The following is a 71,332-nucleotide window of genomic DNA, read 5'->3' as shown; positions in this document are numbered from 1 at the left end:
CTATCACTCCAAGGTTGTACAGCTGACAAAGTAGCTGGGAAGGGGAGAGACCCCTAGACCAAGGTCAGCAGCAACCCGCCGGTGATGGTTTTAAAGACCGCTGCCAAGAGAAGTGCGTGGTACCTTCAGCCCGCAGTCGATCTCCGTGGTGTCTAGGAGGTAGTCAATGAGCGAAGCCTCCCCACTCAGCGCGATCTCATAGGTCGGGCCTCCCTCCACCTTGCACAGTGCCGTGACGCTGGCCACGATGTTTGCGTGGCCAAAGAAGGTGAATGTGACCCGCTGGCTCTCGCCCGGCTGCAGCACACCGTACAGCGGCAGGATGTCAAAAACCTGGAGGGAGGGGAGGACAGGAGAGATCAAGATGTCAAGCATCCAAATTGATGCAGAAGAAGAGCCATGGCTTGAAGCAAAGGACAGACATGACTGGAGGGGCCTGCTCCTCAAACACAGGCAAAATCATCCTAATCTCATCCTGCATCCATGACACTTTCCAGTGGAGAAACCATGGGAAAAATCTCCCATACTCACTAACTAATACATTCATTAATACAGTACATCAAAGTAACTTGGGACGTCTCCTCTCTCTCTCTGATTTGCATGCTGCTCTCTCAAGATGCCACAGCAAAATCTACTGCAAAAATTTCCTATCGACCACTTGATTAGTAAGAGCGGGACGAATAATGCCCTCCATAGGTGCCGCACAGGTAACGTCCTTGGCCAACCCTACGACATGTCCTGCACGGCCTCTCCAATGACCGGTTGCTTCAGCAGTGCTGTGCGACGTGCTGGGAGGGCTGTGACGCCACTCTGTGAGCAGCGCCGAGGGCCACCAGTGGGAGCGGGGGCTACATAAGCAAGTCAGATTCCCACTTACCTCCTCCACTCCCAAGGTGAGGGGCTCTACCTCCGTGAACGGCATCAACTCCTTGATCTTCACCCGGCTCTGAGTCTCCGCAGCACCCTCCATCTCTGCAGTACCTTCCAGCTCCGCAGCAGTGGACGGCAGCAACTGGAAAACAAGCACCATGAGCTGCAGAAAGCAGCTGCCTGGTCTGGGTGAGACCACTCTGCTGCAGGCTCCACCACCTCACCAAGCCAGGAGCAGCTGAGATGGGACCTGGGCACAAATCAAGCAGGGGTATGTCCCTCACATCAGTTGAGCGTGGGTCCGAGCCCACCCACAGATGAGACACGGGCTCCATCTGCACTTCCTACATGCAAGCTTGCACGAGGAAGCTGCGTGCGCCCAGCACTGAGTCCTAGCAGAGACCTCAAGGGTACTTTGCACCCTCGTGCCAGCCTGGCTTTGCTCACTCCTGCCCAAGGAACACACCGAGAACCCCATGCTGGGACAGGTTTGGTTTTCTGTGACAAAAAGAGGAACACAACTGCAAGTGAGATGTATTAAAAACAGGAAAATAAGGACTTAGAAAGTGCTCAGCACAACTATCCCGTTTCAGATGGCGCTTAGGTTTCATCTCATGCACTCATCGGTGCTGGAGAGCTGAAGATCTCTGCTCGGTCATTCTTCTCCAACAGCACCTTCCTGAAGAAGGCAGCTGAGATGTTTTTCTGTCTTGCAGCAGCCAAGAACTGGTATTGAACCTCAAAGGCACCATGTCTCAAGAGGAAACTCATCCCTGGACTTCTGACCGCTATTTATAAAAGAGGGCTTTGCGACTGCTCTTGACGTTTAAGAACACCCCCTTGTTCACTAATGTCAAGAAGTGCTTTGTGCTGTGGCCGTGACTTCAGCAGAATCTGCAAGAATATTTACAGGACATCCTTGGACCTAATCAGAGGCTCCATCTCCCCAGTAGATAAAGCACTGGGGAGGGAAGAGTTTTCTCTCATCTCGATGCTCTTTCTGTTGTCTCTACGTTTTCAAGCTTAGCAAAGCTTTGTCAAGTGTATATTCCCAAAGATGCTAACCCACATCTTTCCTAGGCCTGTGGTCTCCCACCTCCCCAGGGAGGTTATATGGCGATTGCCTTGATAGAGTGACACAAGCAGAAGACCAAACTGCAATCTAGAAGCATCCTTTGAATCCAGAAGAATCCTTTGAAGCAATTTTGGATCCTACTTAGCCACGTCCACTTGTATTTCCCTGGTTTACTTCCCATGCATACATGTCAACAGAGCACAAAATAAAGATCTTTTCATGCTTCTATCCAAAAAACATTCAGCCACACTATTCTTTACGTCTACAGGGTATCATTTCTCCTGATTCAGAAAAAATGTGCAGAGTTACAACATTAAAACTGCTGATATTTGGATGTAAGCACATGCAGGTCCCCTCCTTGAACTTAATGTCAACGCTGGCACTTTCAGAGCCTCTCGGGCTCTCTTACATCCTTTTCCATGGCCCTAGGAGCAGCCTCTGTCCCACACGATGCACAACAACATGCCAGCTCCCACTAGTACCAAGGTCAAGCTCCAAAGCAGCGAGGTTCACCAGGAAGGTCAGCACATCAAAGGCAACTTTGTCTGCAAAGCCTTCTTTTATAAAAAGTCATCTCTGCGGCCATCACTGCAACACGGGCTCTTGGGGGAAGGCAGAAGCGTGAAAGCGGGTGGCTCCAGCTGGGCTTGAGAAGGTGCTACATGCAGATCAGTACTTGGCACAGCTTGAGACAGAAAGGAAACTGAAAGCCCTCACATCATGATGCAGATAAAAGCCTCCTTTGATGTTGTAAACAAAAAAACCCAAAACCAAACAAAAAACAAAAAAACCCCAAACCCAACGTGAGTCAGGAGAATCTGAGTGACCTTCTCCAAGCAAAACTGTCCTATTTCTCCCTCCCCAGAAGCCCCGCGTCCAGCCGCTGGCCCTGATGCCCAGCCCGCTCTCAGGGCATGTGGCAGCAGGGCAGCAAAAAGGGAGGTTGGCACGAGCACGGCTTTTCAGTGGAAAGCTGGGGGAGGCAACACAGATGGTAGGCAGAGAAGAAAATCTACCTTTGCTTCCAGGGAGTCATCTCCAGCTGCTGGCTCTTGGGCAGGATCCCCCACTGCTGCTGCCAGGGCTTCGGCTGGCTCCTCCGCACCCCCGTCCCTGGAGCTGCTCTCTGCAGATGCTGAGCACGCCGACCGGCCTCCCTCCTTCTTAGGTGGTTGGGCTTTGATGAAAAATTTAGGTGCTGGAGGGCTGAACCTGGAAAAGAACGTAACTTTGGTCACAGACCTGCAGTGGGAGGGAGGGGAGCCTGCACCAGCGGCCCCTTGGCAGGATGCGGCCCCTGGGTGGGCACTGGTGGTGTGAGCTCAGTGATGGGTCTGACCCAGCAGCTCCGAAGCCAGGATGGAGCAGGACAACGCTTGGGGCTGCCCAGGGACGATGCTGGTATAGCAGCTGTGCAGGCAGCTGGCAACTGGCTGCAAGGAGAAATGGAAGAGGACAGAGGGGAATGGCTTGTAGGGAGGTAAAAAGTGCAGCAGAAAAGGAGAAGAGACACAAACTGTGCAAAAAGGTGAGGCTGAGATGCAAAGAGGCAGATCCAGCCAGCGATGAGCCAGTACAGACCCACTGGTGCCCTCCTGAAAGCACCCACCACCACAGACCATGCCTTCCTCACCCAGAGGGCCAAAGCAAGAAATTTTGCAGCTCTACTACACCTTTATGCTGAATATTTCCCCTGATAATTACCCGCAGCCGTAGGTCACTACGAGCAAGCAGGGATGCTGGTGGCTTTCTCAAAGCTCCATCAGGCAGGAGCAGGGGTGGAGCCCGCAGCCTGCTGTGCCCGGACCGGACAGAGCCCAGCACCGCTCGGGGCACCCACGGAGCCCAGCGTGGGACACCCTCGCACGCGCACGGCAACACGGAAAGACACGTCAAACAATTCCAAGCAGGGGCTCGCAATTAAACAGCCCATTGATCCCTGATGAGTGCCAAAGCAGCAGCGATTAGTACTTTGGGGAAGGAAGCTCTGGCCATTTTTAATCAATATACAGCAAACGTCGATGACATCATTCAGCTCCCTGCTGTGCCGCAGGTATTCCCCGATCCCAGAACAATGGCTCCAACAGCACCTCACGCTAAAAGGGCAGCAGCTCTGCTGAAAGAAGGTTGGAACCGACGTGGCATTTACCGATGGCGTGGTTACCTCCCCAGCAGTTTCTAAACGCAAACCGGTTGAGGACCAATTTGGCAAATGATTCAGCAAAGCAGTTCTACGGCTCGTTTTACAAACAGAGCTGAGTTTATGGTTTGACCAACATCTCTCAGGAAAAAGTACATGGTATAACTTTTTCAAATGTTCCCAGGTGACTCAGATTATGTTCCCTGTTTCAAATCGCACAGTAACTCTGCTCCTATTTCAAATGCCACGCACTCGAACCATGCCTGCCTGTCACTGTGCCTATTTGCAAGTGTTCCCCATAGGCAAACAAGGCAGATTTTTTTACAGCAGCCTGGGTGCTTCATTCCCAGCTGGGAATTTGGTGCCTTTAATGACACGCTCCCAAATGAATATTTCTCTTTAGCTTTGTAGCTTGTTATTTAAGGCTGGTTTTCTTTTCTGGATTAGAGGCTCTGCTCTTCACAACCCCCAGGAGGTCTCACCTGACTTGGCCTTCCTGCAACCACATGCAAGAACAAGGCTTGGCCCAGGCGACCTTCCCCAAGCAGGGACCGATGAGCAGCGGTGCTATCACCCCTCCCCAGCCCTCCCTCTGCCTCCTGCTGGGACCCCATGGGGGACCCCAAAGACAACCGCGGCACTGTCTGCGTGGAAGAACAAACCAGGACTGGAGGGGACGAAGGCGTTCGCTTGCCCCTGCAGAGCATCGCCCATCTCCAGGCCCATCTGCACAACCTTCACTCCTCTCATTCGAGGCACCTTAATATGTGTTGGGGTGCACCGATGGGCGACCAAACTGCTCAACACCTCCAGCAGCCACGATCTTGGGCATCTACATAAGGATGAAATAAATTGAGCTCAGCTGCAACAGCAGTGCCTCTGGGCAGCCTGCAACTGAACACTACTTCTCCTGGGTGGTAAGGGAGATGCCTGCAGCATGGGAGTACAAATATCCAGGGCCAGGAGCACCTTGAAGCCCTCCAGCTACGCACCAGGCCGCGCACCAGTTCGGCGCATGAGCCTGGCCATCATCACAGTGGCTGTCCCAAAACTGCTACCTGTGATCCACCCTAGCAAGGAAATGAAACTGCGGCTCTTAGAGCGCTTCTGATGAATACTGCGGGTTAAAAACAACTCCTGAGAGTTGTTAATAACAACTCCAGCTCCTTTGCAGAGCCCCATGAAATCTCCCTGTGAGCTGAAGTCCTCCCCAAGCTGCTCTGCTGTAGAGAGCTAAAGGGTTCCCCTCTCTTTGCCCCTGCCTGCCTCCCTCTCCGAGTCAGGAGATGTAGATTTATGGTGATACCTCCTCAACATCCCAAAGTCCTCACCCGAGCTGTTTGAACACAGGGGCCATACACTCTTAACACAATTGCTACTTGTTTTTTGAGTGGGCAAAGACAATCCACCTGCTTCTGCGAGCAGCACGGCAATCTGTCAGAGTTCAAGGATCGTCTGGGCAATGTTCTTAGGCATATGGTTTAGTTTTAGGTAGTCCTGCGAGGAGCAGGGAGTTGGACTCAATGGTCCTTACAGGTCCCTTCCAACTTGAGATATTCTATGATTCTGTGAATCAATGCTCCTGTGCAGCTACGAGGGCAGAAGGAATGGCAGTTCTTCACACTGTGGCTATTTTCAGGGATGAAGAGATGGGCCAGCTGGATGAGAGATTATTTTTTTTTTCACAGGGACCTTTAACAGAGTTTATCGCAGCACAGAGTGGCTCCTCACGTACAGCACATGGAGCTGGTGGCGGTGGCCAAAGAAATCATTGGCAAAGAAACCACTGAGGACCAAAACACTGGCTTTGGCCACCTGACTTTGAGAGGAACAGCACGCATTGCTGCTACTCCACGCCGGGACAACCTCCTGCCTCCTCAGTGATACAACAGGAAAACAGAGCACTGGCACATGCCAGACAGATCCCGCCCTTTCTGAAAAAGAAATGTGTGATGATGTCTTGGGAAACGATCTCCCTGACTGGTACTCTCCTCATCTGCCTTAAAAAAAAAAATTAATTAAAAAAAAAAATTAAAAAAAAAATCAACATTTTGTTTCATAAACAGTAAAGCTCTGCGGAGACGGGGCCTTGAGCAGCAGCCCAGCAGCAATTAAAGCATGAGCCATCCCGGCAGCACAGGCGTAATGGCATTTATAGGGAGAGGGATGCGTTTGCAGTGCAAACGTACCGCGGGTTCCCACTGTGAGCCTTGGGTAATGAAGACGTTCAGAAAGCAAAGAGAGAAGTCGGCTGCTCCCCAGGTTCCCTAGCTGAACATTGCTGGCACAGCAAGAAGTCACCTTCCAACCAGCGTTTGCTGGCCAGCTGTAAAACCAGAAGGCAACCCCCGTCCAACCGCAGCCCACTCAGGGCGTGGATGACACACGGACATCTCCCAAGCTTTGTCCTGATGGCACAGGACAAAGCCAGGGAGAGAATCAGCTGCCTGACAGCACCTCAGGGGGGATGTGCAGCGCTTTTCACCCAAGCAATGGGTTCTCCTTCACCTCCCTTGCCCTAAATCCACTCCTCCAACTCCCTGGGGCTGCTCCCCCATCTGCCAGGGCAAAGGAAAGCTCTCGGGGTCTGTCACCCTCATACAAAGGAGGAGGCTGAGCCTCAGAAAACCCAAGTGTAATACTTGAAGTGATTCCCACGCAGCCGTTCTGGGCTCCAACCTCCATCGCGATGGCCCAGGTAAAAGTCCTCCAGGTGCTCAACAGTGAAACCATTGGTCAGAAGCCCCGGGGCAGCAGAAGCTGTCTCAAACCTGCAGCTTCCCAGCAAATGAGCTGGGAAAAAGCAGTGTCGTGCTGGAAGGCACAGAGCTGGAGGGTACGTGGTGAGGGTCACCATGCTGAAGGGGAACGCAGAGAAGCAGCAAGCTTACAGACATGTTTCAAATAGGAAATCATCACCCTCCAACCTTTGTTCTGATAAAGCATCAATGTACACACCTAGTATATGGGTTTATGTCTCTAATACAGACTTGGTAACAACATATGCTCACTTACTCCTGGCTCCAAACCCCTCCTTGGCACTCACTGTATTTACTTCTCATCCTTTCTGGAGGGGAACAGGTCGCAAATTTCCCCAAGTCTCCCTTGCTTCAGCTCCCCAGTGCCTCTGTCCAGGAGTACAGAGCCTCTCCATAAGCTGTTCACGGCAGCCGGACTGCCACCCCAGAAGTGAAGCCTACCCGGCACCCAGCCCTTGCTCCAAGAGACTTCGTCTCCAAGAAAGAAGAGGCCACTTCTCTGTTACACCGAGCAAACCGCTTCTCAGCTGCTGCCAAACCACACGCAGCTGAAAGACTCCTTCAGCAGCACATTTCCATCATGACTCAGTCCTCCTTTTCTGAGTTACCCATGGGATTGAAGCAGGAGAATGAGCACCCATAGGGCTACCAAAGCCCAAAACGTACTGCCCCAAGGAGCTGATAGCACTGGGGGGTGACAAGGGGGTATGCTCTACTGTCACCCATCCCAGACTCCCCAGCAGCAGGGGCACGGTGGATGTATGCATTTCTGATGTATATTCTCGCTGCTCATGTTGCTACCTCTCCCCTCTGGTTGCTGACAGAGCACTGCTGTCAAATTTTTGCCTTGCCCGGTTTCTCACTCTCTACGTTTTCCATCTTCCTTGTTATAAAAACATCAGCAAAGCAAAAAACTCATCAAATATAACACAGACTTGGGGTTGTGGGGTTTTTTTGTCACTACCAAGGCTGGGATCTGGCTCGCAGGGTCCCTGCAGGGCAACCTGCCAAGGGACATGCACGGAGAGATGGCAGCGGCATGAGGAATTCCTAATGCTATAGGAAGATCCACTTGGGAGGAGATAAGGCTGCTGGTTTGTTCAAAACAAATTGGCTGAAAAAATCCTGGATGGAAAGGGAAGAGTCATCTTCTACATGTTTAGCCCAACAATCCCTTTCCCCAAAGAATCTACCGGCAATTCATTACGCTGGATTTGTAGCCAAGACTCTCCCACTCTCCAGAGACGTCGGATCAACACACGGAGGGGACCTGACATGTGCCACGGAGGTGCACAGCTCCTGCTGATCCACCCTGGCACATGGACCGCATGGCGTGTGTTAGCTCTATCCCAGGGAGGGAACATGTCTCGCGTGAAGGGGATGAAGAGGTGATGCAGGAACAGCAATGCTCAAAGGAAATGACAAGGCATGGATCCTTAATGAAGGATGGAAACTCTAGAGAACAGCTAAGTTTGGGGAGGAGCCTTTGGCAGCCTTTGTCACAGGTCTCTAAGAAAATCCTTGTATACCCCTTGGATTTAATGTCTTCCTTTTGATGGGAATCCCAAACAAAGCTGAGGAGCTGGGTACTGCCCTTAGAAAGGGGAACAAATCTGTCTTTCAAGAAGAAACCTTTAAGATAAGAAAGATGATGGAATGTTTGAAATTGACTCCAGATCTATTATCTCCTGCTGGGCCATTCTGGAGATCCTTTCCAACACCGCAGAAAACATCTGGGTGCAAAGGCCTAACTCAGCTTTGAGCTATCAAAGGTCCAAGAGGTAAGGAGAGCCTATTCTCACTCTGTCTCTAACCACAGAGAAGAAGAGTACCCAGGAGAGATTTATGGCTCAGCAGTGTCAGAGAAGGGGCATGGGTTGGTGTGAGTTGGGCATGTCCAGCCACACAGCAACGGTTGGACTCTGCTGCTTCTATGATTGCTCTGCTCAAAGTAGCAGCAGTGACTGAAGAGTAAGGAGGAAAAAATGGGTTGAACAATTAGAGGAAAAAAGAAAAGAGATCCAAGCACACAGCATCTTCTCCAGGCAGAGAAACAACACTTTTCTCTCCTGGCCAAAATAAATGTGTGTGTGTGTCTGATTGACGCTGGGAGCCTCTGATGATTGGCTCCAGCAAGGTTAGATGTATGGACGGTTAAATTCTATTGATCTCACCTTCATGGGACCTCGTGTTTGATTCCCTCAGTGTCAGACTGAGTGACCTTGATCGGACAATTTAGAATACCAACAGTGCTTAATGTGGACCAGAAATAACATCTGACATGTTGCCCTTCTGCAGGGCTCTTCACGAGCCATTTGAGGTGTGAATAGCTTGGAGACAGTCTTCATTTCCAGCTCTGCCACAGAGGATCACATGGTGTCTGCTGAGGGACCCAGAGAGAGTACATTACTGCTTAATTAAAATGCAGAGCAGAAAAGGGAGCTGTTGTAACATCCACAGTGCTAACGAGCCAGCAAAGGGGCTATGCCAAACCCTTTGGAGCCGAGGCTGCTATCCTGCCAGATGCTCTGGACCCTCAGCTGCTACCGACTCAGCAGAGTTGGGTGACTCCGTGTCCACTGGAAGAATGAGCACCTGCAGGCTCAGGTCCAGCAAAGCCTTTTTAGGTGGAGACCGGGGTAATTAAAAGCTGAAAACTGATTCAGCATTTACATTTCCAAAAACCTAAACTGGTTCTAAAAAAAGAAGAGTCAAGATAAACAGGCAATCGGCCAACAAGTGGCTCCAGAGGAAATTAATTCCACACAGGCTTTGCTGTAATACGTTTGTTTCTCTTACTATAAAATACATGCATTGTTCTATCATCAAAATTAGATTTTCCCTTTAGCTAGTAATTAAACCCTAATCTCATTTACCAGGAGATGACAGGGGCCTCCAAGCAGAGCTTACAGCCCTGCTCCTCTTCCCCTGCCCACCTCTCTCCACCTGCTTTTGCAGACTTTCCTCTGCATTTTAGGGTCTGTTCTTGAAGGTGCCATGCATCAAGAAGGGCCACACTAAAGACTTCTTGTTACTTGCCAAGAGCCAGCTGTGAATGGGCTACCCCAATGCCCAGGTCTTCTCCCCCAAGCCCTCCTCATAACCATAGCTAATTTCCACTTCCCAGTAGGTTGTCTCCTCTGAGACAGATCCCAATGCCCTAAACAAAACTGTTTATTGAGGATCTCTACTATTTGTAATAGCAGCACTTCAATGCACAATGGCTAACTTTGCTCGGTTTCCTAAGGCATTATGGAAAACCCATTTGCTACTGTAATCAAAACTGCCCAGACTAGACTTTTGTACTATGCAGAGAGGCCACAGCAGGAGGAACTGCTAGAAATGTGTTTATAGATCTGCTCCAGCAGGACTGCATGATTGGCTTGGAAACCACAGACCAGCGCTGGGTGGCCCTGCTCCCAGGGGATGTTCAGACAAGTCCTCCCACCAACACCTACAGCTGTACCCAAAGCTGCAGCAGAACCTGCCATTTCGCTGTAAAACACTAAAGAGCTGTTTGGCGAATGTAACGTGCAGTTGAGCAGATGAAAACTCACTTCACCAAGGTGGTAATTGCCTCAGGCCACGAAGGTCTGAGAAAGCAGCTTTCCACACCAGCTTTCCTGGAGAATGCTGCCTCTTTCCCAGCATCAAACTGGTGGAGATCACCTATTCCCTGCGCATCTAGCCTGACCACAGCTGGTAGGTGTTCTTTCCACAAGGGAAAGTTGAAAGCAATTCGTCGGATGCCAGGCAAACAGCTTGGTCTTTGCAAAGTACAAACAGGACACTGGGAAGAAGAGCTTCAAGGAGAGGGTAGAGGCGCACATACCTCATCTGGTCCACGTGGCTGTCCATCAGGAAGGACCAGTGGTACCGGACAGGAAGTGGGCTGCAGTTTGTCATCCTGACATAACGCACAGCTTCGGTGTCATTCAAGAGGCACCCAAAGTCCACGGCCATGGTCGGGAAATGGAGGTTGGGGAAGTAGACTTCTCCCCGAACGGTGACCTGCTCCTCCTGAGGGTGCTCGAGAAAGCGTATCTTCAGAGCCTTCTCTGCTACCCAGATATTCAAACCCTCTTCATAAGCAGGGTTAAATCTGATGGAGAGATGAAGTTCCTCTCCTATCTCCAGCTTCATGGGCTGCAAGGAGATGAAGAGTATTAACCACCAGTGTGATGAAGTCCCAAGGTCTGACGGCATGAAAATGTAAATATTCAACGTGTGACCCCAACGTGGCCTTCTCAGTTCATCCTTCCTTTTCTTCACAGTGTGCGCCTGCCCGCAAGCACCACAACACTCTGGTCTGAGACTATCTCACGCTCATGCCTCTGGGCTCTGAATCCATACAAGAGGGAAAGAAATATTGTCCTCCTGAATTCTGGACCCACAGAAGCTATACGCTAAATACATAACCAAACCAGCACTCTCGCAAGCCCGGGCCTTTTGCCCCAACTCTAGAGGAACATCTTTTTCCTCACAGCACAAGCGCAACGGCATTGCAGCCTCACCCTTGCAGGTGCTAGTCACTGGCACGGCACAGAAATGGTGGCCGTGCCTACCACAACACGTTTAGCAGAGTCCATACCCAACACCTTCCACCAACAATGGGGCAGGTGCCAGGGAGCAGCTGGAGGAGCATCCTCAGCCTTCCTGAAAGCAGGGCTGCCCTTGAAGGGAGCAAGCTGCTCTTGAGGTTATCCAAGGATGGCTGCTGGAGAGCTAGGATGGTTTCCAGGAGACACCTTTACTACATGGCGTGCCCAGACCTAGTTGCACGCTCCCCTCTCCTCATGGCTTAGAGCCAGGACGCATTTCCCCAATTCAGATGATATTTCGTTTCCTTCAGCAACTCGTTTCAAATCTAATTTAGTTCAGGCCAGTCTACTGCTGATTCTAAAGAATAAACCTCTCTACCAGAGGACCTCCCAACAGAAATGCACCACCACTCTCCTCCCTCTTCAAACCCCACCAGCAGGAAGGTCCACGGCTGCTCACCTGAACATCTGCGGGGAGGGGCTGCCGGTCCGCATCGCAGATCACGAAGGGTTGCTCCAAGGCCAGGACAACGCTGAGTGGCAGGGAGGACATGTTTTTTAATGAAAGAGGCTGGTACTGAAGAGTTAGGACATCACTGGGTTGCTACAGAAACAGGAGACAAGGAAAAAAAGCAACCTGAAGCGGCCACGGACCTCCTTCCCCTCTCTGATGCATTTCAAGGTTTTCAACCCCAAAAGAGCATACATCTCTATTTACTATTTTTATTCACTTCTACCCTTCTAGAAAGGTTTCCTTGAAGTAGATCAGATGCTTTTCGTCTTTAGAAACTAGAGCATCCCCCGGGGGACAGGGAAACAGTCTCACGTACAGATGGGGGGATAGGACCCCGAGAGGAGGCAGCTGCTTGAACAAGATCAAAAGAGAACGTGAACCCAGAGCTTTTGTCTCTGCGTGGTTTATATAAACTAGACAGGCTTTGGGAAACTACTTTGGGGTGTATTGACATCAATCAGCTGCAGCTTCGTAGTACTCGATAAATCAGAGCGTGTGGCATCAAGCAGACCACAGGCAGACATCAGGCAGAGCTGAAAAGCTTCTAATTAAACCTGAACTCCCTGCTCACAGGATTTTGTGCTTCTCTGGAAGCCTGGGAACCAGAGGAGAGACCTGAAAACACAGAAACTAAATAATGAAGTATCTTCTCTTTTTCAGACACCTCACGGGAGAGAGAAAGATGATGCAGGAGTCAGGATCCAGAGACTAGAGGGCTCCTGCTTTGTGTTGATATTACCATCACTGCAGCTGAAGGACATCTGCGGGTCCTTTGAAGAAAGTGAGGCTTGGGGAAATGCAAAGAGCATATGAAGAGCAGAGAAGGCAAAGAGAGACAAGAGATGACAGTTTTCCCTCATCAGCCTGAGGAGCTGACAGCTCTCTCAGTTTTTCTCAGCTCCCCTACAGGATCAGTGTTCAGACTTCACCGTGCCTTGAAGGAGGATCCTCAAAAACCTCCCTTTATACTGAGTACAGAAACTGGTGTCTCTCTAGAAGTGGCCACGATCCCCCTTCAGCAGAGCAGCTGTAATCTCAGTTTTACATCAGTGAAGTTAAAAACCAGTCCCATCCCTGAAAACGTCCTCACTTACTTTACAAAGCACCTCAGGAGGGGTGAGGAGGGGGTTTAGCATTGCTCAGCTGCAGCTCTCTGCTCTCCCACCCGCAGCCCCAGCACACGAGGGGGCTGCGCAAAGCCCACGCTGTTCTCGTGGGTCCCACACGTCTCACCCTGTGCCCTTGGCTCAGCAGCTCAATTCTGTATCCACATCAAGAAAGGCCGAATACGGCTGGTGAGACTGTCCCCAAGCTCAGAGGAACGAAATAATGATCTCGGTGTTAATGGCAAAAACTTGGTCCTGCTCAAATCAATAGTCAAAGCCCTGAGGACTCGGACAAGATATTTAACTTCCCCCTTTGAACACAAGCACACACACCCCACGGGCTCTCAGTCATCAGCCAAGCTATTCAATGCCAGCATGCAATCCAAAGACTTACCTTCTCCACCCGGAAAGTGATTTCTCTGCAGGATATTTGCAGAATGGGAGCAACGAACTCACAGGTGACGTCCACTTGCATGATCTGTGCCTTCCCTGCCTTGCTCCCCACCATGGCGTGACACAGCAGCCGCTCCTTCACCACCTGCATGCAAGAGTCACACGTCACCCAGCGGGTGCTAGCAGGGCGTCCAGAAAACACCCCGCATTTGCTAGCCACCCGACCGTGGACATAAAGGATTTTGATAGCCTGGATAAAAACTGTGCCATGGGATCTTGGCCATCAACCATCAACAGGTATTACTGCCCTAAAGTGACAGTCACTCGTCTCCTCAACAGCCCTCTCTCTTTCTATGCTACACCCTATTTATGCTGCACTCAAACATCCATACCGCTACACCCCAACATCCACAAAAGGCACTTGAGTCACGTGCTGTCTACAATCGTAATAATCCCTGCCCCAAATGATGCTTGTTTTGATGTGCCCCATCGCTAAGCATAATCCTTACAAAAAGCTGTAGGAACTGATTAAAAAAATATATAACTATATTAAGGGAAACAAGTGGTAGAAGGGCCAATGGCAGCAAACCCTCCCTTGGAAGCTTAGTGGAAAGGATACATGGCAAAAACCCAAATAGCCAGCCTGCCTTCAGGTAAAGAGGGGATCACTCATTCCTAGGATGTACTGTGCCCTTCTAGAGCTGCTTTGAAAAGAAATCTCCCTAGGAAAGAGATGTCTTGCACTCCACACAAAAACCCTCTGCTGAAGCTGGATGCTCTTATGTTCAAGACTTTTTCCTGATTTCTCATGGTTTCACTTTCCCAAATTCCTCCTGTCATTTCTCATTCTTCCCTCTGGTACAACACCACAACCCAACAACTCCTCGGAGTCTACAGCCTCCAAAATCATCTGTGTTGCACAGGCAGTGCAGGCAGTTGGGCTTCTGACCAACCTGAAGAAAATTAAGTTCCCAAGACCCAAGTAAGGTGGAAAGCCCACTCCCAGGGTCTGGGCTTTGACTGCATGAGCCAGGCAGCCACAGCTGAGCTCACAGATCCCCTTTGGCCTTTCCAGGCAAGACACCCTCACCAGTGCCCTGATCACTTTGTTTCCTTTCCAGTACCTTTTTCCCTCTTCAGCAAAACCTTTGGGCTCAGAACTGCACAGGGACAATCCCATCACAGTCAATTGAGTGAGTAATCAAGTCTTCCTCAAGCTGCCACTGGGGCAACCCTTTAAAAAACCTTTCAAAGCACTGGTATCAGCAGGAGCTTAATGCAGATTTAGTCCATAGTTGCTTAAACATCTGTGCCCAGTGGTCCTGGAGCCAGGGAATGCACACCAGGGGTAGCTGGCAGTTTCTCTGCAGAGTTGGATTCCCCCTGGAAAGAAGGGTCCAGGGAGAACGCCCAGTGACCCTGCTGAAATCCCCCCCCTCTCAGCTGCCATCCAAGGGTGCTGCAAGACCTGGCTGCCCTTGGGACACCGGGGCTGGCTGAGAGACTGGGGCGAGCTGTTATGGAAATACTGACAAAAGTCAAGCTGCCAATTATAAAGGTCCCTGGGAACAGGCTCCCACATGGGGAATGATCATTAGAGCTGACACACCCTGTTCGTTTTTTTTTCCTCCAGGACTCAGTGCTAGACAAGCCCTCTGCTTACGTTTGTCTACAGAGGAAAAATGATGCTGCTCCCAGACACTCCCTCCCTTCACAGGTGGTTTGTTTTGCTCACTGCTTCCCCCAGATAGATGACCTTGCATTTTTTAATCTACTTTCTGCCTGTGCCCCTAGTGTAAGTAGAACTTATTTGCCCTGCCCTTCCTTTCTGCCCCAGCACACGACACCTTATAAGCTGCCCTTGGCCCCTGAAGTAGCAATACTTCCTTCAGCCCCCATTTTGGTGTCAGCAAGTTGGGTTTATGGTAGTTCTAGAAACACAAAAAAGCCTTAGCAACTGATGGTGGCCAGCAAGAAAAGCAACTGGTGCTCCCATCGTAACTTGTGGCATTAAAACAGTTTCTGGAAAGCTCTTGCTCATTTTCGCAGGCAAATGTCAAGGGGCTGCAAAAGAACTCCCAGTGGACGTGATCTGATGGGAAAGGCTCAGCCCTCATGGGGGACCTCACCTGCGGAGTGCTGGAGAAGCCTTCCAGCGTCATCTCCACAGTCTTGCCCGGCATCAGCTCCATCCTCAGAGGCCGAAGCTTAAACACGGGGCAGGCAGGTTTGGGGTTCTGGGCGGAATCTTTGCCCTTGGTGGCACCAATGGCAGGGAGACGACGATGCCGGTGAAATGGGCTGAAACCTTCTGTTGTCCAATACAGGTATTGGGTGCGTCGCCCTTTATTCGTCATCTTGAAGTGGTAGCAGCAGGGATCCAGGCTAGAAGAGAAGCAGAGATGGAAAATGTCACGGGAGCTGCCATTTCCCAGCAATCACCCAACTTCAGTACCCTGAAGGCATTATCCAACTGCACACTCAGCAATAAAGGCACCTCCCAAAAGGCTGACCTAGCTCAAAGCTACAGCAAGAGCCAGACCTTGGCTGCCCCGAAGTTTATCACCATCCAGCAGCTGCTCTGGTTGTGCACAGCAGGGAAAAGCTTCGTGAAGAACATTGTGGTGGGTTGACCTCGGCTGGACGCCAGGTGCCCACCAAGCCGCTCAATCACTCCCCTCCTCAGCAGGACAGGGCGGGGAGAAAATAAGATGGAAAAAAACTCGTGGGTCACGAGAAAGGCAGTTTAATACGGCAAAAGCAAAGGCCGCGCACAGAAGCAAAGGAAAAGAAAAGATTTATTCTCTGCTTCCCATCAGCAGGCGATGTCCAGCCACTTCCCGGGAAGCAGGGCTTCAGTACGCTTAGCGGTTGCTCCAGAAGACGCACGTCGTAATAACGAATGCCCCCCCTTCCGCCTTCTTCTCTTAGCTTTTATTGCTGAGCAGACGTCATATGCTATGGAATACCCCTTTGGGCAGTTTGGGTCAGCTGTCCTGGCTATGACCCCTCCCAAGATCTTGCCCACCCCCAGCCTAGCGGTGAGGGGGGAATGTTGGAGAGACAGCCCTGGTGCTGTGCGAGCACTGCTCAGCAGTACCCAAAACACTGGTGCCTTATCGACACCTTCCAGCTACCAATACAAAGCACAGCACTATGAGGGCTGCTGCGGGGAAAATGAACTCCATCTCAGCCAGACCCAACACAAACATCATCTCAGTTGCTGCAAACAGAGCATCAACAGCCTTTGGGGCTTAATAATCAGAGTATTTTTCCAAGGGGCTTCCTGCAGGTCTCGCTGCATCAGACACTGAGCTGGCCTGGCCTGGCTGCAAGTGGAGGGAGGAACAGCTTCGCTGCCATTTCACCTTCCCCTTGGGAGCTGCTGCCTCAGGTGGCTTCCTCCAAAGATGCTACTGGGGAGGCTGCAGGGTATATAGACTCATCTGGTGATCCGGGCACCACCTGCCTCACTGGTGGGATCCCCCTCATCCCCCCATCCCTTAGAGAGCAGCCAACCCTCATCGCCCCCAACATATCGCCCTTTGCCTCAACAGTGCAGCTGGGTTTGTAGTTTAGGGAGATAAATGCACTCTGAGAACACAGGATCAACAGAAGTTTTCCCAATACGAACACGGCAGCAAGACCAGCTCTAGCTGCTGAGGGAACGGAGCGACAACCAGAGATGAAGAACTAGAGCTAGATATAAAGCCAGATGAATATTCAATGGAAATTGATTCCTTCAGGTAAAGAAACACTAACCGCAGGCTAGTCTGGAGTCATTATTTTACCCTCTATAAAGCTGAGCATGACCAGGAAATGAAGAGTTCCTGGAACAGTTATTGTCTTTTTGAAAGGTACAGAACATGTGGCTTACAAAATGCATGTCTGCCATAAGCAGCTAAATACAAACACACAAGCATATACTATAGAACAAACAAGTCTGTGAAACAGACTGTTAAAAAAAAAATAACGAGGTTTACAAGTTTAATATGAAATGGTGTGTGTTGTGGAGAGCAACGGATGAAAGCTCGGAGCAGCTCTGGGGAGATGCAGAATTTGTGGCTCTGGGTGTATTGGGTTTGCGTGGCAGTGCTTTGGTAGCAGGGGGGGCTACAGGGGTGGCTTCTGTGAGAAGCTGCTAGAAGCTTCTCCTATGTCTGATAGAGCCAATGCCAGCCGACTTCAAGACAGATCTGCCACTGGCTAAGGCTGAGCTTATCAGCAACAGTGGTAGCGGCTCTGTGATAACATATTTAAGAAGGGGGAAAAAACGGGAAGCGGCAGCCGGAGAAGAGAGGAGTGAGAATATGTGAGAGAAACAACTCTGCAGACCCCAAGGTCAGTGAAGAAGGAGGGGGAGGAGAGGCTCCAGGCGCCGGAGCAGAGATTCCCCTGCAGCCCATGGTGAAGACCATGGTGAAGCAGGTTGTCCCCCTGCAGCCCATGGAGATCCACGGTGGAGCAGATATCCACCTGCAGCCCGTGGAGGACCCCACGCTGGAGCAGGTGGATGCCCGAAGGAGGCTGTGATCCTGTGGGAAGCCCATGCTGGAGCAGGCTCCTGGCAGGACCTGTGGAGCCGTGGAGAGAGGAGCCCACGCTGGAGCAGGTTTGCTGGCAGGACTTGCGATCCCGCGGGGGACCCACGCTGGAGCAGTCTGTTCCTGAAGGACTGCACCCCGTGGAACGGACCCATGCTGGAGCAGTTCGTGAAGAACTGCAGCCCGTGGGAAGAACCCACGTTGGAGAAGTTCGTGGAGAACTGTCTCCTGTGGGAGGGACCCCACGCTGGAGCAGGGGAAGAGTGTGAGGAGGAAGGAGCGGCAGAAACAGTGTGTGATGAACTGACTGCAACCCCTATTCCCCGTCCCCCTGCGCCGCTCGGGGGGAGAGGTAGAAAAATCGGGAGTGAAGTTGAGCCCAGGAAGAAGGGAGGGGTGGGGGGAAGGTGTTGGGTTTTTTTAAGATTTGCTTTTACTTCTCATTATCCTACTCTGGTTTTGATTTGTAATAAATTAAACTAATTTCCCCAAGTTGAGTCTGTTTTGCCCATGATGGTAATTGGTGAGTGATCTCCCTATGTCCTTATCTCGACCTACGAGCCTTTTCCTCATATTTTCTCTCTCCTGTCACAGAATCACAGAATCACTACGGTTGGAAAAGACCTGTAAGATCATCAAGTCCAACCTGGGGGAAAAAAAAAAAAAGACAAACAAAAAAAAAACCACCAAAACCCACCACACAACAACAAGCCACAACCCACCCAACACCACACAGCACCACGTCCATCAAGCTACATGCCACAATGCCACATCCACACGCTCCTTGAATATCTCCAGGGAGGGTGACTCTACCACCTCCCTGGGCAGCCTATTCCAATGTTTCACTACTCTCTCAGTAAAGAGAGTCCAGCTGAGGAAGGGGAGTGAGTGAGCAGCTGTGTGGTGATTAGTCCGGCTGGGCTTAAACCACAACACTGGGAAAGCCCAACTCATCGGAGATGTTACTGGGGTCCCACCACAGCTCACTCGGTGGCAGTTCTGCAGCCGACACCAACGGCAACAACTCCAAACAGAGCCTGCGGGTGAAGGGGGGCAGAGCACAATGACATGAGCCACCCCAACATTGTCCCCTGTGTTGTGTAGCCAATCTGTGGCTGCACAGAGCACAGGACACGCTGGGCAAGCACCAACCTCCCTGCAACATCCCTGCTGATGTGGATGGCTTGTGGATGCATATTTAAGTTGCTAAAAATCTATCCTAAATGCTTAAGGTAGGATTAACCTGCTCTTTCTAACCAAAAATGTAGGTATCGGAGCACTGTGGACCCTCTTTGCGGCCAGGGAAAGCAACAGGCACCTCGAGAAGATGATGCCTCTCGCCCCAAAAGGTCTCCAACACAAGGCAAGCAGCACTTTGCAAAGGCTTATTTCCCTCCCCTGTTTAGAAGGACGTGCCTGGTTTCAGACACACACGGTAGCATCAACAAATCCCCTCCTCCGAGCCAAGCTCTTTCAATGAATACTCTCAATTTATCCCGCCCAACCTCAGCAGACCTCTCCTCCTCTCCCTTTCAGAGCTGGGCCTGCAGCCACCCTCGCTTGCCCGTGCCCCGGGCTGCTGCTGCGGCGTTGACGGAGGAGACAGGGAGGAAAGCAGGCAGGAGAAACCAGGAAAGAGCAACTACGTCTAATAAAGAGCAGCCTGGCAGGGGAGCCAGGGAAGACGAGTGAACTGAGGGATGATACAGGGCAAAGACAAATTCTGCTGCTCCTCCAGGACTCCCGGCAGAGGGGAAATAAAGCAGCACCATCACTTTACTCGAGGAGTTGCTAACAAGTTACCTCCATGGTTTTCCGCTGTTGCAAGACGATACTCCATTGTGAGTGAAAAAGCAAGCCATGTTACTGCAAAGGGAAATATGTTTATACTCGTGATGTAGTGTTTTCCAGCAGGAGGCTTATGGGACCTGCTGGTTTTCCTCTGTATTTTTATCTGATGAAGTGAGGAAATAAAGGTATTAGAAGTAAGGGCAATTCAGTGACAATGTAGCAACTGGTGTCCATTTTGGTGGCTTTTGAGGGCATCTAACATCTTTCAAATGGCCACAAAATGCTTCTAAAGGAATTCCTGTGGCTTCAGTGAAACAGAGCCAGGACCTTGAGCACGGAAGGAGAACTAGCCTGAAGGACTACAGCAAAACTCCTCCTGGCTGAGCCCACGGCAGAAGCGGGAGCTGAGATGTATCCTACCTGAAGTGGCGTCCCAAGTTGAGCTCCGGACCAAAGGGTTTGTCGGTGACAATGGTGGTGCCAATGCCGACAGCCCGGACGGGGATGACATAGGAACGGCTGTTCTCTATGAACAGGTTCACCTCGTCCCTGAATTTCTCCGTGTCGTCCAAGTTTGCGATGATGGTTACAGACACCTCCGTCTCGGGGGGGATCACTCCTTTACTGGGTTCAATCCTCCAGCGCGAGCGTTTGCCAGCCTGCAAGACAAGCCAAACACTAACTTAGCATGGAAGCCATGGACCCTGGTCTCTTGTAGGGTGCAGGAAAAGGAAGGACTAAAGATATGAGGGTAAAAACCAGAAAGGCTTCATTTCCCTAAATCTAAGCTACGGTGTCTGCAAACAGCAACTCTGCAGGAGCTTTTACAACCTGTAGTTTACCCTCCTTTAACAGACTCACTTCATTAACCCCGTTTTGCCCGACCCAAGAGATGCTCATCCTCAGGAGACTGTTATTCCCGCTCCTCTTTTGGTCTCTCGTTCGGAGTGCACACCAAGGGAAGCTACTTTCTCTCTCCTGGCTTCCCAACAATGGTGGCCGGGTTTGCATGAAGGCTCAAGGCCAGAGGAAGCCAGGACTGCTCAAATCCCACCGTGGCAGCCACGTGCCTGGGGGATACTGCTGAAAGCCTGAAGAATAACTCTGCAAAACTGGTTGATCAAAACCCCAACACCAAAGTCGTCTCTCCCAAGAGTTAGGCAGTGCTTCTCAACAGCCCCTGAAGGACTGAAGCACTCGGTCCCCACTGATCACCAGCTGCAGCGAGGTGTCCCACTGTCCTTGGCTTTGAAACACTTCAGCTGTTAAGTGTTTACAGCAGGGCAGTAAAGAACTAAGCAGAAAGAAAGAGCAAGACATGCCCTGTGGGCATGGCCCGGGCTTCCCAAGCATTCTCTTCCTCTGGTTTCTCATGCACCTTGCACTACAGATGGGGCAATGAGGGGGCTGGACCCCCGGTCCATTTAAAAGCACAGTCGCAGGGAGCAAGCTTGCAGCGGACAAAGAGAAACGCATGCAATGTTCCCCGGCCAGCATGAAATGCACTGGGATGTAGATGTACGGCTTCAAAGCGTCCATCACAGTGTTAGTGGCACACACACCCCACAGTTCAGTGCTGTGTTTGGGACAACAGGCACTACTCACCCAAAACACCTCAGTATTCTAAGAGAAAAGGCTTTTTTCTTCTTTTTTTAATGAAAAGCAATGATGAGCTTGGAGGCCTGACATGATCCAAGTGCCTGATCCAGGTGAAGTCAGCTTGAGTTTCCATCTGTCAGCCTGGTGGCACTGAGCTCTAACAGGACACCAGACAGCCCAAGGGAGAAGAACACCAGAAAACCAAGCAGCACTTCAAAGTCATGGAAAGCATTTTAAATAACCCCCCCAAAACGACCTCTGCTAACAAGGGTAAGACTAGCGGGAGGACAGGGAAGCAGTAACTTGCTGAGCATTCAGGGTCCCGGCAGCGTGGGGAGGTGCCCCAGCTATGAAAACTCCTTAGGCTGACTGCAGGTCAGGTCTGCATGCCTGCATCCCAGGATGGACCATGCCAAAGGCATCAAAATTATTCCAGGCACTGGCAAAACTAATAAACTCAGTTCCAGGCTCTTCAAAGCCTTCCCTCCCCACAGCCCGCACAAATTGCTCAGATAACAACAAAATTGCACATCAGCAAGAACAAAAAACAGAATCATTAAAACAGCATCTCTTTATCGGCACTGTTTTGAAGTTTATCTCCCTGTTCTGCTGTCTCTCCATATGACCATTTCTTTAATAAAGGGAATGTCATCAAAAGCTTGAGATAATATGCAATGAAATCAGGAAATGAAACAAAACCTGCACTAAATGAGGAGAGAAGCAAATATGGGAATGGGAACTGCATGTTCTCTCCTTGCTTACACCGAGTTTGACCAAAACTCTTTATATGCTGCCTGAAAATCACTTGATTCTCTCCAGGGAATCCCAGTGAGAAGATAAACAGGTGCAGCTTCTTTTTTTTTTTTTTAAATAAACAAAACATGGTCTCTTCTGCAACATCAGCTCCAGTTGAATCTGAGGGCAGCTCATCCCTGGGAAGGTGGAAGGGGATCTGCTCCCCAGGTGCTCTCCTGAAGACGACAACACATCTGGCTGGATGACCGCTGCTGGAGACCACGCGGCAGTGAGCTCCATCAGGAGCACAGGGCTCTGGATTAGGGAGGTCAAGGATCCCGTCAAAGGAGACAGGAGCCCAAAATTAGGAAACAGAGCACCGTCACTACAAGGGGAAGTCCCAAGAAAGCTTTCCTCTCTCCTCCCTCATTACAAGGCACCAGGAAAACACCATTTGCCTCCCTGCGGTAGCACACAACACACCCAGCGCGGTGGTTATGCAGGCAGAAGAAAGCTGCTGCTGATGAACAAAAATTGCACCCTAGGCCTTGTCTTTTCCTTCCTGATCACACAGGTGTGATACGCAGCTGCCTTCTGTGATGCTGAGACATGTCATTCTTGGTAGCCAAATAAAAGATGCCTGAGGAGACAGAGTGACAACAAACAAGTAGGAAATGATCAAAGAAAGATGCTTTTTTCTCTCTGCCTTTCTGCAGGGAAAGCAAACACTTCCATTAATCAATACAACTCTTTTGCACTTGTCAATACAGCAAAAATCAGACACTTAGGGAAACAGGAAAAGAAGATGACAGCGACAGCAAGGAGGAGAAATGGCTGCTTTTTTCAGCAGGTCGCATCAGCCCCCAGCTAAGCTGCAGCAGCTCCTTCATGTTGACCTATTCCTCCAGTCTTTTTTACCACAAAAAAGGCAAACCCTCCCCTTGCGGGATCCACAGGATGCTCTAACAGGGCTGCCTGGCAGCTGGGAAAGCAATCTGACAAGGAAAGGTACGTCAGACAGACACAGGATTCAGTGGGTGAGCACGGGATGACACGCTGGCCCCAAGGGTCACAGCCCTGCAGCTACCCCGGCAAGCAGGGATAAGCCAACCAAGGACTAGGGTATGAAGTCCCTACACTCCACTACAAACCCAAAAAGCCCCATCTCACGGCACAGCTTTGGAGGGGTTTTTTATTTCCTTCCTTCTGGTGGCAGAGATGCTCAGTGCTGCTCCCCACAACTCATCCGACAGACACAAGAGGGGTACGGGGAAGCCTGTGCACGATGAGGAGTACTCCAGGTAATTCCTTAAGTCTCTATCCCAAAGTGAAGTTATCCACAAAAAACATCTCAGCTTGCTCAGATAATGCTCTTTTCTCCCATAAAGCAAGAAGAAAGCTTGACTTGACAGGAACAGCAATTTGCATGTGGTGGTTAAGGATACCACCATGGCCATCTGCATTACAGCATTTTCCTTTTCTGCTTTGAACAAGACACCAGCCTTTTATTTGCCCTGTTGCTGCCCCTTAATCTAATCTCATTCAGTTTGTTGAGCTGCCAGTCAGCATGCTGTAATGTTGCTGATCCAACACTGCTCTGAAAATTTCAATCAAGAGCTCTTTCTTTCGAGTGGGGACCGTGATCCAGAAGCCTAACTGCAAAGAGCCAGGGTTTTGAGATTAGCCATCAAACGGGAAACAGGGAAATCCCAGCTCGCTGTCCTGCGGCAGTCTCCAAGCAGGAAATCAAAGCAGCAGCTTTGGCATCTTCGAGAACACAAGACTTGGGTTCAGGGGCGCAAATGAATGAAGGATGCCCAGGTCACCCACCAGCTAGGCTAAGGGACAGCCGGAGCCAGTTCTGCTCTCAGAGCTACATGTGCAGGTCACCCTGACACCCGACTGCATCTCAAATTTTATCTCCAAAATTATTCAGTCCCCTCTTCTTCCCATCAATAAACTGCCAGGCAGCCTAAGGCAGCAGCAAAGGGCAAAACTTCAACCGAGGCAACAAAACAGCACCAATGGAGGCAGCTGCTGAGGGCAAGGGAGGAGCTGGAGCACATCTCGCCTGCCGCGGTGCTGCTCCCATCAGGCAGGCTCAGCATCACCGTCCCCAAGGGTCTGAAGAGCCCTTGCTGAAACAGCTGATCCAGCAGGTTCCCAGCACCTGCCTCCTTGAACATCTCCAGGATAGCAGCAGCTATCCTGAGAAGCTGAGATGCTCACCATGGGGTAACTCCATGCTGGGGAGTCAGCAGAGGGGCTATGGAACAGCAGAGGCCATCTTTGCTGCAGGGAAAGAAACCATCCCTGAACCACCTCATATTACCATTCCAGTTATTGATTAGCACAGTATTTGCAGAGATCGCTGGGAAGCAGGATAGGATTTATTGCCCAGTCCCATAAGTTAGGGCACTGAGGCAATGGAGAGGCAGATATACCCCTGCAAGCTCCCTGGGTGCACTGCAAGCTGCCCAGGGGAGGGAGGGAAGGCATCACACCCCGATGGCAGGACCTAAACGGAGCTCTGAAGGTCAGTCTTGGGTACAAGCATGCAAACCCCATCATTTATACACCAGTACCACCCATCCGAGGTGGCTTGCTCTCTGCAGAGATGGAAAGCAGATTTTCTTTGTGGAGCCAAAGAAAGCTGCCCTGGGAATCCCCCACTTTGAGGTTATGTTTATGCTCCGGGGCACAGAAACTGGAGCGAACAAGCTGCAAAAGCAGCAAGAGGGAAATTCAGCCTGGGTTAACCAGCCCCAGAACTTCAACCCACCTAGCACAGAGAAGCACAAACCCCCTCCAAACCCTGTTTTCCTGCCTCCATCCCCCCTCCAGTGGGGAGCACATCCCACCCAGCCTCAGCACCCGAGCCCTTCCCGCCTGCATCAGCCCCGCTCCCCCTGCCAGGGAAGCAGCCAAGCTCTCCTCCTGCTAGGCAGCTTGTCACACTAGGCAGCCTCCATGAATTAAATAACCTTCTTCTGCAGCTAGTCTCCAGAGATGCTCTACAACGCTACGGAGTCCACAGACTCCGTCGCTACACCACCCTTACAAGCATATCTTTGGGCAACAACCCAGCTGGGGTGACCCCCAGTAGGGGTGAAACTCACCTCACCACCAGCAGTTGGAGGACAGACCTCACACCCTAGTCTCTGTCGTCAGCTGGAGGTTGAGGCAAAGGAGATGCAGACGGAACAGGGAAACCACAGGGAAACCCATGCTCTTTCAGGAGCAAAGGGCCACAGGGTTCCCTTCATCGCCTAGAGCTCCAAAAGCATGACTCTCAGAGCTAAATACCTTCCACAAAACAAAGGGACAACTTGTAAAAGTGATCCAGACTCATTTCTGCTCAAACATCTACGCAAACTTTCTATTTTACTGAGGGGTTCCCCAGAGAAAACTGCCCCCAGAGCCAGGCTCCTCTTCCCGCGTTGTGATGGAATATCTCCCTTTCTCCCTCGGGGAGCAATATGGAAATGTTGCATAGAAAGGTCAAGTCACAGGCTGCTATGGACCATTTTTGCTGGAAAAGAGCCCCACAGATACTTACCATCTCTGCCCAGAAGGATGCAGGGATGACAGTCTGATTGCAGAGGCGGAGAGTTTGGGAAGCATCTTGTAAAACTTGGATACGGCCAAAATTTATTTTACTCGGGTGCACGGAGACAACTGGTCCTTCTCCAACGCTCACTAAATGGATCTTCTGCTCCAGGAAGCAGGTAGGAAAGATCAAAAAGAACAGGGAAAGTTGAAAAAGATTAGACCGCTCTAAGGGTACTCCTAGACTGAGGGATAATTAGGGTGGTTTGAAGTTTTCAGTGTGGTAAGACTGAAACAGAAGGCCTGGAGCACGTGTGGGATCTGGAGCCATCCCATCTGAAAGCCACAAGCTCCCGGTATCAGGGGGTAAAGAAACCCAGTTTCCCACGCTTGCTTTTTCACACCTCCTCCACACTGTTAGCTCTCTTCCCTGTACCCTGTGCCTGCTCCCACCCCTTTTCCTGCTCAGCCTTGCCCCAAACCACCCTCCCTGACTTCTGCTGCTGCACAGCCCCACTTGGAGACTAACTTCGTTAACACTCCCAAAGCGACACCTGTGACAACCAGCACAAGTCAGAAGCAAAGCAGGCTCTTCAGAGTACAGATCATGCAAGTTACTTGCCTCTGATTTGTGCTTGTGTGTATTCCTGGTATTATATGAATAACAGACATAAATTCTAGTGGGGGGAAACCCTTCTTTTGAAGGGAAGCATGCCTTATATTTACGAGCAACTCTTTTGTCAAACTTCACATTTCCCTGCAAAGCCTGCGTTGCCTGGCCTTCCCGTTGACTGCTTTACATTGCACACCCACAAGGGCCTGGGTTGAGAGGTTCAGTGGCATCCAGGGGATTTAGCAGCATCATTTCCATTCCTTTTCATGGAAGTTTAAATCCCGCAACTACTTTCAACATGTCAGTCTTCCTTTCTGTTACAGAAAGCCTCAGGTTCCCAGCAATCCTCTGACATCCTCCTTCATGCTCAGACAGATGACAAGACATTTTAAAACAGCTGCTTCAAAAGTTAGTATCATTTTCATTTTAAGTGTAACTAAATTTCATCTAGATTTCAGCTAGATGAAGCCAGGACACTACATACAACGGTCTCTTGACTACATTTTGTTGTCGCTGCTGCTGTTGTGTATGCAAATGGTGTGGAGACTCACATGTTTTCAGCTGGGACTTTTGGCAAAGAGATTTGATGGATATTTCTCAAACATGATGGGCCTGACTTCAGAAAAGCTTAAATCCAGCTTTGCACAAAACATCACTTCAGCATGTTTTCTTATGTGCTTGCTTTAGCAGGATTCAGGGAGGTCCCTGTGTGCTCCTGAGCAAAAGTCCTAATGAAGCAGCGGTTGCTGCTCATCTAATAATACAGCAGAGTAGGAGAGGCAGGGATCGTGCTGCATTTTAGACTGGGCTTGTTATCCCACCTCACATATCCATAATGACATGCTGTGTCAGACACTTGGATTACCACCTAAGAGAATACCATCCCTCCTCTTCTCTGGGCATGAGCCATTGCTCATGCCACGGATCCCTTCTTTCCTTGTCCACGCCAGCCATATATTACAAGTTCTTGTTTTCCCAGGAAGAATCCCTGTACACTTTATGCCCCACCAAGATGAGTCGCACAAAGGCACACATCTCCCCTAGCACTCACCAGCGGGGATCCTTCGCTCCCAAACACCGCGACACGAGCCACTGTGTCCTGCTCTCCCGTCACCTGGGCTTCCAGTGTAACCGGGACCTCCACCAAGCTGCGAGGCTGGATAATCCCGCATGGCGTGGGGCTGGAGTACCACACAGGAGCATCCTTCTTGTGTTCCTATAAGGCACAGAATCAAAACCAACTTTAAAGCTTCCTCAAAGGTCACTCTAAACTCCTTGACATCTACCACAATGACAATTCACGCACATTTTTAAAAATCCCTAGGAGAAAGCAGAGAGGCACAAAAACAGATGCAAGACTAGTATGGGCTTAGCATCCTGAGGGGGTCCGAGAGCTGCTGCATGCACAAACACCCGCTCCTGTGCTGGCAGCCTCCTTGCAGCAGCCTTTCATGACCTTTTAAGTTCTCCTACAGGAAAGCACCCCAAAGACTAGACTATGAACTGCTTCCTAAAGTTTATATTCAGGCAGGTTCCTATTTAACTGCTTTCTAAAGTTTCTATTCAGGTAGGTTCCTATTCTCAGCAAACCTTTAGGTTTGACTATAAACCAGCAAGGTCTTCTCCAAAACTCCTTTTTTCCTAATATACCCCTTGACAACATTGGAGGAAAGGAGGTGGATGCGATGCCAAACCTGAGGAAGAACTGCGTAGCAGCCTGGGAGATTGCTGTCGTTCTCAAGGGTCAGCATCTGCCGATACGGGTACTTTAGAAAGCACCGTCCAAATGTCATGACCGGGTTGAGCACTCGCAGCTGAGGAACGATGCATCTAGACAAAGAGATGACCAAAAGGGAATTGGAGGTACTGAGAGAACGTAGAATTTGTTTACTCCCCAAATAGCATGAAATGGAGCATAACACGTGTCACTGTCAAATGGACGTTTAAGACCCCTACAGCAATAAATTGCCTTTAATTTCTTTTTATACAACAACCTCTTGTAAAGGAGGAGCAAACCCTGAGTCTCAGCATTGTAGAGGCTGCCAAGTGCCCAGGCAGAGCACTGTGCCCTGTCCCAGAGCTGTCTGATGGGCACCTTTGCCCCAGGAGGCTTGCAAAGACACCTTGCACCCTCCTGACGCTCCCAGCAAGGCATGAGCTCCAGGGGAGCCTTCCCACCCATGACCAGGGCTCACCAAGCCTCAGGGAACACAAGACCCCACAATCTCAGTAAAAATTACTCCCTCCTCTCCCATACCTCTCTTGCCCTGCCTGAAAACTCAGCCATTTACCCCAGCAGCAGAGGGCACAAGCCACCACCTGCCTCACGCAGTGGCTGGTCACCCCTTCCCCACTTCTGTAGCCACCTTGCTCCTTGACCCTCACGGGTCCATACACTGTCTGCTCCCATTTGCACTTCTTTTACGGAATTGCAGCCCAGGCACTGACTGGAAGACTCTGCCTCTTGCAATTCAACTGACACCCACTGCAGCACAACAGCATCGAATCTGGCTGCAGCAAGAACAGCTTTTGGCTTAAATCTGAGAACAGTACGTCTCAGAAGGACCAGAGGAAAGCAGAGAAACCTGAGCTCACCTTCCACATCAAGGACTATTTTCCCCATCCTAAGATCTTGCCTCTACTTCCCCTCACCAGTCCTGACACAAGCCCCTTCCCCATTTGCACATGCCTTCGTTAACTGAACCAGACACCAGCTTTCAGCAGGCTGATCACTGTGTCCCAAATGAATGTTGCATTTTGGTTGCAACCCAGCACAAGTCCACCACTTGCAGGAAGAAGGAGAGGCAGCCCTTTGGAAATTTCTTACACCTCAAGCACCAAAAGCCAGGCCAAACATGAATATAATTACTGTTCCCTTTAGAAAAAGGCTCAGCCCCATGCCTGTCCGTTGAGCACAGGTGCTTCTCAACGTGGGCCGCTTTCAAAGCACTGCTGTTCTCCTAGCTAGCTGGGTAGAACTAGCTCATTAAGCAACGCTTCTCATTTGGAGATGGAGCCAGAAAACCGCGTGCAAGGCAGTGTGCTGGTGGGGGGTGCACGAGGAGAGACGATGAGCTGCAAGGGAAGCGGCGATACCTGGCTGTGAGAGGCAATGCCAACACCTCCTTGCCAACGCCGTCCACGTCCACCACCAGTGCCAGCTCGTATCTCTTCACGGTGTTGGAACACAGGGTGACCTGGCGGAAGAGAAGACCATCAAATACTTCATCGCTCCCAAAAGCCATCGTCCATGTGTGGTGTCCTCCGGTTCTCCTTCCACAGTAAGGAAAGGGAGGATTTTGCCCTAATTCTTCTGCTGGTCCATGTACAGAGCACAGGCTCTGCGAGTAATAAAAGTCTTCTGACAAGATCTGCTCTGTTAAATACACCGTGCAGTTATCAGGGTATATGCAAGCTAAATTAAAGCACAATTAGACTAATGCTCTACTCACCACTGTATTAAAATTAAGGGACCAGTTTGTAATCTCGACTAGAATAGCATAAATCCAGAGGAAATCTGCTGACTTGAACAGAATGAGTTCAGCTTTACAGGGGGAAGCTGAGAGCAAAACGTGGCCCAGCAGATGCTGTGCAGTTCACGGCTGCCAGAGCTTTTGCAGTCCCCCTTGGGGATCGCTGCAGTGAATACAGCTCCTCCTGCTCAACAGGACAGGAGAAATTAGACTGGGAAGAAAGGCAAACTGCTTTATCCAATGACATCTCTCTTTTTAACAGCCACCTTCTGTCCTCATCCTTCCTCTGCCCACTGTAAATCCAAGAGATCGCTCTAAGCAGCTCTCAAAAACACAGGAGTGGCTTCTGTACCTGACTATACGGTACAAGACCTTCCGCTCAGGATTTTGGAAACAAAACGGTGCTCCTTCTGAAACGTCCCAGAGTAACCCAGCCAACAAAAGCCTAACACTAATGCATATATCTTACTCGCGTTATGCTGGCAGCACTAAAGCCCTCTCATGCATCAGTGAAGCTTCAGCTCCACCTGCTGAAGCACGTATGGCCGGACTCTTTTCCATACCTGGATATCCACGACCCCCTGGGAGCGGATGGTCCCTCTGCACGGCATGATGGTAAATTCGGTTGGCTTCACAAGACCTTGGGCTCCCCTTCTCCAGTATGAGTGAGTGTTGTCCGACAAAGGAACAAAACTGGTAACACTGGGCTCTCCCGAGCCGTCCCCAGGAATGCGAAGGTTGAAGGTCATGGGCACCAAGGAGGTGTTAGTGAGGCGACACGACAAGGTGCGAGGAAAGCCTAGGAAATGACACAAATATGAATTTACACCCCAGTTATCCCCCTGAGTCCTGGTGTGAATATCCTGTTAGGATAAAACTGTGCCTGGAGTTCAGCTCTTTTCAATCTGAACCACAGCTAGTTGAGAAGCTAAGCAAGGAATTCATCGTCACTTAAGCTCTCTTTTATGCTGATCACAGAGATTGTTTCCTTGGCAATGCCCACTCTTAGCGATGCCGAACACCAGAATTTTGTCTCTCTTTACCTGAGGAGCGCTCTCACATGCCCCAAAACCAGCATCAGTTATTTCTCACTTATGAGCGTACATCCAGACAGACCATTTTTTCTGAAAATTCAGTCCGTAACATTCCCTGTTAACTCCACGAACACTCCCACAGTTTTCAATATGTAAAAGCAGTGTATTGTCATCGAGGAGAAGCTCCAGTAAAAGAAAGGATGGATGCAATTGGCTACTACAGCACGATGCAAAGCACTCTAATGCAGTTTCTCTAGGCAGCATCCTCAAGGCATCTCCTGTTTGGGGGCAATCAGACTCAGCTCGTGACAACCTGCAGCCCACTTCACAGGAGGCAAGCCTGATGCTTGCTTAGAAATTAGCAGGAACCGTGTCTCACCTTACCTAACAAACAGGGACATCGCATGCATGTTGCACACTGGCTTTGGTTACTGCCGCAAGGGTTTACGTCACTTTACCTTTGACACTTGCTTTCCATAATGGAAAAGCAGTGATACAACCACACCTGGTGGGGATGTGCTGCAGAGACAGGACATCAGCCCACAGCCTGCTCTGGAGTGGACATCTGCCTTGGATGGCCAGCTCTGTGAGAAGGAGACATCTCCCATGGCCTGCTTACCAAGCGTTACTTGAACACAGGTGGGGAGGAAAACCAACTGCAGACACAGCAGGTAGTTCATCCATGCCCATCGACAGTGACCACTGCCCACCTCCAGCAACTACTCCAGCAGGGAGGCAGGAGGCGCACAGAAAGGACAAACACAGACTTCACAGTCCCAAAGGAGACCGAAGTCTCCAGATGCAGACAACAGTCAGCAGCAGAGCTAAAAGAAGCAAAAATACAGTAGCTGCCTTCAGCTCAAAAGGCCTTATTAACGAAATCAGATTAAGTAGGATGAAGCTCCTATTACATAACCATATTTCTGCCTGCTGCGTTTCTGGTTTTATTTATTCAAAAGGAAATAAAGAAATAGCAGAGTGGTGATGTAGGGAGGGGAGGAAGCAGCTCAGGAAAGGTAATGAGTTTTCTTAGAAAGTCCATGAACAGCATGAAAACACAGAGGCATCCTGGGTGCAGAATGATAATGGCCCTTCAATCACAATTGATTTCACAATTCAACTTTAGAACATCTCAGTACAAAGCCTTTTGTGAGACGGAGGTGGAGAACGAGAATCTGCACTTTAATGGAGATGCTCTGGACGCTCAGCCACTGGCTCCATCAGCAGACCTGGGCTTTTGGCAGGGAAGGAGAAGGAGCCCAGATCTCGGAGGACATCAGTGCCCGATGCCGAGCTATTGCTTGGGCATATTACCTGGGAGGTGAGAATGAGGTGCCCTCACAGCACTAATCAACAGCTCACACTGAAGGTCAGGTGGGGGAAATGGTGTCCTCCCCTTGCAACACGCACATTGACCCAGAGCAGCTACAGGCTAGCATGTGGCTTCAACTCCCTTCTCCTGCAGTCCCATCCCCTGGGCCCTTCTGGCACAAGGACTTTCACAGCCATTCTGCTGCCAAGCATTGGGAGGTTGGGGCTGAACAGACTATAAGGGACACCAGAAAACACTGACTTTCTGTTCCTTTGGTCCTACCTGACCTCATGATGGCACAACACTGCCTAAGCCACCAGCAGCCCTGGTTTTAACACCTCGAAGGCTGCTACGGAGGAACACAAGTGACAGGTGCTCTTCTGTTCAAGTGCTCTGTTTGGTGATGCACAGACCTCTCAACCTATGCTCCAAGCCCAGGGAACACTCACCGAAGGAGACGTCACCAAAGCGGAGGGAAGGTACGTTGAAATGAAAAGTCGGTCCGATGACACAGCCCCTGTGAGGACAAAGACAGGCAGAGGAGGCATTGGTTTGGTTAAAGAGAAATGCAAAGTGTTCGGCTTTCGTTACTGCTCGGAGGGATAAAAGCTGGTCTCAGAACCACAGCGGGTTTCAAATCAACCCGTCGCCTTTCTGCTCAGCACAGCATCCATGTGGACAGGAGACAGCCAAAGCAAAGTGGTCAGCAGCTGATAGCTGCTGATGTGCCTTAGGGCACCATGTCAGGCAGGGTATGCCCCCAAGTTGCTGCTGGCCTGATGAAGGACCCTGAACAAGTGATGGCTCCGTGCCTCAGTTTCCACATCTGTAACATGATGACACAGAGGTCTCCACACAAAAGTGGACCCATTGTACTAGCTTTGCCAGCTGCAGGTTCTCTGCTTTGGTATTTCTTTGCTGGAACTGGTATTCCCATGGAGTATATGAACATCTTGTCCTCAGATCATCTTGACCCATGCAATCATGAGGCATGCAGGATTTGGAGGCATGATGCCAGGGGAGCTCCCAGACACCCACTGGCCACAACAACAGCAGCAACAGTTCTACACAGCGGACAGCTGAATCTTGGGGGAAAGGATCAGCTTGTCACCAGTGCACCAGCTGACACATCCAAGAGCAACACACGTCTCCAACCACCGAACACGGGTGTCCTGAACCCACCACACCTCCTCACCTGTCCTTAAATTCAGCAGCCAGGCTCCAAACTCCAAAACTCACCAAAATCCCCTGAAATCAGCACTTGGAGCTGCACAACAGCCATTAATTTATTTCATGGTTGATGCCAATCAATGCCAGCTCTGCCTCTTAGTTAAAAATCAAGGACCACAGTGAACGCTGCCTTCTAGTTTTAGTCACAGGACTGCCACTGGCTCTGTTCGGCACATGAACAGACCCCAGCATCCCGCAGGAGGGACCTGCGTTCGTCTGTGGTGTCCCATTTCCAGCATCCCTGTCTAAACACCAAAGAAACAAGCATTCAGGACCTTGTAAGGTTGGGTTCCTTCCCAAGAAGAATCACCTATGGTTTGGGCATCTTCTGATTGCATAGCCAAAAAGCACTCAAAAACTGACTTTCAGGAGTTTCAATCCAATACTAATTCTCGATTCTTGGAGCTGAAGCAGCTCCTGAGACTAAGTCAGGGAGCAAATCCCTGATGATGATGATGAAGTTCCCTCTCCAAGGACCTCACATAACCAGACCTAACTGCCCAAGCCCTAACACCTTGCTTTGGACACAGCAAAGGGAGCAGGCATGCTTTCCGTCACAGCACTTGCCACGAGACGATGGAAAACTACCTCCAAACCAACCATGACTGGGGATCACACTGGGAAACTGCCAAGGATGAGCCTTGCCAGGCAAGCGGAGAAATGACTGCCATTTCTGCTGAGTGCGCCGTATCTGTGCTCAGGGAAGTTAAACCTGAATGACTGCCCAGAAGGCTCGAGCAAGGAGCCAACCCAGAACCCTGTGCACCACAGCTGATAACAGTACAGCTTGCAAAAAAATGCAGGAAAAAGCAGTGGTTTTGGCAACTACCGCGTTTTACAGGAGCATTAGATAATGCACTTGTGAAGGGAGATCAGGGTCCTTGCAGAGCACGAAGGATAACGCAAGGTGGGAGAGGAACCACTTCAACACTCATCCCCATTCCTTCCTTCCTTTGCAGCCCAGTCTCCCACCAGCCAGCTCGCCTCCATTCAAAAGAGCTGGGAGTTTTTCTCCATGGAGGACTAAATCCAGTGCTTCAAACTTCCCGACGAGGGAGGCTCAGCTTGACCTGGTGGATGGACATCTCAAAGGCCTTTGAAAACAAACAGCTTGAGCTACGGGTCTGGAGAATGAGAGATAAGGACTGGATAGGGATCCCTGAAACTAAGGCAAGGCAGAAGTCAAGGACGCAGATGACATCTCAGAGCAGAGTGGACTGCAATGGGAATTACTGCTGAGGGACAGCTGTACTGGAGCAGGTGGGCATGCTGGGGTACCCTCAGATGGGCTGCATAGGAGCCACCACCTAGAAAGGAGGAATACAAGGATAGGGAAGAAATAAATAAAAAAGGACCAGCAATCCTCTTTCACTGAGACATAAGGTCTGCACCGAGCTCAGGGCTGTGCTGGCAGAACAGGGCAGAGTGGCCACAGAGAAGGGGAGGACGTGCTGGGCACTGGCAGCCAGGGCACCAGTGGGGAAAAAAGGACCACTTCAACCAGCCCCAAAGCTCCAGAGCACCCAGCATCAGCTTCCCTGCCTACACCACATGAGCCCACCAGCTCGTGGTTAAGACTTGCTGGGACAAGTTCGCATGCTGCTGTGGTCCTGAGAAATGAGCTTTGCCTCTCCTTTTTTTCCCCTTCTCCCTTCTTGCTCGGTGAGGATTCTCTTTTGCAATGGCACTAGCCCAGGGGATGATGCCCAAGTCCTTGTGACAGTACTTGCTGCAGAGCTTCCTGTCTCCTGCATCAGCACGTTTCTGGCTGCAGAAAGGAGGTACCGTAGCACTCGCTGCACAAGAGCCGGGAGGACAGCTTGTCCCAACGCATTAGCATGAGAGATGATGTTGATGCTGCTGCTACCCATTTTGTATGGAATGTTAACAGAGGATTTTAAAAACACTGCTTCTGGCTGCAGAATCACCCAGGCTGGCCCCTCTCCAAAGCCCTCTTGGCCCTGCTGGGTGTTCAGGGGGACATCCCAGACCATCTACTGCCCAAAGCTGATACCATCACACTGTCTGCCATGGCCCAAGGGGGAATGAGCTACCTGTAGCAAGGAGTCACTTCAGCTCCTGGGTACCGGGACAGGGCAGCAGGCATCTCCACACCTTTCCCGTACGGCCTCCAGTCAAACTTTTTTCCAGCACGGGCAGTCACTTAAAGCCCCACCGTCCTCACACAGAGATGTCAAAGGGTCACAAAAGGAATCTGCTGCTGCCAAATTCTGGGCAAACAGTGTCCTAGAAAGTCACAGAGCCACCCTGGCTCAACCATGAAGGCAAAGCTGCTTCCCAGAGGAACCCAAGACTTGGAAAGTTAAACTGCGTATTGAGAGCAGAGGAGGCATGGTCACAGGTGGCCAGCAGCTCAAGGGAGGTGATCCTGCCCCTCTACTCGGCTCTGGTGAGACCCCACCTGCAGGACTGGGTCCAGCTCTGGAGTCCTCAGCACAGGAAAGACGTGGACCTGTTGAGGCAGGTCCAGAGGAGGGACACGAAAACTATCAGAGCGATGCAACACCTCCCCTATGAGGAAAGGCTGAGAGAGTTGGGGTTGGTCAGCCTGGAGAAGAGAAGGCTCCAGGGAGACCTTCTTGCAGCCTTTTAATACTTAAAGGGGGCTTATAAGAAAGACTGGGACAGACTTTTTAGCAGGGCCTGTAGCAATAGGACAAGGGGTAATGGCTTTAAACTGAAAGAGGGTAGATTTAGACTAGACATAAGGAAGAAATATTTTACAATGAGGGTGGTGAGGCACTGGCACAGGTTGCCCAGAGAGGTGGTAGATGGAAACATTCAAGGTCAGGCTGGACGGGGCTCTGAACAACCTGGTCTACTTGAAGATGTCCCTGCTCACTGCAGGGGGGTTGGACTAGATGACCTTTAAAGGTCCCTTCCAACACAAACCATTCTATGATTTCCTCTCGTAGACAATTATACTTTCTTGGCTGCTGCAATTGCAAGGTTCAAACTGGAGTCAAGGTTAAAAAGTCTTGGCTCTTAGTGGGGGGGTGCTAGGATCTGAGCCAAGACAAAGACCTTAGACAACCCCTTTTTTCTCTGCTCCATCATCAAATGAGGTAGGGGGGAGCTGATTACCCAGAGAGAGCTACAGATGTGCCCACCAAGCTCCTATAACCCTCCTCACCTGATAGTCAAGGTCACAGGCTCAGGGGATCCATTCACACTGAACTTGAATTCTTCTGTGAACTGCCCCAGGATGGTGGAACTGAAGGAGATCCGGATGACCTGGAGCCCGTCCGGCAAAACGGTGCCCTCCCGGGGCAGAAAGGTGAAGCAGGAGCCCAGAGCTGTAGCTGGAGGGACCAACCGGAAGAAAGCATCGATGGCTCCTTTGTTAAACAGGACCGCCTGCAGCAGCAAGAAAGCAAAATGGAAATACATAAGGAATCTTCCTTTCTTACACAAGGCTGACTTGTTTTCCCATTAAACAAGTAACATCTGTAAAAAGACAGAAGATGCCGTGTGCTGCTGCTTGGCAGAAGCCAAAGAATATGCAACAGGACAAGTTCTGCCTTTGGGTTTTTACATGCAAAGCAGTGATAACTTCATCTAAACAGAGTCACGCTGGGTTTACTCTACTGATACAGAGCAGTCCACTCTGACTTGCAGTGCAGAGGACCTGCTCAGCATCAGCGAGTTGATTCAGACCTGTCCCTAAGAGCAACGAAGGGCGGTTACTAGTGGGTCATCACACAACTGCTTCTGCTCCTGATGAGCCTGGTCCTGCCAAGGGCAGAACATGGGCAGCTTCCATTGCAGCCAACAAGTTCACTGCATGTAGAAGACCCCTCAGGCTAGCACTATAACCAACTTCAGAAGCACTCCCCAACTCTGCTACTGTATAGAAGTTAGGTTTCTCTTCTTTCTTCTTTAAGGTGATACTTTCTTAGTCTTTGCTCCAACAGACATGTCAGGAAAGAATGAGCGTGACGTGCATAGCAGCTCCATCTATTCCAAAGAAGTTCTCTTTCCTAAATATACACAGCCATCATCTAAGATTTTACCATTATTGGACTAAACTGCAAATTTAGAACCAAGCCATATTTTGTTGAATGCTCGAGAGATCTACTGCCTCGAACAAGTAACACAATCCCGCAGCGTTTGTTGAAATTCAGCTCTTTTCATGTTGGGCGAGAAATGCCCACATCTGCCTGTGAGTACCGGCACGCTGTCCATCACCAACAAACCTACCCAAAGCAAAGCTGTAGTTTCTGATTGCTGCAGGGTGAAATCCTGCCATTTCCGTGGACTTAGCTATCTGCTTTCAATTTCTTTTCCCTATTTTTTGTCCTTGCAAAACCTGTCAGAAAAACTGAGACAGAAGCATAGAAACATCCTTTGTTTTTCAACTTTGCAGCTGCTGCTGAAAATATGCATGTATTCAAAGTCCACAATGGTAACTTGAACACTACTCTCGCCTCTTGTGTGTTTTACACCTTCGTTACAAATTGCACTTAGGGATCCGACGCTGAGCTGAGGTTTACCTCCAGTCTAGCTGCTTAGCAAAGCACTAACAGCTTCATCTACTTCATCACATTTTCTCAAGTAATGAAAATCATAAATTGATAGAGAGAGAATCAATAAAGTATCAGCATTAAAAATGCACAGAGCACACAATATTTCCGTAAGAAAACACCTTAATGTGTCCTTCCCTGCCATAGTCAAGGTTTTGAAAGTGTCTGGCATGATGTATTGCCTCGTCTTCTACCTCTTTCACTTGCTCTATCTTTTTTTTTGCAGAAGACTTGACACCATTGGGGGGAGGCAAATATATAGAAAGTGCCTTTGCTTCATTTCCAGAAATGCTTTGCTCTTCATAGAGCCAGAGGTGCACCAAGCCCGAAGTGTGGTGAGGGGCTCGTCAGCGAGGGGAAGCACTCCCAATTTCTTTCCTAGGGACAGCTCTGAGCCAGGAGGCTGGACGGCTTTCCTCCGACTCCCAGGAATCGGTAGGATGCACTTAACTGAAAACTCCTTGCAAGGGACTTGAGTTCAAACACAGTAAATTTGTTCCAGCTGCTTTTTAAGAGCCAGAGTGCAAAGGTGCTTTGCATCTAGGGCTGAAACAAAAGCCTCTGAATACTTATCTTTTTGACCCAGTGCTGCTTTCATGTGTCAAGGGGGGTTTTTTTGCATGAAGCCTCCCAGCTGATCTCAAATGGACGTTGCCAAAAAGCAGGGACTAGGGCTTCACAAAAATATACACCTTTCAGACCCCACCAAAAGTATCCAGATTCTGTGAAACCCCCCAAACTTGACTAGTATGTCAAATATTCCCTGCTCACAACTGCCTCAGTTGCCAGGAATCCCCCAGGTCCACGAGGCTCAGCGTTGCCCCGGGAGCCGTGAGGATCCAGCCCAACCCCTGCAAACCCCTCCTGCTCACCTCATAGCTGTGGGCTGATCCAATGAAAACCTTCCCGATGTCCAGCTGGTCAAAGTTGAAGCGGAGCCGGGGCCCTATGCCTTCACCTTTGATGCGCAGGGGCAGCCTGGCCTCTCGGCCTGGGGAGAGATTGCCATTTCAGTACAGTAATTCCCTCTGTTGCCCTGGATTTTCCAGCCTGCCTCAATGCTAGTCCCTGACTCCACGATGGATGGGACCAGCTCTAGATGCTCCAGGGAGAAGATACGGGACCCTTCTCCTCCCTCAGGACATATGCCCTTGGGCTGGTTTCTAATTTAGTGATCAGTTTGCACCCTGAAAACGGGATGCTGAGTTTAAAACACGATCTCTGAATTTCTTCCCACACACTTAGATGAGCTTTGAAATCCATGCAGTGAAGGCACAAAGCTCACAAAACAGAACTGAAGATAAAAATCTGCCATCTATACTGATGCAATCAGAGACAACAGCACAGGAGCCGAGAAGTACGAGCCCAAGCAAGGCGAAGCTCCCTGCTAACGGCCATACGCACATCAACAGTAACCGCTCCCAGAAGAAGACTTGACAGCACTTCCGTTAAGACAGGATGGGCATAAAGCTTGTCTAGCGGACTGCTCGGATTCCGATTCCCAGGGAGGACGTTCACCCTGCTCAGTACAGCAAGGCCTGTGCAACGCTACCCGTATGCACCATAGACTCCGAGCCACGAGGTGACAATTCCCACGCAGGGAGAGAAGCACAGGCTGGCCAGAAGTGGTCTTTTCGCAGACACCCCGCACTCAGCGGGGCTCAGTCACCTGAGGTCTGACAGCATCTGGGGAGCGGGAGGTGATCCAGGATCTGTGAGCACATTTGTAACTCAGCTCCTGCTGCCTCAGGCGTCTGATGATGCATCCGTGTAATAAAGATTCATCTTGGAAGTATATGGTCTATAGGGGCTTAGTGCTCGTCCACGAAAGCTGTTCTGCTGTGTCATTCTTTGGCCTTTCCAGGCACCTTGCAGCAGAGCAAATGCTGGCAAACCCATGGCATGAAAGCTTATCCCTTCACTGCCTTGGTTGGTCTGGGATCAGTGATCCAAGCTTGTAGCCAGGCATCGCGAGGGCTGGCCTTGGACAGGAGATCACCTGGAAACCGCAGGGACAGCGGGCATGTGCCAGCCCTGACCTGCTGACCACCCACCCTTCCCAGCAACTACATAAGAACCGAGGGGGCTGGAAGACTATTTGTGCCTCACCTTCACCATGGGTAACAGAAGCAGGAGAAAGGAGCTGTACCTGAGATTTCACAGTAGACCGCTTGTTGATACACTCTAGCTTCTCGGGGTTTAAAGATCACCTTGATTTCAGCCGAAGAATTTGGCCAGACATCTCCCTCCTAAAACAGAAGCGGACAGAAAACCATTTATCTTTAAACGTTACATGTCTTGTTTTCAAGCACAGCCCTGTAGCCTATATTTAGAGCATCAGTGAAGAGCAAGGAGCAAGCAACACTTGCCAACAACATTTATAAAAGAGTCTGGAAGCAGTTGCAAAAAACTGTCCCAAGTCCCTTACCTTTACTGGCACCCGGGAGAGGCATTTTGTTAAATTAGGGCTACAACGAAGCAACCCAACTGGCAAACAAATTCCAGCGAATCAAGCAGGATTTCTTCAGAGGTACCAGCCAGTCTAAGGAAAAGGGACCTGGCTACACTTCATGTCTGTACATCATTACATGGAGTACCAGCACGCAGTACTGTGGGCAGCCAGACTTCTGCACCTCACCTTAATGCACTTCAGGAGCTCAAGGCGGGGTTGAGCTAGTTCTGGAGTCATACTCCAACTGTAACGAAGCAGGAGCCCTGGGACACACTCCAAAATCAACTCTAATGCATCGCACGATGCCCTTCAGGCTCAGCTCATCAGCTCCCACTCTACAATACTCCTACTGCTCTGACACAGTCTCTTGGTCACACCATGCTGCTGTCAGCTACAGTGGTGTGAAACTGCAGTTGTGCTGACATTGCTGGCTCTCAGCCTTCGATGGGCTAAAGGAGTAACCAAGAAGAGAACACGATCCCCTTCCTTGGTTAAAAAAAATAAAATTAGTTTCACCTATTTTAAAAAAAGAAGAGGTTGGGCTTATTCTAGGGTTCACTCCAAGATGAGAAGGGATTTTGCACTGCTCAGACAGCAGGCATTCTTCGTCTCAGACCATGCAAATACTCAGAATCAGAGCTCTGGTTGATTGAAGGGCATGGGGTTTTGCTTGCAGAAACAGAAAAGCAAAGATTTTTCTGTACCTATGTGCCATACAACTCAAAAAAACCCTGCCAGTCTTGTGTCCAGGCTCACAGATGCCATTGGAAGGGAGATTCAGACATGGTGTAAGTCCAGGTTATACAAAGGGATTGGTGTTTCCATGACTAAACTTGGGCTGAATTTGGCCTCCTTTCCACACAGGACCATTTCATTCTTCAGGTCAATATGTGAACTGACAATGCTCTAATACCCTTTGTTACTGCCCATACAGTATGCGTCAGGTGTGCCCTTACATATAATAATCAATACCTCTGAGCACTCTAAGAACACTTATTTATAGCCCTTGCAGTAGCTCAGCTTTAGGCAGGCTCTCACTGCCTGTCAGGAGCCCGCAGTTCAGAAGTGGTTTTTGTAACAAGCTCTCCCAGCCTCACCAGAAACCTGACCTTTTCTCTCGGCACGTCAAGGCAGCTGATGCAGGGGTCTGCCAAGTGACCTCATTCAGGGAGGAGCAGGAGGAGGAGGAGGGGAGGTTCTCAGCTACAGCTTACCATCGGCTCAATGGTGAAGATATCATCGGAGAAAAGCATGGAGTCTCCTTGCACCTTTGCCCTCTGGTTCCGGAAGGTGCGGGAGAGAAGGGAAAGGCGTTCTCGGAGAGTGGGGTCCACTGTGCACTCCTTGAGGAAGCAATCCGTCTTGACCTCTTCCTGCCTCTGCAGCCTGCGACACAGCCTGCGGCCACGGGGAGAGACAAACCAAACAGATAATTCAATAAGCAACATATTTGCAGAGACTGCCGGGTAAGTGCAGGGGCAGCAATGCACTCGGGGAGGAACAGCAGCACCAGCAGCAGCTCAGCAAGGGGCTGACCCCGAGCCATGGGGTCCCAAATGGATCAGATGATCACTTGTTGCTCCCTGGCGTGGCAGGTAGTTTTACTCCACACTCACAAGTTAAGAAGAGGTTTTGGAAAGCTAGCAGCCCTCAAGAGAGCCTCCTGGCTCAAAGCCACTGCCACAACTGATGGAGAATCCACCAACCTCAACTGCCTTTTCCCACCATAGAGCTGCTCGGGGGAGGCAGATAAAGATCAAGGAGCACCCACTGCAGGGCTTCACTGGCAAGGGGAGAAGCACCTGGGGTTCAGCTGCAGGTTACGAGCATCACTCTTTTTCCTTCCTTTTTGGACCAGCGGGGATAAGCAAACAATGCCTGCTCCCAGTTCCCTATACTGCCTTCCACCAGGGGATCCCTGCTTCTCTGACAGCAGGACAGTGGCCTTAGAGCTATGACCATCCCTAAGACTTCCAAGTAAGGAAGAACAAAATGTCCTGCTCAGACTCTAAGACAGAAACTGGCACGAGATCAAATGTAATTGGAAAAAAAGAAAAAAAAATCCGGTTGAAGTCTACTGTGGGGAAACCTGGTTGCTTCTGAGGGGAAAGAGGAACACTCAGGGTCCAGGCTGAGACAGGCAGCTGGGAAGAGATGGTAAAGGAATGGGCCAGGGAAGTACCAAGAGAAGGTCAGGAGGTTTCCTTTCAACACACTGAGCTTGCACAGAAGTCACACACTGTGTCATTAAAAAGAGAGAACAGTGGAAAACGAGTTTTGGCCTTCAAGGCATTTCTGACCTAATTACGTTGCACTTTATTTGCTCAGAGGCCCTTAGAAAGTGCTCCACTTTAAGGCAGTTTCCTGATCAGCTATGGGTTCACACTAACTCCTATATACCTACATCCATCCAAGTCTGAAAAGTCACACAAGGATTCCCTAAATCACCCAAGCTTTGAAGTGTCATTTCCAATTCACCCCCCCAGGCTGCAAGTGTTTCTCTGCTGCCTGAAATGGGAATTTCAAAGCTTGAGCAAAGACACACTTTCAAGAGCCTGACCCATCTCTCACCACCATGAAGACACGGGTGGCTGAAGCCCAAATGCACTTCCAGGTCCTGTGCTGCCCTACCTTCCCTGCACAACCCTCCACCTCCAAACTCTCCCCAGCCTCAAAGGAAGGGCACAAATAGCTCCTTGTGCTGGAAACCAGGGCAGCGTGAGGCAATTAACACCCTACAGCAGGGTGGCCTCAACTTTCACCCTACCCTGCACATTGCTGGAAAAGGAGCCTGCCACCTTATCAAAGCTGGAGTGGAAGAAACTGCAGTGACTATCGTAATAGTTATGGTATCTGCAGCTACATTACGTCCCAGGTAACGAGTGCTGACACTTTCCTCAGCCTCATGGACCCTCTGTAGCCCAGGGATGTCTGGACCTCAGTGCTTTGTGCTCCCACAAACCACCAATTTGCTATCCAGTCATTGCAACCAACCTTTCCTCTCCAAAACATCTTCCTCAGCTGGAGTATGGGTGGAACTGGAATGGGAAGTGCTGAGCTCCAGTACCCTGAAACTCAGTGACACGCACCCTGATGCTGGGGATGGTTTACTTGTCCTAAACCATTCAAAAGCACCAACACCCCTGAGCCCACACGTCAGTTTTACCCTTGGGCAGCGTATCTTATGGAAGCGAATCTTTCAAACGCACCTCAGCTTCCGCTGATCCTCCTCTTCCTGTGTAGCAAAAGCCTTCCACTGGAAGTGGGCTATGATTTCACTCCGATTGTGGATGACCACGGATCCGTGGTTTGACAGCGAGAGGTAAGTCTTCTCAACTGCCAAGGAGTTCCTGTCTAGCCTGATGTTGACATCTCCAGCTGCTCCATAAAGGCTCGTGTGGGTATCTTCACCTGCAACAAAGCAAAGGGCAGTCTTTGCTCACCTCACTTGCTGATGGAAGTACCAGGAAGAGAGCAAACCACAGGTAACAGAAGAAACCGTTACAGCTTTTAGCTGTATTAGCAGTTCCACGGATCAGCACATTTATCTCATCCTGAGAGCTGCCTGTGTACAGCACAAGGATGTCCTGGACACCATCTAAACCACCTTATTTCTGGGTGTGTTTGTAGAGGTTTATCCCCAAGGTGACACCATTTACAGTGAGATTTTTCAGACGTGCCCAGGTGGCCTTTGGGTTGCCATCCCACTCAGGTCACGGGGAATTCTGCATCAAAGTCATTCAGGTGACTCTGAGGAGTCCCACCACAGTCATAGCTTGACCAGGGTCTCCTGCAGGCACACCACCAGTGGTGGGTCTCTCCTGAGGATCCCTTGTGGCTGGCAAGCAAAGATGCCTGGGGGCATGTGGGCAGAAAAGGGAGGTTCAGAGGAACAAGTGAAGGGACAGCCCACCGCAGGATGGCACGCAGAAGAGAACTTCACTGTGTTGTAGAAGCAGTACCCTCACTTGCTGTTTGTGAAGATATGTCAAAATGAGACTGGTAGGGCACGGTCCACACCAGCCCGCCCATTACAGTCCTGCAAGCCCATTTCTTCAGCCTGGATCCTGTTGCTTATGCCTGAGGGTGCAAGTCTACGCTGCATATTCCCAAGCTATTCAACGACCAGAGCGAGGACATCTTTGCTTTCCACCTCAGAACAAGCTGAAGAGGAGAGAGCCTTGCCTGTGCACATCAACTGATTAATGGCTGGAGTCTTGCTGGGGTACCTGCCAGCATTTCACCCTCCAGAACAGACTCCCACCAAAGGCTCCCTCATTCCCAGAGCTTTCAAACCTTCATTCTTCCCAACCAAGGAACTCCTGGGAGTCAACCGAGCTCAAACGTCACTACCAAGCCCACTCTTCCTGTTGTGGGTGAGTGTTTCCCAGGTGAGATGCAAACAGCAAACATCAGACATGCTCTCCAGAAATGGCATTTCTAGGGAGTGGTGCTTAAAGCCTCCGAGCCAGCCCCAACTGACAAGCGCAGCAACCCGGCCATGGCCTGGAGGGCATCCCTCTGCAAAGGCACAGCCTTCTCCTCACTGCAGGGCTTACAGCAAGGCAGCCAGTGGATGGACCTGCCTTTAAAAGGCTGCCATGCCACACCACAAGGGGAGAGCTGGACTGACTCCTTCAATCCTAAGCCAGGCAACGCAGCAGAATCACATTCATTCTGGGAGCCGGGTTGGGGAATGAGGCAAGACTCGCCCTTAAAACAGTAGATCTCTACGGTCAGTCATTCATGTCTGCACATGGAGAATTCAGCCTTCATGCCTGTACAATCCTCAATTTCTTTGCTCTTAAGGGAGTCTGGAGTGGCAGGGATTTGTGGCCAGAGCTGAGTTACGTTGGGAGAACACCAGCAATGTTTCCAAGGACTGGACAATCTGCCTCCTAGAATGGACAATTTAGCATATAAAAATCACTGAACTTCAGAAGAGTTACAGAGACGGCCATGCTTTATAAGCATTACCTTTCCCCTGCGCTGAATCCTCGGCATACATTGGCAAGCAGATGAGCCAGGACCCAAGAAATGGGAGACAGGCACAGTGCTTCGAGCATGCACAACTCAGGTTTATGGAAACACAAGCTAATCCTCCACAACGATCAAGACAAACTACTACAAAATAAACACCATGAAAACTGTCACCTCACTGTCTAAACCCATGGCCACATAGGTCTTGAAGTATTGGGTATAGTTCTGATCTCAAAAACACTAGCTGAAGCATTTGAAATTAATAGAGAAGGGCAGAAAGTACGATTAAAAGTATGGAGCAGCTTCTATATGAAGACTGAACAGATTTCTCGGTTGAGGAATCCGTATGGGAGATAGATGGGAGAGGTTTGTAAAAGCACGAATGGCCCGGGAAATGTGAATAAGGAAAGACTTGTCATGATTTGTCACAAAACAGGAACCTGAGGGCCTGAAATAATCTTATTGGTCAGAAATTACACAAAAGTACTAGTACTTTTCCAGGGAAAAGTTAGTACTTTTCCAGTACTCTTTGTCAGTAAGAACAAGAGTCAAAGAAAGATCTAGCCCTCGGAATACCCTATAGATTCTCTAGATGCATACAAATGAGGCACTTTTTTGTGCTTCTCTACCCAAAATTTCAGTAGTTCTTTCAAGAAAGCGCTACCCATCCCATGAGCTTCTCAGAGTGAGCATAAACCATTCTCTGGGAATATGTCATTAACTGACAAATATTGAACAAAGCTGTGACAACTCATAAAGCCACAAAGAGCATTTGGAAGATAAAGGAGCATTTTTGTAACTCCTACAAACTCGAGACAACTAAAATGTTCACTGCTGGGCTAAAGCATCACACTATCACCTGGATTAGGACATCATGCTCCCCAGGACCAACAGTCAGGAATAGGGACAAAACAAACCTCTCTTTCAAGCAAGAGAAAACGCACACCAAATGCATACATGCAACCGAGAAAGCGTCTCGTTCAGCATCACGAGATACCTCTGCTGAACCAAGGCCGACAGAAGCATTTTAACATGTCGCACCTTTTTCTTGAGTTTTCCCCACTTACTCTTAAAGTGACTTACAAAGCTGACGGTATTTCTGTGGCCTGATCTTGGCTTCTCGTACCCTAGCATACATTTCACACCTATCTCGGGAGGCACTGAGCACTTCCTGCCAAATCCCAAGAGCCCTCAACTCCTGGCTACTTTAGTCCTGATGTTGGGAAGCATGGGCTGTAGATGGGTAGAGGGCAACATGGAAAAAAAGGTCTGTGGCAAGACGATGGAGAAGCAGTACATGGGACAGAGGTGTGTAAGAGACAGCAGGCACTGGAGAGAGTCTGACAGAGACATGTGTTCCCCACATTATGCTTCAAACATAGCGTTGTCATGGACTAAAACTTCATGTGTGCATACGCATGCTGCAATGGAGAGTCGAGGTTTCTCTCTCCTCCACTCAGCAACTCCCAGAAAAACAGCATTCCAAAATCTCATTCCCATTCAAGGGGATCTACTTTAACAACCCCCTCAACACCAACTACTCTTCACTTTTATCCAAGGTAAAGCTGGGGCAGGGCAGGTACACCTGGACAGGGAATTGAGGTGGCTGGGACAACGGGGAAGGATGGCAGAAGACTGTCACGAGAAGGTGCTGGGTGCAGAACACCATGCTGACACCAGGCTCCCCCAGCGAGGGACCAGTGCACAGGACATACAGAACAAGGACAGGCTCAGCCTCTGCCCCTTATCTGTTCACTTCTAAGCACTGAAACATGCAGAGGTTTTGGAAGAAAATGTTTTAGAAGTTGCCCACAAAGCAAACTTAACATTATTCTGCTTAGAAAGGGCTCTGCTTTGAAGGACGCAGAGAGCGTGCACCACGCAGCGCCCAGCACTTACCTGTGTCGTAGTGAACTACCAAGGACCTGGAATGGTGCCCCGTCTTCAGTGGGTGAAACTCCACTGTCACTTGCATGGCATCACCAATCCCAAGAGTCCCGACGGAGGGATCGACAGAGAAAGGGCTGCAAGGCAAAGAGAGCTATCAGGACTATTGCGGGAGATTTGGGGACTGTGTTCCTTTGGCAGTCTAGTTCCCTTCAGCTCACTTGCGCAAGCAAGGAGCAAACAAACCACAGCCAGCAGAAGACAAACACAACATACAGGATCAGAAACAGAGCGACTGACTCCCGATTCTGCAGAGATCCAGCCCTCAGAAGATCCCATGGCATAAAATGACCTCATCTCCCCCATGCTCTGCATCCGATTCTCTGCAGCCTCAGGAGTCCAACTGCTAGCAATACCATCAGAAAACGGCTTGTGAAGAGCACAGAAATGGTAACAGCTATTCGCATGCACAACCTGATGCTGATTTCCTCAGGAATCTGTCTTTTCCTGCCACCCAGAAACCTCACCTCAAGAGATGCAAATGTGAAGGCAATACCTGTTTCAATGAGATCACAGCCTAGAAATCAGACAGAGAATAAAAGTCTTTTTGAAGACCTGGGACTAGTTATGGTTCAATTTGCAGAATCCTTTTTTTTTTTACCTTGAAAGCATCCTGGTTTAGCCTAAGAAAGTGCGAGTTTTATCGGCATTTCAATGAAAGCTGCTCCAAGAAGAAAAGAACAACAGGAAAAATCTGAATGCAAATGCAGACTGGAGTGATACCACAGCATGGAAACAAAACACAAAAGGAGTATCCCATTTACAGCCTGAACAATTAAATCCCTAGCGAAATGAAGCACCATTAACAGGAGCATAGCAAGGCGAGTTTAACAGGAGGTCTTCTCTCTGTTCACAAGCAATGCAATCTGGGACTCCGGGTTGTACTCCAAGCTCGGTAACTGTTTGCCTGGCCCACCAGACAGTCTGTGCAATGTCTTGGAAATAATTATGAAAATGTGTTGGCATACTGTGGATTTAAGATGAGCAGTTATGATTTGTCACCAGGTAAACAGCTCTTGGCTGATAGAAACAAAACTCGATGCTTCAATGCTTAGGGCTAAGTCAGATAAAACATGCTTCTGCACAACGGCAGCTGCGCTTCATGGCTCTTGTACAGCCACACTTAGAAAACAAAAGTTACTGGGTTTAGTGCTTTGCTGGTGGTCAATTTGTCACCTTAAAACCACGTTCTGGAGAGTTTTACCATGATTAGAGGACACAATGCGCACACCAAAATAATGAGAACAACTGGAGCCATGCGCCAGCTGAACTTTGCTCACCTAAGTAGTGACAGCTGATGACATTGCACTCAATAGAGCAGTTGGCAAGGACACTGCAAAAACATGCCTGACTTTACTGGGTATTTAGTTTGGTGGTGACAACTAGATCTGGACAGCCCCAAGGAAAACTGTACACCGATTTGCAAGTTCCTGCCTATGTATTCTCCACAGCGATAAGCAGCAGCCTGCTGAAATAGCATCCTGGAAGCCTGCTTAAATAGCTTTGCCAGGCTTTGGTGGAAGCTCCTCTTGGACCCTCACGTTTCACAGGACAAAAGTAAGAAGTCTTCTTTCGAGCCCTGCTTTCCTGGGGAAGAAATTGAGGCTACTCAGGTGCACCAAGTCAGACAGCGGGTCTTTGCTGCATTCTTGACCTCAGCTCCTACACCGAGACCTCTGGGACCAAACAACTCTCAGCTCATTATCAACCAACTGAACTGGTTTCCTTGCAGATGCGGTGTCAAAAACGCATTACCCTCTCCAATTCAGCAAACCCCAAAACGGGTGACTGCCTTCTGAGACCAAAAGGAACAGCACAGGCTGACTGCAACACCATTCACATCAGGCATTTGATAGGGGACCACCGGAATACCCTGTGCTTGTGGCCTCCCAGAGCACGGGTGTACTTGGCTGAGAGTGGTATGCAACCATTTCAGAAGGTACTTACCACCAGCAGGTTGCAAGCTAGCTACTAACATTCTAGCACTCTCCAGGAAACCTAGGAGAGATAAAGCTCTAGGAGAAAATGCCCCCAACCCCTGCACCACAGAGTTGCTGCATTTTTTGCCTGTGCCCTCAGTAGCATTCTGCTTGGGGGCTGTAGTGCAGTCTTGAAGCCCGTGTCTGCTCGTCTCCACTTAAGAGCTCATTCTACATAAGAATATTTGCTCCCAGGGACCAGACCAAACCTACCGGAAAACAAAGTTCCTGGACCATACAGTGTTACTGTCAGGACCTCAGTACCCTCAGCTCTGATCGACTGATCTCCAATTGCTCAGAATTACTTGCCAATAGAGACACAGCTGCTGATCAACTCTTAAATGTCTCTTCCACCAGCTCATAGCTGGTCATTTCCTAACACTGCATTTGGTCTACATGAACTGAGCTCCTAGAGCTCCTGTCATCTGCCACGCACTATCCCATACAGCCCAAGGGCGGTCAGGTTGCCTTCCTTTACTTGTTCTTTCAAACTAACACAATTGGTCTTGTGAGATGCTGTGCTGGAGACACCACTGCAGTATGAAACTTCCCTGCAGCTTGCCGAGTTTCACTGAAGGTTGTATCATGCTTAAAACACTGTAAGCAACTGCCAGACCCACATGTCCTGCCCAGTTCCAGCTATGCCTGCAATACAGCAGCTCAGATGCTCTGGTTCTTTTTTGTTACTGCTTACCAAATCTATTATCACGCAACAGTGTTTTGCACAAGCAAGATGTTGAGTTCCTTTACCTCTGAGTGCTCATGCGGTAGCGGGCCTCCCGGTTCCCGATGTTGCGAACCAGCAGTGTTTTCTGGGTGCTGTACTTGACGGGACAGACACCAAAGTTCAGCTGGTCAGGGAAGTCCAGGATGGCTCGGGCACCTATAGCTCGGATCGGCACAACGAACTTTTCCCTTTCCGTGATGCAGGTGAGCTGGTGGAAGTAATCCTGCAGGGAAAGAAGCAATCTCAGCACAGTCCGTTTAGTACCATCCCCACGGCAGAAGGAAAGCTGCTGTTTTCTAGGACTCTAACAGGAGCATTCAATAATATAATAGTCCTTTTTGCCTGAATGACCTTTCAGTCCAGTAGCACGACTTGAACAGGGCTGCTAACTCGCAAAGAAGGAACAACCCCCTTGAGTCACCTGCTTTCCCAGCAAGCTGGCAGATCCAGACAAAATCATCTGACACTTGGATTCTGAGGCACCAAAATAGACTCATTTCATGTACGGGATTACAGCAGTAACAAGAACCTGCCTTGATCGCCACTGCAGACTATTAAAGGCACCACTAAGAACCCAGTTGTGCCACAGGGCCAACTCCAATCCCAGCAATGCAGTGACCTCCTTGAAGCTTGGCAGGAGATGCTCAGGTACATTTTCAGAAGGACTTTGCCACATGCATGATCAAGAGTCAGTCTGGTGAAATACTTAACAAGTTGGACACAATAATTGGTTTATATCAGCTGAGTGTAGGGTACAGGTGTATTTCCCACCCCTTCCCATAGCATTATGGAGACAAAGCTGGGGACACACACCCTTAAAAGGTTATCTGATCCACCTCCCCACCCCAGAACTGGCTCAGCTCTGTACCCAAACTACTCAAGAGATGTTTGACAAGTACTTGAAAGCACTAACAACTCCACCCCTGCCCTCAGCAGCCTGTTCCAGCTCTGCCCTAGGCTTAAAGAGAGCTCTTCCTCTGTCTAATCTCAATTTCCCTTTACATCTCCTGCTAGCCTCAGCGGAGGCAGCAAACAGCTTTGCTTCCTCTCCGCTGCATGGCTGATGTCTTCATCACCTCTCTTTTGTACAGTCTCCAGAATAAGCGACTTGCTGCCTTGCTAGCATGCCTACCTGAGGAAGGTCAGACATCCCGACCAGAGCAAACTCAGCTCTGCTATTCCCAGTCATTGGCTTGCTCAGAAAAGAGACAGACAGACACACACCCCCCCCTCAAGCTGTCTGGCATTTAGCAGTAGGGAGGTGAATCCAATCACCAAAATCATTCTGCTGTAGGGTTGAGCAGATCGATCTCCAGATCTACAGTGTGGCATAGCTGGGCTGGAAGTATCACCTTGCCCCCCGCTGAAAGCAGTGGTAAAACTGATTCGTAGGGCCAGGAGCCATTACCTCCAGCAGCTCTTATTCACAAGTTGATAAAAGCTCTGCCTCTGATCACTCACTTGCTGTCCTGATCTTTTTTCCACTCAGTGCTTTTATCTCGTTTGGTATTTTTATAATTGTTGAAGCAGCAAGCAGACAATTTAGGATTTGCACACAGCAGCAAACCTCCTCAACCAGACAAGATTCAGATTCCTCTGCCCTTGGGATTTCCTGCTCCCATACCCATCCTCTCCAAGCCTGCAAGGGACCTACAGCAGCCAGACGAGGCACAGACACATAGCTACAGCTTTAGCACAAAAGTTAACACGCAGCGCTTACCAACCACCTGTTTGGCTGGGGTTTAAGGTTGCAGTAACAGACGCGGTCACATCCAAGGTGGAAAAAGAATAAAGAAGGATCTTTTATTCTGGGTATCTCAAATATTCACACTGGATATTGCAGAAGGGCTTTTGCTTCTCATATTTGGAAGGTACAATACCAGGAAAGGAACTGCAGCAAACGACCTACAGACTGGAAGATCACATTTCAGGAATGCATTTCATCTGCAGCAAGTCCTTCTGAATTAGCAATTTTGTACTCAACCTTGCAGCCTAAGCCCTCTAAAATAAAAGCTATGGGCAGTCCATGTGAATTTAAAGCACCTATTAGCTGGGTACTTCACATCCTGGACTGTTTAGATCCTCAGAAACTGCATTAGCAAATAAAGAATCCTACTTACTTTTTTTTTTGTTATTTTGGCCACACTACTGTAACAAAGGCATTGTAAATCCAATTGAAATCTGCGTGCCTTATTAAGTCTTGGCATGCCATATTTACTTATCTCTCCCTTCCAGATGCCAGGTAGACAGAGGAGGACGCAAGGAGTTCAGATCAGCAGGGGGATAAAGAAAAAAGAAAACTTCAACAGTTGGAGCCATTTGAGGGAATTAAAAGGAAATAATTTTCAAGTCATTGTCATCGCTAAGGAGCAGATCAGCAGCAATGTAAATAAGAGCCCAAGGAATCAATCCCCCCCAAAAGCAAGCACAGGCAGCCTTCCCAGCTCCGCTGCCAGTGAGGGGCACTGGGACTGCCTGCACAGCAGCACCTGGGGAAGGGACTTCTCCAGGTGTGCGAAGACAAGGCTAAAGCAACAAGGATTTGGCCTCGCAGAGACAACTGCGACCTCTGAGAGAGAAAGCTGCCTCTTGCCATTCACATACACGCATGTTGTGTGCTGAGCCCCTTCTCCAGGGACACCCTGGGACGCTGCATCCTCTACAAAGCTTGACTCAAAGCACTTCAGCACGTGCTGCCCCTTCAACCGCGCTCTAGGACCCCAAAGTGGGACCTCGCAGCAAAGTTGAATGCAGCGTCAGGCCAAACCGGGTGGGGGGGGGAAACCAAGGAAAGAGGGGTGCCAGGCAGAAGCTGGCTGCTCACGCTGCTGTGAATCCATGGTCCTGTAAGCTTTTGAAAGCTGAATCGCCCTCCCCTGGAAAATCAAGGCTGCAATTCTCCACTGCAGCACTGCCCTGTCTTACCAACTCTGCTATGCACTTACCCACAGTCTAGGGGTACAGTCCAAGCCAGCTTAAAATCTTGTTTGACTTTGCAACTGCAAACCCTTAGCAGGCTGTTTAAAACCAGGTCTCTAAGTAAACATGCCTGGGTGAGGGAGGGGTTGCATCACTTCCACGCTTTAAAGACCATTGTGTTTAGATGCAGCTTCAGGCTATAGATTTTCATGAAAATACGACTCCATGCTTCATACAGCTCCGCTCTCAATTTCAGGGAAAATGCAGTTCATTGTATGATGGTTCCTCTTCTCTTACTCCCCTTTGATAAGCAGTAAGTTACAAGCTCTGGCCTGCAAAGTATCACCAATGGCATTTGAATTAGCACCCACTGAAATTAAAGCAACTGCTTGTATCAAAGGTGTCACTTCAAGCTCTTTGCAAACTCAGGCTAACATCCATTACTGTCACAGAGATAGCAGCCTTAACTGCCCAGTATGCCAGCAAACTCCGATGTCAGTTTTACTGTAGAACCGATCCTAAACACCTCACTGGGTTCCTTGCAGCAGGCAACTGCAAAGAAGAGATCCTTGTAGCAGGAGGTAGCATAGTAAGTCAAACAGGGCAAGCTCCCTGCTGAAACCATGATACCATCAAGGCTGGAAAATAAGGGCTGTTAAAAGAGAGGAGGGAGGCTGGAGGATGAAGATGGCTTCAGACGAGAAGGGGTACCCCTCCTCCTGCCTCCCTCAGCCACCAAGTCACAGGATGCTTTGAAATCAGTCCCTTCGCTCCAGGTTCATTTTGCGCAGGGCCATTTGCCTTGATCTTCTGCCCCTTGCCTCCTCCCAGGAGTCTTCTTGAAAGTATACTTGGAATAGCTTCCGTGTGCTACAAAACATCTAACGGGGCTGGACTGAATTTTAAAGGAGTTCATTTCAGTAATGGAACAGCTCATCGTCCTGTCATATTTCATATTAATCAATGAGCATTAATTCAGCCTCCACTGAGCATCGGTAATGAATTTTGCAAACCTTACAGACTGAACTTGGATTGCCTGAAAATATTGTATTGCTACAGTGAAAAGAGCAAGAAGACAAAACAGAATAGGCTGTGCTGTGGTTCTATAGTCGTCTTCCTTCCTTCTTCCTTTAAGATAATCTATTGATAAGCCTAAAGGACACACAAATGTCAGTATTTCTGGCTGTTGTTTATTTGCCAGTCAGTTCCACAATGGTTTCCAGTTAGGCAGAGACTGTCAGACCATTGCACAAGGACACCCGGGAACACAGGTGGCACGAGAACACCCCCGCTGTACAACCGGAGCCATAAAACAGAAATGCGTCAATCAGAAGCAGCAAGAACAACTAATTGCACATGTTGCCCAACAGAAGAATTAGCATTTCATATTTGTAACACAAGTGCCAATAAAGAGACATGTCAGCTATTTCTTCACTTTCTGACAGTCCAATCACGTGGCACATTCCCAAATGACTGCGAGACAATAGGAAATGGCTCATTTTTCAAGAAAGGCCTGCATGGCACATGGCATTTCAGCCACTAACAACTCCCATGGTCCTTTTAGTTAGGGCTTAGCTGCAATTTTACTCCCCTGAATCGTGAGCGACTTCACTGAAGTCAGACGTACCCTGGGGAAGAACAGATTCAAATCAAGAGAATTATAGAAAGCAGCTCCACACCAGGAAGACTTGCCAACCTTGACAGAGGGGTTTGTACCTGCATCCCGATTCACTGGGTTGTCCACAATCCCAGTGGATCATGGAGCAGCAGAGAGGCAGAGGTTGTGCCAAGGGAGCACTCATAAGCCTTCCACAGCTAAACCACAGATATTCTGCATGCCAGCAACTGCAAGCCCAACGCAGGTGGCTTTACAGAACCATTTCCCAGAGCCTGCCTCTTCACTAAGGGGTTTTCAAGGTGCTGTACACCTCCTGACCATGCTTCGCTGACTCACGCTCCACCAAGGACGAGACAAAATGTTCGATTTGTACAAAATTCTGATTCGGCTGTATAAACCCCCACGTGCTCCTCACCGAGCAGCACGCACCCCTCTCCCAATGCCCTGCACAACCCCTGCACGGGGCACAAAACCCAGTTCAGAACCCTGCCAGGGTGTCGCCGAAGCTGTGAGGAAGACCTCTCGCTGGCAGAGTTCCCTACTCCAGATGCTCACCTGTTCAAGGGCAAGACAAGGGACAAAGTATTGGACATCAGTGCTCTTGGCAGTTATCTCACCCTACTTCTACTTGTGCTGATGTTCACGTGTTGCTCTGCTGCCTCTCGAAACTTGAAGAGCAGCACTTTGCCGCCCTTCATGGGCGCCCGTTTACCTCTTCCACCCCAAAAATGAACACTAATTTATACTAACAAATCACATTTTAAAGGCACCACTGTACTTTGCAAAGCCTACCTCAGTGACATTAAGCTCTCGTGTCACTTGGGTAGCATGGAGAACTGCCCGAGGCCAACATAATTTTTACCCTAAATATTAATGATGTTCAATAATTTCTCAGTCCCTCCAAAGGAACAGATTATTTCACAAGCATGGGGAGCCAGGCACCACAGGGCATTTCCTCTTCAGTTTTCTATATCCATACTGTTTGAGGACAGGACAAAGTGTTAAACTGAATCTCAGCTGCAAATGGAAGATGAGAAAACAGCTATGCCCAAAGAGATCTTGCACCTCTGGCCTGCTGCAGAAACACCAGCTGGCTCAGAGCTATCCCCTAACCTTGCCTCTCCAACAAAGTCATGCGAAAAACAGTGCTAAGGGGTGGCGGGGGGCTGGCGGAAGGAGTCAGCCTGCCTGTCTTTGTATGCCTGCAATGCTTCCTCCCTTCCCTGCCATGCTTCCTCCCTTCCCTGCCATGGACTAAATCCTCTGTATTAACAAGCCTCCAGGTAACAGCACTGACCCTTCGCATCACAGCACTGAGAATCAGACTTTCCAGGGCCACGGCACTGGTATTCAAACCTCCAAGCAAAAGTATGTGTGGCACAGAATAGGCGCCAGGTGACAGAGCAACCACAATAACACGCATGAAGACACAGCCACACCGGTATTACTGCCCACAGGCTCTGGGGTAAGGGGTCTGCCTGCAGACTGTACCTGCCCCTTTAGTCCTAGACATGCTCTGCCAGGCAGATGTCTCACCGTCATCTGCAGCACATCAACCTCCCGCTGAGTTAAGGACATCTAGAGCTCAGTGGCTCTGCACCAGCCTGGCTCCCTGCCATGGGCACAGCACTCCCTCTCCCCTACACTCGCAGCTGGATCGCAGGCGGGCAAGTATCCTCAGAAACAGCACGGCTGCAAGGCTTGGAAACACAGGGGATGAAAAAGCATCATCTTTGCTCCAGTCCAGAGCCAGGCAGGGAAGTGGCTGCCAGGTGGGAAAGAGAAAACCTCTCTGGATCTACTCATGCCTCTAGGATTTTCCATAATAATTACACCCCTGCCATTGAGATGGCTAAACATCTTATCAACACCCCTCCCTGACACTTTCCTACTGTTCCACGTGCACCTTCCCTCACAAACGCTCAAGAAAGCACAGGGAGGGAAAGCACAGCCTGAGAGTCCCTGCTGCAGTGCCTAGCAGCACCCTGCAATGCCAAGATGTGACCAGCTGCAGCCTGGAGCAGACCTCACAGCAGGGTGTGGACTAGAACCGGCATGCAAAAAAAGCGATTACTTTAGACACAACGTTCAGCTGTGTCACTACTGTGTCCAACGTGATATACATTAAGGTGACTGCAGTTTTCAAAGGTGGTGGTCCTCACTCTGATCAGGCTTACTTCGGGTCCCCCAAATAACAGGTCACTTTTAAACAGACCTTTGTATCTATAATTAGTGGAGCAAACCCATAATTATGCAGCAACGCACAGATACTACAAACCGACACCTTGAGAGGCTGCCCCACCACAGACAGTAGACTCTCTTATCCCTGAAGCCAATAGACATTACGTTAAATGTGCCAGCGCTGAAGGATAAAAACAGTCTGGAACACGGAAGAGCCTCCAGCCTGTGAGAGCATAATCTTCACCATGGGGAAAGAGTTTCCCCCAGTTCTAGATCCAGTGCAACCCCACCAAAACCAGGACAGTTCCACAAAACCCACACCAGATGCCCTGGTCTGAATCCGGCCCTGCAGGTGCAGCTTCCCCTGAAGGCACCAACCTCTTGGCACCTCCACTCTCACCTTGTTCTCCTCAGGGGTGAAAAGGATGCGGAAAGTGGAACGCATGCCAGGTGCTACCTTACGGTACACATCCCTGTGGCCGATCAACTTGAAATAAGGTGAGCTCTCCAGGACGACCTTCACCAGCCGAGGAACCTGCAGGAAAGACATGAAACTATGACTTTGCCAGTTGTGGAAACACGAGGAGAAGAGACCTAGCCATGCCCTGGTGACATCCTTCCTCAATCACCTTTCCAAAGCACTTTTACCTCTCGAGGTACATACACATAATACACAAGGGTGGACCTGAATCCCTTCGGCTGGGGCAAAATAGCTCCAGGCCAGAGGCAGTAGGGCAATGCCCTGCTGTGAAGGAAGTGCCAAGCAGATAAGACACCAGCAGCATGGCGATACCATACCAGAATCAAGTCATCCACATAGTCAACAAACCCCGAGAACCTGCTTGCTTCTGCCTGCGCACATCCATGCCATCACACTTCTAAAGGGGGAATGTATCATCTGAAGGCAAAACAGGACGTTGTTATACTGGGGCAAGGAAGAAATTCACTTCTAACATACCGGGTTTGAGCGGGGCAGTCAAGCTGCAATGCTACAGAGTCATGCAGGCAGACCAACAAGAGAAGGAGACCACAGACATTGTGGCCTTACTGGGAATAAAAGCAAGCTGAGGAGCAAAAGGAGGAACATAGGAAAACAAAGGGACAACCCCAGAAACAAGGAGATGGCTAAGAGAATTTAAAGGGGGCTGTAGAGAAGCAAGGAAGAAGCATGATACTCTACAAGGAAAGGCTGATGCAGAAGATCAGAGCAGTCAACTTACCACAATAATGGCAAGCCAGACGACCCCCCAGGCTGTGCCTATCAATTATGGGCTTCAAAGGCATTTTCTGCCTTGAGATGCATGACCAGCACTGACTCACAGTGTGGTTTCATTATTAAAAGCCAATCTCAGCTCTCCGGAGCCTCTTGCTGCCTGCTGATTGTAGCCAGGCAGCTGCCAGTGCAGGCAAGGCAGATCTCTGGGCATTCCTCCCCACACCCGGGAGTCCCTGCAGGCACCCTGCTGCAAGTTTCTGCCCTCTGGGATGCCACAAACACAGAGACTGCACACAGGCATTTTCTAGCACACGGATATCAACCCCTGAGCACCAAACCTCATCTCAGAAAGTCTAAAACAGGTGATTTTGACTGACAGGCAGCTTCACTGAGAAACAACGAACCCACATGAGGCTTGGCAAAAGTGGAGATCCATTCTGCACCACCCACCCGAGCCTGATAACCCACGGCTGAGGCAGTCCTGAACTCTCCAAACACTCTTTCCTCCCAGCAATGCCCTGGGGCAGCGAGTTCCCAGAGCCAATTTCACACTGCAGACAAACATTTTGGTCACCAAGTCCCTTGGGAGATGAGTTAAGACCTTCAGCAAAAGCCACCCAGAAGACGTGAGGAGCAGCCTGAAGACAGAAAAGCACTTGTACAAAACACAGGTACAAACAGGAAGTATGTAGCAAAGCGCTTCTGTATTTGAATGATTACAGAGCCTCTCTTTGGAATACACTTTGCTGTCAGCTGGATTTTGATGGAGCAGACAGCACCAGGCTACCATGCAGTATAAGTCAGTATGATTCAGAAGAATCTGGGAAACTGGTGAGAAAACTGAGACAGAGCACATGTTGCTTTTCTCTAGGACATTATCAAAAGCCAACGAAAGTAAAATATAATAACCTCTCTTAGGACTATCATCTCTAACTTTGTGTACTTAAATATGCCAAGGATTTTCCTTAGAGCCGATCTTACTTTCACACCAGCACTATCCAATGGTTGAGGTCTTACTAGCTTCAAAACTAATTCATTTTGGAAAAAAAAAAAATCAGCAGTTCACACATTGCCTCCTCTTTCCAGGGCATACAAATCCCAAGGTGCAGCTGTACAAGTTTATGATTTTTTACTGGGAAAGGCAGAAATGTTGATGCAGATGTTCTTTTCCACTTGAGGAAGCAGGAATAGAGCAAATTAACTGTTTGCCTGTTGGCTGGTACTTGGCAAAGACAAACATTTTGAAGTGCCACTTGGATAACGGAGCACCTGAAGCCAAAAGACTTAGTGGGAATGAAGCAAAGCCATAGGGAAAGAGAAACTGAGGCACACTTTAATCAGGAAAGGATACCTACAGCAAAGAGTGCCCAGAATCACTGTGGACCACATAAATGGTATCCATGGGGCATGGGCATCCACGCTGCATCTTTCCAATATCCCCGAGCTGAACGCCAGACCAGGAATGGCGCAGCACTCTCCAGGAATAACTGAGGGACCACGCCTGCATCCTCCCTTGCCAAAGGGTCTCCTTTTCAACCGTGTCCCTGTCAAAACCTGTCATCTCACAATATACTTTGACTTCTCTTGCTTTTCCTCCACCTGCCATATGCCCCAACAGCGCTTTTTTGTCCACCTGTTTGTTTCCCCCAACAGGGAGATTTGGAGAGGTGGTTAATTCACCCGCTCTCGTGCACACTTCCATCTTCCCATCCTGCCGCCCTCCTCTCATGGATACGTCTTACTCTTCAGTACACAAGACTGTCTTTAATTACACCTTTCTTTTTCTGACCCTTCTCTGCTGCCAGCACACTTACTGCTAGGTGTCAAGAGAAACCCTTGCCTGTACAATGTTCTCTCCCAGAGCACCTTCTAACTCAGCTCCTTTCCTCGCTCCTCTCTTTTCCCACCACCTTGCTCTTGGCACATGCCTCACTTCATCAAGTATTTCCCCTACTGAAATTCAGAAGGTCTCAATTCTCCTCTTTACAGTGGAACAAAATTGCTGACGTTTTTCAACTTTTCCCTTCTCAACTTCCTTGGGAAATCTCAAAACGATCACAATTTTTTCAAGTAAAGGTGGAGACCTTCAAGAGCATGTTACTGTGGATGGGCTGTGGTTCTCCAAAGGGAAAGCAGAGAGCCACGTTGCCTTAGAAGAACCTGGGCAGAACTGAATTAAACTTAGCAGGAGCCTAAAGTGGCCCCTAAAGGCCTCCCACTGCTCCTGCTAAATCAGTCCGCTTCCACTGCTGTTTCAAAACACCCCTTCTGGAGTGCTAACACCACTAATTGTAACTTATTCCAACATAAAGCGGAGAAGACTCAACCCCTGTGCTCTGACAGTGAGCTGCAGAGGCAGCTAAACAGGTTGTGAGAGGCAGAGATGCCCTGCCAGAAACCAAGGTTAACCAAGGAGCCACCAGGACACGATACACACTCGAGGTAAAGCATGAGGGTAGGTACGGACTGTACAGCCCTCGACATTCCCCTCAGTCCGGGGATTTCGAGAGGAAGGATGCTCACTAGAAAAGCTCCTTTGGGCTAGATACCACCAACGCATGGCCAAAATCAGGGGGAGAATCTCCAGCATGGGAAGATTTCCACCAGCTTGCAAAATAAAGGTGCTGAGACATTTGATTCTGACGTGCTGCGCTGCAGCAGATAACTTGCTATGCTGTATACCACGTGAATTACACTGCTCTCCTCTTCCAGCACGGCATTAAACCTCCACGTCCCAGCACTTACCTTGTCGGTGTTCCTCAGAATCAGCGGCGCTTCATAGACCTCGCGGGGGACATAGCTCTGAAACACCACCTCTGATGGAAAAGGCTGAAACAAGCTCTGGTCCAGGTCAACTGAGGAGAACTGGAGATGCAAGAGAGAGCAGTGAGAGGTTCAGCTGTTGGGAAAAAGATTCATGAATGAGATTCCTACATTGATCTCCCGGGAAGTACAGTCTCTTGGTGAGTACGTCTGCCCAGCTCACACTAGGGAAACAGGAGCTCACCCACCTGTGTTCTGAGCTCAGCAAAAGTTTCTGGGCCACGCTGAGCGCGCTCAAGCTAATAAGTTCCTTTGGGAGGTGTTTCTCCAGGTTTCCTTCTCCAAAATGCAAGGCAGCGCTTACCTCCAGCAGAACCCTGTGCTAACGGGGTCACACAGCTCCGGAGCACTTACTGAAAGAGCCATGAGCGCTCACGGAGAAAGCGAAACCCAAGAATTTACGTGAGACTCCATGGGAAACCATTTCGGGATGATCTTTGCTCTGAGACAGAGAGACCAAGTCCCACACATCCCCAGATATCATTTTTTGATACAGAGCCTAGAAATCAGTAAGAAGAGAACAGTACCAGAGGAGGTAAGGCCAACAAGAAAGTAACAGTAGTTAGGAAAAAGACATGTGAGGGGAACATTGGATGGTGATAAGGTTCAGCTCTTTTCTCAGCATTACTGGGCAACTTGAGTAAGACTGGACTTGAGATCTCCTTTTGCCATGAGCTTTAAAAGGGATGCTTTACTGTATTCTATTATTGCTCTTAATTAACACCACTGCAGAAGCATGGCTGAAAACATACACAAACAGCAAATGCTTACAGAGCAGAGGCATTACTTTGAGGAAATTCCTCCCTGCTTTGTCTCCCCTCTTCCAGCTGCACTGCTCCCCCTCGAAAAACATGGGCAGGTCTCCATGTGTGGCGGCGGCACACTGCCAGTTAGTTGTGCACTCGTCTGACGCATTGCCAGCCTCCTGTGCTGTCTAGGGCAATCCTTAACCAATTCGTTACAGGTCTCTGGCTGGCAATTTTCCACTCAACAGCCTACTTCAGCAATCTACCCATTTGGACTGCGTGTTGTACTGAGCAGTCCTGTAAGAAAAGCAGCTTTAAAGTAAACGTTGATCCAGATAAAGCACCTCCACATCGCCTCTGCCCGGCGTGATTCCCCTGTATATCTGGCACCCTGCAATTTCTAACACCCTGCAAGGGTCCCACACATTGTTCCAACCCAAAGCATTAATGCAATTGGTTTTGTTAAATCTTGAATAATTACCGTAGGCCCTCAGCTTTCAAAGGCCAATGCTGCCACCGTTGAGGGAGTCCTATGGCCCCAAGCATTTGACAGCAACTGTACCGAAGCGAGATATGACTATTTCAGCAGGAGGATGGAAAATGGCAAGCTCGCACCCTGGTGTCCTGCCCCAGCCTTCCCCCAGTATCGGGCTTTAGCACTGGTAGCTAAATTCCAGCAAAACCCACCAAGTTCAGCAGAGGTTATTTGTATTGGCTACTAAGCATATCAGGACTTCAATGTCTCATGGGGGAAAAATGTTTTACTTTTCCCCCAGCAGAAGGAACTCCACCACCACCAGCAGTTCACAGAATCACTAAGGTTGGAAAAGACCTGTAAGATCATCAAGTCCAACCACCAACCCAACCCCACCATGCCCACTAAACCATGTCCCGCAGTGCCATGTCCACACGTTCCTTGAACACCTCCAGGGATGGTGACTCCACCACCTCCCTGGGCAGCCTGTTCCAATGCTTCATTGCTCTCTCCGGAAAGACATTTTTCCTAACAACCAACCTAAACCTCCCCTGGCGCAACTTGAGGTCATTTCTTCTTGTCCTATCACTAGTCACTCGGGAGTTGGAAAGGACAACAGGACCTAGTCACCGAGGTATTCAGAGAAGCTGGAGTCAGGCCTGTCACAAGCACGCACCCTCTTCAAATGTCACCCACAGCAAGGAAAAGGGCAGGAAAAGGCTACCTTTTGATGGGAGGTTTCACTCATGTCTAGAAGCTGGATAATCCGGGGCCGCCTCATCTCCCCAGTGCTGGCCAGCCTCTGCTCCGTGGTGAGAGACATCTCCTTCAGGAAGGCCGAAGGAGTCAGCTGAAATGCAAAACACCAGCAAGAGTTACACAGATGCCTTTGTTCAGAAAGGCTTTTCTTCTTCAACTGCCACTGATGAATAATTTGTGATCACAGCCACTAGGATAGTCCTGGAAGTCCCCTAAGTTACCTGCTGAAATATTTAACATCAGTAAATTAATGATATAGAGCTGAACACACACGCTCTAACCAAGTGGCTCTGCCCCGCCGTTAGCTTCTCCTTCGTGATTTGATGTGACATGTTTGGGGATCTCTGCTCTTCGGGCATTTGTTTTCTTTTTAGTTTTGCTGCATTGAGCCAGTGACCTTTGAAGACAGTGGGGATGAGTTATCAGAAATCCCCAAACTCTATCCTTGCACAATTCTCACAACCAACACGTGTGTGATGTCACAGCTGGGTGAGTCAGAGGAAAGCAGAAAAGCAGCATTGTGCCAAGACTGACGTGGAGAGGAATGGGCCCAAGTTTTAGTTATTTCTTCTTAATTAGCACTTGTTTTCTCTCTGTTCTGGCCTCACAGACCCCTCTGCAGAAGTACACAGAGATATCTCATTCACAGACCCTGAGCACTAGGTCATCTCCAGTCAAGTGAGCTCCAGTCAGCAAAGGGGACATCTTGGATGGGAAGGAGGAATCGCCCTGACTCCACTGCTGTTTGCAGGGCTGGATCCGTGCTCCACACAGGATATGAGATACAATTACTGTTTTGCAACCTGTTCTGTCTGGGACCAGCCACGTCTTCAGGCAGAGCTCAAGCAGCCCACCACATGCCCGGCTGCCTGGAGGGCAGGTACGGTCAGAGCAGCACTGGCAAGTATGCCTACGTGACAGAAGATATTACTGCCCACACAAAGAGGATGGAACGAAGCACACACTCACGCTTCAGCTATGCCAGTGCAATGCCCAGGACATTCATTTAACTTGGCCTCCAGGCAAGACTCTGGACTTTCCCCAAAGCAGCACGCACTCCATCCCCCACTGCACCATGACAGCCACCTCCGGCAGAAGCCGGGCAGCAAAGCGATGGGGAGGTGGGGTCCAGCTTCACAGTGCTGCTAGACAACAGGAGGGGAAGGCGAAGGAGGGACACAGGGGGAGTTTCCAGCCTTAACACAGGTCCTGCCCAGCCACAGCAGGTACTTACAGTTACAGACTCCTCTGTCTCTCTGACTAGCTTTGGAAAACGAGGTGCTACCACTTTGCTCTGGAATCCATCAGCCATTTTGGAGGACCCCATGGACAGATGCATCTTGCCAGTGGCCATCTCTCAGCTCACCTGGAAGGAGCAACAACGGAACTTTGAAACTCTAGAATCCCATTCACGGCAGAGCCAGAGGACACACCCACGTCTCCAGGCTGCAGCATCCTTCCGAAGTAGAGAACTTAAGGCCTCCCCACCCTGTTCCGTGATTAGACCGTATTTAAGTGGCACAGTCAAGATTCATAGCAGTAAAACCCCAGAACAAACATTCCATGAGCCAAAACAGCCTTTTGCTGTGGGTGCAGTCCCACGAGCCACAAACACACACCAGGGCCTGCTGGCATTTCTCACCTTCCCCCGCTTCCATTGCTTTTGGAATCCCATTTACTGGCATTATTAACCCAATCTCTAGTAGTAGCCAAACTGGCCTTTATTCCTTTTTACAAGTTTTCCGGTGGGAACAGAAGGAAGGTAAATGTCACTTAGCTGCTTCATTTTGCCAGGGCAGCTGACCTGATGTGACTGTGTGCCTGACTCTACTAAGTGCTCGGAGTACTATGAACAACCTTAAACCCAGGGATCGCTGCTGCCCCCAGCGTTAATAAAATCAGACTACTTGCTGACTTTGCAAACCCGATGTCCACCCTTTGTGCAAGGAGCCTGGTGATGCTTCCAACTAATGGAGCGTAGAGTTCAAAACTTTCATTAAGAACTATAGTTTCTCAAGGCTAATTTGGTTGGTTTAAGTTACAAAAATTATACAGCAAATATGACTCCTTCCAGGCATGAAATTACCACAGTGCCCAAGAATGTTTCTCCGTGGAGAACGAGGGCCCTCATTTTCACTTATTAACACCCAAACTGAAGGCTCTGGTGAGCAAGCAGAAGGGGACCGGTGCTCTCTGCAAAAAGCAGCTTTCTTGGATTCTCTCGGCTTTTGCACACAAAGCCCTCGGGGGGGCTCCAGCGTTTCCCAAAACACACACGGTCTGCCAAAGCTGCTTAATTTCCGATGGCAGAGAAGGTGAACACTACAGATTATTACTTTTTCGAGCTAACGGGGACTTTGAGGGGTAGGAATACACTGCATTCCCAGAGAGCACAGTGGGGAGGTGTCGCTGCAGCTGTACGCTACCAGACAGAGTGCTGGCACCTGAGCAGGGGGAGGCCACAGCCAGCTTGTCCAGTAGCTTCTTCACCATAACCATGGCTCTTGAAGGATACAGACACCAGGCAGCACTGCCAAGCTGCCATTTTTGAACAGCAACGGACCCGAAATTAAAACCAACATGGGTGTACATACTTTGCAAGCCTACACACACGGTTCAGGACGTCCTGCAGGATGTAGACGACTGCAGCCACCGCTTTCTGACCCACTCTTGGGCTTCACCATGCTTGGAGGTGGAAAGATCATCCCTCTCACAGAGCTTGCTGCCAGAGACACAGGTGTAGCTGAGACAGGGAAGACCAAGTCCCTTCCAGGCTTCTTCCTCAGGACAGGGCTTATCAGTTCCAAGAACACTTGCAAACTAGCCACAAAGTGAAGCATCAGCCATCTTCCCCAGGGGAGACCCACGCTTTCAAAAGGAGAGCCCAGAAGCTGAAATTCACACCACCACGGATGCTCAGGACCACCAGCTCAGAGGAGGTACAGGGTTTACATCACTGCTCCTTCTCCATTCCTGGGGCTGTACATACAACCCCACAGGGACCAACAAGCCCCTCTTCCCTTGCCAACACCCTCTCTGCCCCATGAGCTCACCTCTGTTTTCCTTCACAATATCCAACTCTCACCATCAGGTTCACCTTGGAGCCACCATTCCCAATTCACACTTGGCTCTCAGTTGCCTGCCTGCGTTTCTGGCTCAAAGGACACATTTCAAACAGCACAGACTGCAGCTAGTCCCAAGCAAGCAGAGAGGGGGGGATCACACTTGCACACAGCCCAGCACAGAAGCAAGCCACCCACCTCAGCACTTCAGACAAGCCACCCTTCTCCACCCTAGCAGGGTCTGACCAAACCAGGCTCTTGGCCCTGGTCTCCTTAGAGGCACAGGTAACAGTCCGTGCCGGGAGCTGCTCTACAGGGCTCCAAATCCTTCCCCCCATCCCCTGAGAAGCGTTGTTTACATAGCTCTTACCCTCCTGCAGAAACAAAAGAGCATCCAGCCAAGGGCAACAGGCAGCCATGTTGCATTAGTAACCTCTCCTTTGCTGCAGTGCTAGAGGGACACAGAGCACTATCAGCCACCATCCCCAAAAGCCCTGCTGCAGGCTCTGAGATGAGACCTGACAGCACAGGCACTGTCTAGCTTCCGAACACCAACACCAGAGCCCCTGGCGGGGGTTGGAACAGGCACATCAGAAACATAGCTGTCCTGTCACCAGTGCTGCACTCACCAGCTCCACCACAGAGACAGCCTTGCAACTTTCCCTTACAAAGCAGCACGGGGACTCCCAGGACAACCGGGCCACAGAGAAGAAACCTTCCCCATTTTCTTAACCAACCCAAAACCTTTTCTCTTTCCTACAGATAGAAAAAATCCCTCCCGTGCCACAGGCAGCACAGAAGATGCACCAAGGATGACATTGACGGTCACAGATTCGCACTCATCTAATGACAGCTCTGCCAGGGACCAGGCAAGGTGTTTGATCTCACAGGGACTCAGCTCTCCTACCTGCGAGGCAAGTCCAGCAATACTTATTTGGGAAAAGGACAGTCACAAGAGCTAGCAAACAACTCACATTCAACACAGTGCTGTTGCTACTATGGAGAGACTTATCTAGCCTCTCTCTCTGTAATTAGCCCCTTTCTCTAATGTCTGAGCAGCCCAGTGTTTTTAGCAACATATAGAATGAGCTTTCTTAGTAGAAAATGATCTCTTTTACCAGTCTAACTTGGTGGGAAGAAAAAGTATCACTGAGAAACCTGATCTTATCCATACCCTTACAGCATGCTGGCTAGATCAACATATCTTTAAAACACATGCCTGCAGCAATCCTGAAAGGCAGGGGAAAAAGCATCTCAGCTTTGTGGATAGAACTGCAATGCAGACGATACTGCACAGGAAAATGAAGGTATAAGTTTAACACGCATCAGCTGTTCTCCAGCAACTGCCTACAAGCAGGGTCTTGTCCCATAGCAGACAAAAGGTCTCATACTCCACATTTGCTGTGGGGTTAGATGTCCGGTATATCTGCAGTCAGGTACAGCCGCCTGCCTGGAGAGTTTCACGAACTCTCCAGTTTGTGAAAAGTGGAGGACCGCCGCCAAAAGATGGTCCTTCCATGTCTCTCTTTTTTAATGCTTGCCTAGCTTTACCGTGCTCAGAGACAGAAGATGAAACCCCATTCAGCCACGTGGCAACATGGGCTAGAATGAAATAGCACCCATTCATTCACAGATGACTTGCAGCTCAATTACTAACAGACCGAGAAGCAGCAAGGTGGAGAAAGGCACTTCTGAACACACACACACACACACAGAGACACACACACACAAACACACGCACACACTCAGACACAGAGGTAGGAGGGCTGCTGCACTTGGGCAGCTCTTTCCATCCAGTTCTTTTCTGAGCAGAGCAGCCCCAAGTGAAAACTGCCCTTCTTCAGCCATTTCAGGAGACAAAGGGGGTCCATCTGCTCACCATTAGAATGCAATGTGCATGACTCAACATTGCCTTATTCTTACTGACTACAGCCTTCAGGGCATTTTCATTAACTAATGGCCCTGAAAGCAGCAGTCACCAATTTCGGATCTCAGGGGAGGTTTTGAGTACACATCTGTATTAGTTGCAAATCTGACCTAACTCCTATTTACTTCAGACACAAGCAGGAGCAACTGACACAATTTCAATCAGAATTGGGCAGTCTGGATCAGGTCTTGATGTTACAGAACATCTTGAAAAACAAGGTCAAAAACAAGTGTTAAAAACAAGCAAGAAGAATCAGAAGAATGTAAAGAAGATACTTCATAACAACTGCACCTGGCACTTAGACATACTGAAGATAAAGACTGTCTTCACCAACTCTCTACTAACTAACAATAATGATTAACACAAGGACAAATCTTAGAAAAATAGAATGGACTGCCAAAATAGTGCCCTAGAGTTAACCTGTCTCACTATAATCTCATTCTAATGCTAAAGAACACACCTCCTAGCTAGAAAAGACCCCAACCCAATTAAGCCCCCTACTCTCTCAGCAGGTGTGGTGAATTAATAGAGAACTGTAACTTTAAGATGAAGTAAGAAAAGTATTAACCAATAGTTAATCAAGGGGTAGAACCAGTAGGCCTAACTAACTTTGGTAATTGTTTTAAATACCTGTCATGATTTTAACCTGGTGTGCATGTTAGGAGGAGAAATCCCCCACGCACCCAGCGCTGCAATAAACCAATGTCGGCTTTCTAAACTATCATTTGGTTTGGAGAGTTTTCTTCGTTACGATTTTCGGTAACAGAATTTGGCGACCCAGATGGGACCTGCTCTCCAGAATCTTGATGGACCAGACGAATTGTGAGGACTCCTGAGCGCACTGGAGCATTTTCGGGGAGGCCCTCCGATTCCCTGGTCGGGTGAGTTTCTGTGACAGCTCTCTGGGAGACTAACGACATTGGTATTTGATATTAATATTGATATTGGTATTGGTTGCTTGCAAATAAGTCGTATCTGAATTCAGTACATGTTGTTAAGTTGCTGGTATTGATATCGGGAGTACACTACTGTATAATTTTGTGTGATTTGTATGCTACTACAGGGACGCCCTGAATCTGGATTTTGATTTGGACACATCTACGTGGTTATTTTACATCATGGGTGCTGGACAATCTACTGAAGGGGGGGCATTCTTAAGTGTTCCCCTTTGGGGTGTATACTAAACCACTGGAGCAAGTTTGGGGGTGATCCCCTTACTCGGAAAAAACGGATAGAATATTGCAATCATTGGTGGCCTCTGTACACTCTGGATGATCAGGAGAAATGGCCTAAGAACAAAGTATAAATTACAACATTGTGTTACAGTTAGTGCTGTTCTGTAGGCGTGAAGGAAAATGGGATGAGGTACCATACGTGAATTTGTTCTTTGCTTTGCGGGATCATTATAACATACGTAAGGAGTGTGGCTTGAGTGCAAGTGAAAGTGGTGTCTTAGCCCTAGAGGCAGAGAAAAAGAAAGCGCCTAAGCATTGTTGTTCAGCATGCAGCATCGGCAAGCGATGCAATAAATATAAAGAGAGTTGTGAAGAAGAGCAACAGGAAGAGGTAGAGATGTTGGTTGCACCAAGGAGGGGTAGGAACAGAAGGAGAGAAGAGTGAGACAATGATTCTGACAGTTCCAGCCAAGAGGATTTTAGTCTGGTGGCGGGGAGAACTAGGAGGGGAAATGCTCGGAATGTACAGGCTAACGTACAAGCCCCCCTCAGACAAGCCGTAGGACCAGACGGAGCACCAGTTTGGGTAAAAGTGCCGTTTTCGGTATCGGATTTAAAGGCATGGAAGGAGATGGCAGGTGTATATAGGGAGGACCCCGAGCAGGTGGCAAAGATTATGGAGACTATAATCAAAAATCAGGATCCGGACTGGAAAGATCTGCAAGTTGTCTTGAATAATTTAGTTTCTTATGATGAGAAAAGATTGATTTTTAGCTAAAGCTAAGGAGGAGGCAGAATGAGTGCATGTTCAAGCTGCAATAGCAGGATGGATATAGGATCATTCCCCTTCCAATAATCCCAATTGGGATCCTAACGTCCAGGCTCAAAGGTTATTATTATCCAAGTACCAACGAGTGATTCTGTATGGTGTCTGGAATGCTATTCCAAAATCAAAGAATTGGTCTAAATTGTATCAGGTCATTCAGGGAAAGAATGAGGACCCCTCTTCTTTCTTTGAAAGACTAATGGAGGCTGCAAGAAAATACACTGATTTGAATCCAGACAATGAAGCAGACGCTGTCTCGTTGGGCCACATCTTTATGGGACAGTCTACATAAAACGGCAATTACAGAAACTAGAGGGGGCAGATGCCCGCTCATTGCACAAAGTGTTAGAGCGTGCCTGCAAAGTGTACAACAACAGGGAAAAGGTGGAGGAAGTAAAGCAGAGAAAGGAGAGGCTTAAAGATAGTAAGATGCTGGCAGTAGCCATAGCCCAAGAAACTAGCAAGTTCAGAGTTCCCATAAAGCGAAAAAGATTTCCTGGTGGAGTACGGAGGGTCGGAATGCTGCTGGAGATAAATCCGTGTGCTTACTGCAAACAGAAAGGACGCTGGAAAAGGGAGTGCCCGCAGTTAAGAAGACAAGGTCGTGAGAAGATGCCAAATCAGGCTGCTAACATGATGACAATAGATTCAGACTGAGGGAGACCGGGGGAAGAATCGGAACCCTCCCCAACAGAAGCCCTGGTTAGAGTAAAGTTGGGGAATGAAAAAGTACAATTTTTAGTAGATACGGGGGCCACTTATTTGGTATTGAATACATGCAAGGCTAATTTGAGTAATCAGAGTACATCAGTTATTGGTGCCACGGGGCAGAAAGAAAATCGGCCATTTTTCCAGCCTTTGAAGTTTACAATTGGGAAAAGGGTGTTAACCCATCGATTTCTCTGATTGCCCTGTGCCGCTAATTAGGACGAGACATATGAAGTCAATTGAATGCACAAATTACTTTTGAAAAAGGAAAAATCCAAATCCATATTCCTGACAAGAAAGCTTTGGATGCTCAAGTTTTTATGTTACAGAAGGAAGCCGAGTTACAGGAAATACCAGAAGCAGCTGAAAATCCTGTAACCCCTCTAGTATGGGCTTCAGGAGCACCAGGACGATCCCGAGCGGCAGAACCGGTAATCATTCAGTTGAAACCAGACACCAGACCGGTAAGACAAAAAGAGTATCCAATTAAATTAGAGGCAAGAAAAGGATTAGAACCATTAATAGAACGATTCATAAATTTTGGATTACTAAAAGAATGTCAACCAGAATACAACACCCCAATCTTGCCAATTAAAAAATCGCATTCAGAAGAGTATAGATTGGTCCAGGACTCAAGGGCTAGAAATGAAATTGTACAGGATGTTCACCCAGTAGTGGCAAACCCGTATACTCTCTTGACCACCCTGAAGGAAACAGACAAATGGTTTACTGTACTGGACTTGAAAGATGCTTTCTTTTGCCTTCCGCTAGCAGCCAGAAGTCAAGAACTGTTTGCTTTTGAGTGGGAAAGCCCTAAGACAGGTAGAAAAACTCACTTGTGTTGGACAGTATTACCACAAGGATTTAAAAATAGTCCTACCATCTTTGGACATCAATTAGCCAGAGAATTAGAAGACTGGCAAAAGAGGCATAAAAATACCACCTTACTGCAATATGTAGATGGCACACTGCTAGCAACAAATGACAAGA

The 71,332-nt window shown here is 49.3% G+C and overlaps 2 protein-coding genes across 2 annotated transcripts in view; both read right to left on the bottom strand.

Annotated features, from left to right (window-relative positions):
• LOC132317162 (hydrocephalus-inducing protein homolog) overlaps positions 1 to 2,366 on the bottom strand; it is a 4,192-nt gene extending 1,826 nt beyond the window's left edge. The window contains exons 1-3 of the mRNA XM_059818243.1: positions 2,355 to 2,366; positions 878 to 1,012; positions 124 to 333 (exon numbers count right to left, since the gene is read on the bottom strand). Coding sequence (XP_059674226.1) covers positions 124 to 333; positions 878 to 1,012; positions 2,355 to 2,366 — 357 coding nt within the window. The remainder of the gene's footprint in view (positions 1 to 123; positions 334 to 877; positions 1,013 to 2,354) is intronic.
• A 26,334-nt stretch (positions 2,367 to 28,700) lies between these two features.
• LOC132317161 (hydrocephalus-inducing protein homolog) lies at positions 28,701 to 63,983 on the bottom strand. The gene is made up of 15 exons (XM_059818242.1): positions 63,879 to 63,983; positions 62,610 to 62,735; positions 60,587 to 60,706; positions 57,026 to 57,160; positions 49,931 to 50,130; positions 47,154 to 47,278; positions 43,484 to 43,685; positions 41,489 to 41,672; positions 39,972 to 40,071; positions 38,695 to 38,813; positions 36,433 to 36,656; positions 32,498 to 32,565; positions 30,266 to 30,501; positions 29,326 to 29,426; positions 28,701 to 28,740 (listed from the first exon to the last, which is right to left on the bottom strand). The coding sequence occupies exons 1-15, from the start codon at positions 63,981 to 63,983 to the stop codon at positions 28,701 to 28,703; spliced, it is 2,085 nt and encodes a 694-aa protein (XP_059674225.1).
• Between the last annotated feature and the right edge of the window lie 7,349 nt (positions 63,984 to 71,332).

Source organism: Gavia stellata, chromosome 5, assembly GCF_030936135.1.
Source record: "Gavia stellata isolate bGavSte3 chromosome 5, bGavSte3.hap2, whole genome shotgun sequence".
Taxonomy (NCBI): Eukaryota; Metazoa; Chordata; class Aves; order Gaviiformes; family Gaviidae; genus Gavia; species Gavia stellata.
Note: the sequence above shows the minus strand (reverse complement) of the source record. Positions and strands in the feature narration are given on the sequence as shown.

Bases quoted from the DNA above. Each gene is read 5' to 3' on its own strand.
- LOC132317161 (XM_059818242.1), bottom strand. From the start codon at position 63,983: ATGCATCTGTCCATGGGGTCCTCCAAAATGGCTGATGGATTCCAGAGC. The intron at 60,707-62,609 runs GTAGCCTTTTCC...TTGCATCTCCAG, and splicing joins GTGAAACCTCCCATCAAAAG to TTCTCCTCAGTTGACCTGGA. The intron at 38,814-39,971 runs GTACAGCTCCTT...ATCTCTCCCCAG, and splicing joins GGTCTACTGTGAAATCTCAG to GCCGAGAGGCCAGGCTGCCC.